Genomic DNA, 68,368 nt, shown 5'->3' with positions numbered 1-68,368 from the left:
GGAAATCCGCCGTTACCAGAAGTCTACGGAGCTGCTTATCCGAAAACTGCCTTTCCAGCGGCTGGTCCGTGAGATTGCTCAAGACTTCAAGACCGATCTACGTTTCCAGAGTTCTGCTGTCATGGCCCTCCAGGAAGCCAGCAAGGCTTACCTGGAGGGGCTTTTCGAAGACACCAACTTGTGCGCTATTCACGCTAAGCGGGTTACTATCATGCCAAAAGACATTCAACTGGCTCGCAGGATCAGAGGTGAACGTGCGTAAGTAAACGTGGTGTGGGGGGAACGCTGTTTCCCCCCTCACCCTCCCACAAAGGCTCTTTTAAGAGCCACCACATTGTCATTCAAACGAGCTTGTGTTTTGTGTTTCCCTTCGCATGCACGAAATGAACCCTGTTGCTCGCGGCCAAGCTTGAAACATCTCACACCATTATCCCACTACCGAGCGAGCCGTTGAGCGGCCGAGTAACGGCAAAGCACAATCTTTAAGCCCGCCCCTTATCTCTATTCTGTTACGGACAGGGCTCCGAGCGAGACCGCTTTCCGAATATGTCAATCCACGCTTAACACACAAGTATGGGGCTAGGCTTTCAGCGGGTGGCCCACATAGCCGCGGCCGGGTGATTAAACGCTTTTTTAAAATCTTTTTCGGAGGATATGATGGTTCTAAAAAGAAACTTTTGTGTGAAGAACTAAGTGGGAAAGCACACACCAGAGGCGCTCCAAAACCCACACCCCCCTTCTCACTTTTTGGGGGCTGCCTTTTTAGCCTTGGGCTTTGCGGGGCTTTTGACTGCCTTGGGCTTTGTGACCTTTTTAGCTGGGCTCTTGACAGCTTTCTTCGCCTTAACCTTAGGCTTCTTAGGACTCTTGGCGACGGTTTCTTGGGCGACTTCACAACCTTCTTAGGGGCTACTTTTTTAGGCTTTACGGGAGTTTCCTTCTTCTTTGATGTCTTCTCTTTGCTCTCCAGCTGCTTCTTGTTCAGCTTGAAAGAGCCAGAGGCACCGCTGCCTTTCAGCTGGATCAGGGTCTCTTTAGACACCAGACCCTTGAGAGCGAGCTTCAGGCGGCTGTTATTCTTTTCTACGTCGTAGCCGCCAGCAGCGAGTGCTTTTTTAAGAGCTGCGAGAGACACTCCGCTGCGCTCCTTGGACGCAGAGACTGTTTTCACAATAAGCTCGGAGACACTGGGACCGGACTTCACAGGACGGCTTTTTGCAGCTGCCGGCTTCTTCGGCTGTTTCTTCTTGGCAGAGGTTTCTGCCGGCGGAGGTGCAGGGGAAGGAGCTGTCTCGGCCATCTGAATGCTTGGATCGCGCCACGAAAGACTTGCAATCGCACGTAAACACGGGGTTAAACCGCCAGAAGTTTGGCTTTTATAGACGAGCTGCCGCACATTCATTGGTTCATGAGCAGTAGCCTGCGAGTCTATGATTGGACGCCGTTTCTGAAACCTCCCCATGCTGCCGATCGCTGGGGCATCACTGGATTTGCATTCAGGGGGAGGTTGAAAGGAAAATATACTTACCGTTTGCGCGTAAAGTCTCATCACACTTCTAATTCAAAGCAGTTAAATTTCCTACACCGTGCAGCCCCCACCCCCCCAAAAAAAACAAAGCGAAAAGAGAGAGAAAGGGGCGCTGAGTGGTTTTCGCTTACCAAGCTGTCAGTACCCGCTCGGCGCCCCTCTCTCTCTCTCCTCTGCGGCGAGTCTCCCTGTTCGGTCTCGGTGCCGCCTTGTAATGCTGAGTGCCGGAAGATTTCCGGCGCTCAGCATTACAAGCCGGCACCGAGACCGAACAGGGAGACTCACTGCAGGACTGCTGAAAGGTAAGTACAAGGGGGGGGAGGAAGGGTAGATAATGGGGGGAGGATAGATAATATGGGGGGGAGGGTAGATAATGGGGGGGGCAGCAGGGACGGAGGGAGAGGAAGGGTAGATAAGGGGGGGGCATTTTAAAATTCGCCCCAGGCGGCATTTTGCCTTGGGCCGGCCCTGATATCACCTATTAAAGATTAATTTACCCTTAAACTTAATGTTAAATTTATATAACCCAATCATTAATTATTACTAATTATTATATTAAGAATAGCCTAATATTTATACATTAAAGAATAACATAAAAAATTATGAATATTTTTAACTAATAATAATCAATTAAATAATTTAAAATAAATTGTATTTCTACTGCTAGTGCATGGCTGCCTGCCGGTCTTAGGACTTATAGGATTTATTTATTATTCAAAATAATAAAAGTAATTATTAAGATTAGGTTTTGTCTTATCAGGACGTTTTATGTGCGAGAGTGTGTTTGTGTGTATTAGCGCGTGAGCATACGTCAGTGAGGAAAGGGTTATGCGTGAGAATGTGTTTGTGTGCATGCACCACTGCGTATTAATGATGTATATACTATTTCTTTAACGTGAGTGCGTGTGTATAGCACTAGAAAGGGACAATAACAGGAAAGATCCTTGTTAGTTGTGTGTGTGTGTGTGTGAGATCTATGATCATTTAGACTGACCTCTGTATAGTAACACACAGACTGACTTATGACTATACGTTAATATTGGGGGCCCAGAGCAGCAGACTAGTGTGTCCCCCTCCCCCTGCCCTGTAATCAGCCCTTCGAAGCCTGTATTTTTGTGACGGGGGAGCCGGCACCAGACTTACTGAAGAGGGCGGTGCTTCCTCTTCAGCAGCCGGCACCAATACGGAGACAGGGGAGGGACTATCTAGCCGTCTACTGCCTCTCTCATTCTCCTAGCCCCTCCCCCGAGTGTCTGTTTGGATTAACCCCTTCCTTTCTTGTGTCTTCTGGAGATCCCAGATCTGCTCAAGGCAAGAAAAAGTTGGAGGACGGAGAGAGCGGATGGACGTGAAATTACATTTTTAATATATTTTTTAAATAACATTTTAAATGGATTCCTGCCTTGAATAGGGAGCCGAGTCCCGCTCCTTAGGTATTTAGTTTCTTGTTGTTCTTGTTGAGTACTTTGATGGTTTTGGCAGCAGTCCCGGTGTTCTTGTTGCGGTTTGGCAGCAGTCCCGGTGTTCTTGTTGCGGTTTTGGCAGCAGTCCCGGTGTTCTTGTTGCGGTTTGGCAGCAGTCCCGGTGTTCTTGTTGCGGTTTGGCAGCAGTCCCGGTGTTCTTGTTGCGGTTTGGCAGCAGTCCCGGTGTATTGATTGGTTGCGGTTTGGCAGCTGTCCAGGCGTTCATTGACTTGGTGTTGTGATAAATGAATGCCGGCGAGGAGAGGGTGCCGAATGTTAGGTTAATACGTACGTGTTTGTTTTATATTAAATATATAAAGATAAATACGTTATTTTTGCAGTTGTAAAACCTTTTTTTTTTCTCAAGCATAATTAAGACATTCAGAACGAACAAAATACGTTGCGAACATTCCTTTAATTGTCACGTAACAGGAGGGGACGCTTCTCCGTGCGGATTGAGAAAGCTCACACAGCTCCCTGACTGCGACTCGGATGATTGACTGCCACGCGGGGGCCACTCTCCCACAGCTTCCTGACGGCCACTCGGCCCCCCTCCAGAAAGCCACTCGGGAACCCCCACCCACAGCTTCCGGACTGCCACTCAGGGGCCCCCCTTCCACAGTTTCCTGACAGTCACTGAGGGGCCCCCCTCCCAAGGATTCCAGACTGCCACTCAGGGGCCCCTCCAGAAAGCCACTCGGGAACCCCCACCCACAGTTTCCTGACAGTCACTCAGGGGCCCCCCTCCCAAGGATTCCAGACTGCCACTCAGGGCCCCCCTCCCAAGGATTCCAGACTGCCACTCGGGGGGTCCCCTCCCAAAGCATCCGGACTTCCACTCAGGGGGCCCCTTCCCACCGCTTCCTGGCCTCATAATGTGTATTTATACCAGCAATGTATTATATAAATAAATAAACTTAGTTCCATTTATATGTGATGGCTCAGAGTAGTAGTATTGTTCGACAACTAAATAATGGATAATAAATTACACTGACATACTATATACAGTGCTGCAGAGTATGTTAACCCCTTCAATCCCCTATAGACGTACCGGGACGTCTAGCCTTTCGTGCAGCGTCAGGAACACATCCCTGCCGCTGCACGGGAGAACAGGCTGTCGTTTGACAGCCTGGACCCCCCCCTGGCAGCAGAAGCCAGCGTCGCTGGCTTTCTGCTGCCCGATCTCCTGTAACAACTTGGTGTGTCATTAGCCTTGGGGGACTGAACCACATCCGGGTCAGTGACATTACTGCCGGATGTGCGACACTGGGAGAGAGAGAGAGAGAGAGAGAGAGAGAGAGAGAGAGAGGAGAGAGAGAGAGTTCGTTTTGCAGAGCTGCAGTGCTTAGTGCAAAACCACATCATATATTGGGGATAGTGTAGTGTTTTAGAAATTGGCCAGGTAGGTACAATGGCGCAACATGTCTTCAGCGCTGAGGAGGCTCATGACTGCCTCACTCAGTCTGATGACGATGCCACTCTGACCGCGTCAGACGCCGAGGCCACTCTGACCGCGTCAGACGCCGAGGCCACTCTGACCGCGTCAGACGCCGAGGCCACTCTGACTGCATCAGATATTGATCCAATATCTGAGGAATCCTGCTGTGCGTCAGATAATGACGAGTCAGAGGAAGACGATGATGGCCAGGGTCCATCTGCTAAAGCCAGGCGTGGAGAGCCTGACTCTAAATATAATTGGGTGCCCCCAAATATGATAGACCCAGTAATCCCTGCTTTTACTGGGACTCCTGGCATCAGATGTGACATTGATGCTAGCGAGCCAAAGTCATTTTTCCATTTAATGTTTGCCCCCGAGTTTTTTGAGCTGCTAGCAGCTCAAACAAACCTCTATGCAGCCCAGTGTCAGGCAGCTGACCAAGGAGACAGAAGCCAGACCTGGTACCCCACTGACTCCCATGAAATTAGAAGATTTTGGGCCCTGACCCTTATGATGGGCATTGTGAAAAAGCCCACGATACGCTCCTATTGGAGCACAGATCCCATAATATCCACCCCTGCTTTTTCCCAAATAATGCCCCGGAACAGGTACTTTGGGCTCCTAAGATTTTTACATTTTACTGACAATTCCCAATGCCCCCCTAGAGAGCACCCCCAATTTGACCGTTTATATAAATTGAGGCCCATTATTAATTATTTTTCACGTAAATTCCCTGAAATTTATACCCCCGATAAAAATGTGGCTGTAGACGAGTCCCTGGTCCTATTCAAGGGTAGACTGAACTTCAAACAGTATATCCCGTCCAAGCGAGCGAGGTACGGTGTAAAGTTATATAAACTTTGCGAGAGTGGGACGGGATATACTGTTTCCTTCAGAATCTACGAAGGGAAGGACAGTCACCTTGATCCCCCTGGCTGCCCACAATCTGTGGGTACTAGTGGGAAGATAGTGTGGGACCTGCTGTCCCCCTATTTGAATAAGGGCTACCACCTCTGGGTGGATAACGTTTACACCAGCCCAGACTTGTTTCATTTTTTATTTTTACAGCAGACCCCGGCATGTGGCACTGTTAGGCCAACCCGCAAGGGTTATCCTAAAAAACTCACCTACCCAAGGCAGAGGCGCGGCACTACCAGTGTTCTGCGCAGTCAGGAGCTGTTGGCCCTCAGGTACACTGACAGGAAGGATGTGTATATCCTCTCCACTATACACAACGAGAAGGTGGTGCCTGTCAGTGTACGTGGGGAAGGTGATGCTCAGAGGCTCAAGCCTCAGTGCATCACCGATTACAACAAGAACATGGGGGGTGTAGATCTTTCTGACCAGTGTCTGCAGCCGTACCTGGTGCTGCGTAAGACCAAGACCTGGTACAAAAAGGTGGCCATTTACCTCACCCAGGTTGCCATGTACAACACATATGTGTTGTACAAGAAATGTGCCACTGAAAAGATCTACACCTTCCTAGTGTTCCAGCTCAAAATCCTGAGGGATATCCTCTTTGAGCAGCCAATCCCTCATGTGCAGGATGAGAATGTCCTGCGTCTTACCGGCAGGCATTTTCCTTCTGCAATCCCTACCACTGGTGCCAAACAGAAGCCTCAGAAAAGATGCAGAGTCTGTTACAAAAAGGGTTTTAGGAAGGACTCCAGGTACCACTGCCCTTTCTGTCCCTCTTTGCCAGGACTCTGCATCGATGAGTGCTTTATGATCTACCACACCAAGGTAGATTATTAAATTTCCATTGACTGCCGCCGGACATAAGCACCCTGACTGATGCCGGCCAGCCTTAAGCCGCCCGCCTGCCTGCCTGCCTGCCTGCCAGCCTGCCAGCCTTAAGCCCTCCGCCGGCCTTAAGTCCCCCCCGACCAGCCTTAAGCTCCCCCCGACCAGCCTAAACCCCCCCCGACCAGCCTTAAACCCCCCCGACCAGCCTTAAGCCCCCCCCCCCAACCAGCCTTAAGCCCCCTTGACTGACTGCCACCTGACTTGTGTTTTTGACCTCTGGCCGGCCGCTTGTGGCGGGCGGGGGGGCGGGGGGCCGGGAGAGAGGCGCGCGCCGCAGCTGGGGCGATCCACGGGAAGGGCCCGGCGCGCGTCCAGAGTCGCCGCCGCCGCCCGCGCTCCTTCCGCCGGCAGACCTTGTTTGAATATTTGCTACTACCACCAAGATCTGCACCTGCGGCGGCTCCACCCGGGCCCTTGCCCGGGGCTTCCGCGCCCACCGCGGCGGCCCTCCTACTCGTCGCGGCCTAGCCCCCGGGCCTCTCAGTGCCGGCGACGGCCGGGTATGGGCCCGACGCTCCAGCGCCATCCATTTTCAGGGCTAGTTGATTTGGCAGGTGAGTTGTTATACACTCCTGTGACGGAAGCCTCCATCACTGGGGCCACTGGAGAAGCCTGACTGCCAGCCTCCTCCCTATTGACTATGGGCCCTGGGTTTGTAAAGACTTCTGTGGCTACCCCCAGCAGTATCATCTCATCACTGGCTGAGGGGATTATCTCCAGCAGACAGCCAGGATCTGCCACCAGGGAGTGACCACCATTCTTTGATGTTTAATGTTGTATAAATCAGTCTCCCCCCTATTGTATTGTTAATCCCGTTACTGCCCCTGTTGTCTCTGGGAGGCAGATTAAGGGGGCGGTTTGTGTCCCAATATCTTGTTTTATGTTAATGTATGTTTTGCTGGATATATCCAGCTCTGTGTGTCTAAAATAAATCAGTCTTCGTTTGGTTTTACCCTACACTGAGTCTCGGCTAGTGACTGGGGAACCGGGGAAAGTGTGTTGTCCCAGGCTAAGGGAGCACAAGACAGCGGAGGCAGTCGGTCGGACTAGCCAGCTCCGTGACAACTCCTTAGCGGATTCCGACTTCCATGGCCACCGTCCTGCTGTCTATATCAACCAACACCTTTTCTGGGGTCTGATGAGCGTCGGCATCGGGCGCCTTAACCCGGCGTTCGGTTCATCCCGCAGCGCCAGTTCTGCTTACCAAAAGTGGCCCACTAGGCGCTCGCATTCCATGCCCGGCTCCTGGGCCAGCGAGCCGGGCTTCTTACCCATTTAAAGTTTGAGAATAGGTTGAGATCGTTTCGGCCCCAAGACCTCTAATCATTCGCTTTAACGGATAAAACTGCGGAGCGGAGAGAGCGCCAGCTATCCTGAGGGAAACTTCGGAGGGAACTGTGACGAGACCGACCTGTACCCCGACTGGGTACTCCCGCCAAACGTTGCTTCCTCTTGCCGGGACACCAACAATTAACCCCTTCAGCGCCAGGCAGAACCAGCGGTGTAGATAGAAGGGTGGGCTTCGCTGCACCGGAGCTACCTTGGCGCTGTGGCTAGCCGAAGCTTAGCTACACAGCGTGGTTATTGTCCTGAAAAGGACAATACAGGATCATATCAGCCCACCCCAAGCATCAGGCAACACTCATGTTGAGGTGAAAACAGGAACTCCCTTTATTTGGGAACACAGGGGTATTTAAACAGTACAAGGGATTGAGTTACGTCCAATAGACACACAAGGGAATTGCGTCCAATAGACACAAGGGAATTGCATCCAATAGACACAAGGGAATTACATCCTGCCCTCCTTTGCATATGACTGAGTATTAGCACTCAGCCCAGTAGGGGGTCTCTACTGTAGTCTGTGTAAGGAGGGAGGGGGCAGGACATGTGGTACCTGGACAGGGTAGCAAACAAGGGGAACAAAAGCACACACCATAATTACAACATATACCGGGAAATGCAGGTATCACAAACAAGAACTATCACAGACGGTACCGATTAACCCGGGGCCGTCACATTTCCCATCCTATTCTACTGCCTGCCAGTTCACCCAGCCTGCTTCCACTTATAACCAACTGCTGTTGGCTGCCGGTTACTTCCCACAATCTTTAGCCACCTTTCCCCCCTCCCCTGTCTGTTGCTGACTGCCTGTTACCCTTGTCTTTTGCTGCCTAAATGCACTCCTACACTCTGTGCTGCCATCTTTCTCTTTCCTTCCTCTTAACTCTGCTGCTTGCTTATTCTCTCATTTTCACTCTTCCTTCCAGTTGCCCCGGCCTGTTACTTTCACAGTCTTTAGCCACCTGCCTATTCAACCACTCGTGTTTGCTGCCTGCCTGTCACTAGACCAGTCTGCTGCTTCCTGTCTTTACTTCCACTACCCTTCCCAGTCTGATGCAACCTGTCTATTTCCTTTCACAATTTGCTACTGCTTGCCTGCTCCCCGCCTTAATGCACTCCTACACTTTGTGCTGCCGCCTACCTCTTATCCCTCCTCTTCACTCTACTGCTTGCTTATTCTCTCACCTTTCCTCTGCTGCCTGCTCCCCGTCTGCCTATTCCTTTCTCTCCCCAGACGGGGAGCAGGCAGCAGAGTAAAGGTCTCTGCTGCCCGTTGTTCCCTTCCTAGTCTGTTGTTGGACATTTGCCACAGCCTGGTGCCACTTACCCCTCCTCATTCTGATGCGTGCCTTTTACTTTCCAACAATCACCCCACCCCAATTTTGCTGCCTGCCTATTCCTCCCCAGCCTGCTTCTGCCTGCCTCGTCCCATTTGCTGTCTGCCTATTCATTTCTGCATGTTTCCCCTCATTCTGCTGCCTGTCTATTTCTTCTTACGAGTCCCCCTCAATCTGCTGGCTTCCTACCACTTCCCAGTCTTCTTCCTGCCTATTCCCCCAGATCTCTGCAGCAAGACTGTTCCCACCTAGTAAGCTATCACATGCCTTCTGCCCTCTAGTATGGTGCCCCCTGCCTATAAGCGTAGTGTCGTAAGTAACATGGAGCTGCATTTAAAACATGTAATTTGGACCATTATTAGGTGTTTCTGCGGCTTAGTAAGTGTAATCCTGCACAGGGTTAAAAATCGCGATCCCTTCCAGGTTTGTTGCCTACCTATTCGCCCCTTCCTGTTCCCCTGCTAATCTGCTGACACCTTTCTGTTCCTCCTTCCCACTCCACTAACTACCTGTTTCCCCCACTCTGCTTCTCGCCTACTTTCTGACAGTTTTCCTTACCAAAGTAAAATATCAGCTGCCTGGTTTCCATCTATCTGCTGCTACCCCTTTGCAGCCTCCCCCAGTCTGTTGCCTCCTGTATGTGCCCACTGTTCTGTTGCTAATGCTGCCTGTTCACTACCTTTCTGTTGCTTTTCCTGCTTGTCCCGCTGTCTGTTGTCACCTGACTCACCTACCTGCGTCCCCTTCTTCTGTCGCCTGTGAGTTCCTCTCCCAGTGTCCTGCCACTGCTTGTCTGTTTCACTCTGTCTGCATGGTTATTAATTTCTGCATATTTTTCCCAGTCTGCCACCTGCCTGCTCCCACCATATTCCCGCCTTTCTTTTTCCCTCCTATTCCCTCTTGTTGCTGACTGGCTGTACCTCCCTCGGTCTAATGCCACTTTCCCGTACCCAGTCTAATGCTGTCTGCTTGTACCTCTTCAGTTTGGTTTTGCCTGCCTATCTCCTCCTTGATTTATGGCTAACTACCTGCCCCTACTTTGCTGCCTTACTATTTATTCCTGCATGATCCCTCTCAGTCCACTGCCTGCCTATTCTTTACTGCATGCCCCCAGTCTGATGACTGCCTGTCCCTTGTCTGCTGTGTCCAGTCTTCTGCCGCATCCCTGTTCTGCCCTAGTAACCAACCAAATGCATGTTGCCCTCTAGCATGCTGCCCCCTGTCTATCAACCCCTTGGTCTATCACCATCTACTTAGCTCACCCTAGTATGTTACCACCCTCCTATCCGGCCAGTCTGTTGCCCACTGCCGCTTCAGGGTTAATTTAGGGGCAGTAATGGTTAATGGGGTGTTTAGGGTTAATTTAATGCTGAGGACTGAGGGTTAATTTAATAAAGTTAACTAAAGGTGCAGTTAGAGGTAAAACAATCTAAAGGTCGGCAATCTAAGGGGAATCTAAATCCTGGGGGCAGTTAAGATTATTAATGTATTTATTTATAAAAGTATGATGTCAGTGATATTCTCTGAATGGTTCGAATCTCTGAACGATTCTCTGCTTTCAGTGACATCGCTAGAGTAGGCAGACAGGCAGGAGGGTTCATTGACCCTAATGAAAGGGGCGGGGCCAATCGTCAGTTTGACTGCAGGGAGGGACTGGGGAAACACTAACTCCTATGAGTCACACTGAGTGACCCGAAGATTCGGATCATGAATCGGATCATTTCAATGAATGACTCGAAATGATCCGATTCACTTTACTGATCTGAACTTCGCATCACTACTTTGGGGTATATGAAGGGTTAATCCCTTCTTAGCAATTAAGCTTTCAGAGGCAAGGGAGATGTGTACAATGGAGCTACTCACGGGTCTCTCTCACAGTGATTATCAAATTCATTAATACGCTCCCCAGACCATTGCCAGCTACACGATCATCACACAGCTGAGGGATTCCCCGGCTTCTGCCACTTTAATCTGCGGTAAACCACAATTTCCTATGCAATGCTGCCACCGTGTGGTAGCACTTGCCCACCCACCTTTCTTGAGAACCATATTTATCTATTTAAGTGCTGGCAGCATTGCCTCGAATTTTAACCCAGAAACGGCCGGGGGGGGGGGGGGCGGTAGGGTGTATGATGTAGCTTGTATGAATGGTGTTTAGCCACCGTTAAGCTCACCAACTAAACATCGGGCTGGAAAACTGCAGTGGAAAGCAGTTGCCTTTAAAGAAGTTTGCAGTATGTTTATAGCAAGACAGATATAGCTTGTTCCAGAGATTATGGGTGGCTCTGAAAAGAGCCTTTGGTGATGTTTGCTAAGTGTCCTGCGGTTACCGATTACTGAACTCACTTGCTCTTGGCAGGTTTGTGGCTCTCTGTCTTCTTGGGCAAGAGCACGGCCTGGATGTTGGGTAGAACACCTCCCTGAGCAATGGTGACTCCTCCGAGCAGCTTATTGAGCTCCTCGTCGTTACGAACGGCGAGTTGCAGGTGGCGAGGAATGATACGGGTCTTTTTGTTGTCACGTGCAGCGTTACCAGCCAACTCCAGTATCTCAGCAGTCAGATACTCCAACACCGCTGCCAGATACACGGGTGCGCCGGCGCCTACTCTCTCGGCATAATTACCCTTGCGAAGAAGCCTATGCACACGGCCGACAGGGAACTGCAGACCAGCACGGGAAGAACGTGTCTTTGCCTTAGCGCGAACCTTTCCACCTTGTTTTCCTCTGCCAGACATGCTTTCGCTCAACAACCGCCTAATCAGTCAGTTAACTGTGAAGTTCCTTACGAAGACAAGCCGCTCACCTACCCTGTTATTTGTAGCTTCCCCCGTGACGCTCTTCGTCGCTGATTGGTTCCTTTACAAAACAGCCAATCGGGTGGAAATAGTCTGAGACACCAATCGGTGTAGGCACTGCGGTTCATGGGCGGCCGCATCTGCTCATGTGACAACCTCATCGAATCGGACGCGAGACAGCAGAACGGCCTTATTTGCATGCGGTGCCTATAAAGGGAAGGGCCCGGCGCAGTAATTTCAGTGTTAATCACGGTCTCTTGAATTGCGTGTTGAAAGGAAAGCAGACGCGATGCCTGATCCAGCCAAATCTGCGCCCGCTCCGAAAAAAGGCTCTAAGAAAGCTGTTACGAAGACCCAGAAAAAAGATGGGAAAAAGCGCAAGAAGAGCAGAAAGGAAAGCTACGCGATTTATGTCTACAAGGTACTGAAGCAGGTGCATCCCGACACTGGCATTTCCTCCAAGGCCATGGGCATCATGAACTCGTTTGTCAATGACATCTTTGAGCGCATTGCCGGGGAAGCTTCACGCCTAGCCCACTACAACAAGCGTTCCACCATCACTTCTCGGGAGATTCAGACTGCTGTACGCCTCCTCCTTCCTGGAGAGCTGGCCAAGCACGCTGTCTCAGAGGGCACCAAGGCTGTTACTAAGTACACCAGCGCCAAGTAAAGTTCTCCTCGTTCTTTCACTTTTTAAACAAAGGCTCTTTTGAGAGCCACCCACATCGTCCATCTCAGAGCTATGTAACTGATCTAGCGCTTTTGTCGGGGACATGCTAGCTCTGGGAAGAGCATTGAAATGTGCTTCTCACTCCTCCAGGTTAGCTGGGGTATCCAGACTGCTTGGGAAGAGAAGCCCAAGGTGAAGGGGCTCCTGTGACGGCACCGACCTGTACTCTGACTGGGTATTCCAGCTAATCGCTGATTTCTCCTGCTGGGACGCCGGAGATTAACCCCTTCACCGCCAGACAGAACCAGCGTTGCAGAGAGAAGGGGCTTCTTTACCACTGTGGCTAACCGAAGCTGAGCTACATCGTGGGTCTATTGTCCTGAAAAGGACAATGCGTGATCCTGGTAGAGGACACAGCTCTTCAGGAACCTCGGTGGCGCTGTAGTATACGGGCATTCCCAAATAATACATAACTCGGTTGTGTCGTGGGGAGGACATGTGGCACACGGACAGGATAACACATGAGGGGACGGCAAATGCATAATAAAATTCACCCACATACCGGGACATACAGAATACAGATAACTACCACAGACGGCACCTATTAAACCTGGGCCGTCCCGGCCCCCATTCAAGTGAGCCCCGCGCAAGCCTTTGGTGAACACCAGCTGCCGATCCCGGCACATGTTCTGCAAACGGGCCCAACTCCCAGCACTCCGATCCTGCCTGTAGCTCAATCTATAGCCAGACCCAGGCACTGTTCAGCTGGTTATTTCAAGGTGTGCATAGAAAAGCACGGGCAGACACAAGGACAACATGATCATAGCCTAAGAGAGGGTGTGGGTGGCTCTGAAAAGAGCCGTTGGGTGTTTCAGGGTCACGAGTCAACAAGCTTAACCTCCGAAACCGTACAGAGTACGGCCTTGGCGTTTCAAGGCATACACCACGTCCATAGCGGTAACGGTTTTCCTCTTGGCATGCTCAGTATAAGTGACTGCGTCACGAATCACGTTCTCCAAAAACACTTTGAGCACACCGCGGGTTTCCTCATAGATCAGCCCAGAGATACGCTTTACACCTCCTCTGCGAGCCAAACGGCGGATAGCAGGCTTGGTGATACCCTGATGTTATCCCGAAGCACCTTCCTGTGCCTCTTTGCGCCACCTTTTCCGAGTCCCTTACCTCCTTTGCCGCGGCCAGCCATAATCACGTTTACTCCACGAGTTCCACAGCACAAAACTCGCTGACGGCCAGCCCGCTTTCTTTTATACGTACTTGACGGACCTGATAGGGAACCGCACCATGATGCCTCAAGGGGGCGTTGCTATTTGAATATATGCTTCACGTTGGTTGGCTGGAGAAGCTTCCAAGCGTGCCTCAGACACCGATTGGCTATTTAGGAATATCAAAGGAAACCGGATATGAACAATTCAAACCAACCTCCTTTGCGCCACTCCCTACACCAAGCCCGCATCTGCTTTCAAAGATGCCTAGCCTTTATTAATCAAACCTCTCTACTGCATCAAGTACCTTAAGCTTCTGCCTCCCTCACCTCCACGTGATCGCTTTCGACGATCCCTCATTTACCACTAGGTGGCAGCATATCGCTGTAAATAAACGCCAAACGGCGGCCAAGATAAAGGCGGGCTTTTAGCTGTCGCCGTATCGCTGTTAACGGTCAGCCAGTACACAGTTTCACTAGGTAGGAGGCTGAACAAAAGAGAGGAGAAGAAATAAATAAAAAAAGAACCGCAGCTAACGAATACATGACCGATTCGAGCATTTAATTTAAATAAATAAAAAAAAGATAACGCTCCACACCGAAGTCTCTTGATCAAAGGCTGGCTTTTTCAATCCATCGTCCTAGCCTATGAAAAAGAGGGGCGTGATTAAGCGTATCCAATCACATTTACCGCTACTCTATAAAGTGATTGAGTTGGCCACAGAATCGTTACAGTTACGTTGTATCCGTCGGTGAATCGGCACGCAGCAGCATGGCTCGCACCAAGCAGACAGCCCGTAAGTCCACCGGAGGAAAGGCTCCTCGGAAGCAGCTGGCGACCAAAGCTGCGAGGAAAAGCGCTCCAGCTACCGGGGGCGTGAAGAAGCCACATCGCTACCGCCCGGGCACCGTAGCTCTAAGGGAAATCCGCCGTTACCAGAAGTCTACGGAGTTGCTTATTCGGAAGCTGCCTTTCCAGCGGCTGGTCCGTGAGATTGCTCAAGACTTCAAAACCGATCTACGTTTCCAGAGTTCTGCTGTTATGGCCCTCCAGGAAGCCAGCGAGGCTTACCTGGTGGGGCTTTTCGAAGACACCAACTTGTGCGCTATTCACGCTAAGCGGGTTACTATCATGCCAAAAGACATTCAACTGGCTCGCAGGATCAGAGGTGAACGTGCGTAAGTAAACGTGGTGTGGGGGGAACGCTGTTTCCCCCCTCACCCTCCCACAAAGGCTCTTTTAAGAGCCACCACATTGTCATTCAAACGAGCTTGTGTTTTGTGTTTCCCTTCGCATGCACGAAATGAACCCTGTTGCTCGCGCCCAAGCTTGAAATTTCCCACACCATTATCCCACTACCGAGCGAGCCGTTGAGCGGCCGAGTCCCCGGCTGGGCATAACGAGTAACGGCAAAGCACAATCTTTAAGCCCGCCCCTTATCTCTATTCTGTTACGGACAGAGCTCCGAGCGAGAGAGCGCTAGCCGAATGTCAACCCACGCTTCACGCACAAGTATGGGGCCAGGCCTTCAGCGGGTGGCCCACATAGCCGCGGCCGGGTGATTAAACGCTTTTTTTCTTTTTCGGAGGATATGATGGTTCTGAAAAGAACCTTTTGTGTGAAGAACTAAGTGGGAAAGCACACACCAGAGGCGCTCCAAAACCCCGCCCCCTCCTCACTTTCTGGGGGCTGCCTTCTTAGCCTTGAGCTTTGCGGGGCTTTTGGCTGCCTTGGGCTTTGTGGCCTTCTTAGCTGGGCTCTTGCCAGCTTTCTTCGCCTTAACAACCTTAGGCTTCTTGGGACTCTTGGCAGCGGCCAACGGTTTCTTGATCTTTTTCGGGCTTTTCTTCACTCCTGCAGGGGCTTTCTTGGGCGACTTCACAACCTTCTTAAGGGCTACTTTTTTAGGCTTTACGGGAGTTTCCTTCTTTGATGTCTTCTCTTTGCTCTCCAGCTGCTTCTTGTTCAGCTTGAAAGAGCCAGAGGCACCGCTGCCTTTCAGCTGGATCAGGGTCTCTTTAGACACCAGACCCTTGAGAGCGAGCTTCAGGCGGCTGTTATTCTTTTCTACGTCGTAGCCGCCAGCAGCGAGTGCTTTTTTAAGAGCTGCGAGAGACACTCCGCTGCGCTCCTTGGACGCAGAGACTGCTTTCACAATAAGCTCGGAGACACTGGGACCGGACTTCACAGGACGGCTTTTTGCAGCTGCCGGCTTCTTCGGCTGTTTCTTCTTGGAAGAGGTTTCTGCCGGGGAAGGAGCTGTCTCGGCCATCTCAATGCCTGGATACCGCCACAAAACAGTTGAAATCGCACGTCAACACGGGGTTAAACCGCCAGAAGTTTGGCTTTTATAGACGAGCTGCCGCACATTCATTGGTTCATGAGCAGTAACCTGCGAGTCTATGATTGGACGCCGTTTCTGAAACCTCCCCATGCTGCCGATCGCCGGGGCATCGCCGGATTTGCAGTCAGGGGGAGGGGGGTTTGAACGGAAAATATACTTACCGTTTGCTCGTAAACGTCTCATCACACTTCTAATTCAAAGCAGTTGAATTTCCTACACCGTGCAGCCCCCACCCCCCCCCAAAAAAAAACTGCCAGGGAACAGCACCCAAGAGGTGTGACATAATAAATAAATAAAATAATGAATACAGATAATTAATAAAATAATTTCTTTAATATCACCTATTAAAGATTAATTTACCCTTAAGCTTAATCGTAAATTTATATAACCCAATCATTAATTATTATTATATTAAGAATAGCCTAATATTTATACATTAAAGAATAACATTAAAAATTATGAATATTTTCAAGTAATAATTAAATAATTTAAAATAAATTGTATTTCTACTGCTAGTGCCTGGCTGCCTGCCGGTCTTAGGACTCGTAGTTGACAGGAGTTTACTTAGGGGTTATTTATTATTAACGTATTATATTATTTATTTATTATTCAAAATAATAAAAGTAATTATTAAGATTAGGTTTTGTCTTATCAGGACGTTTTATGTGCGAGAGTGTGTTTGTGTGTATTAGCGCGTGAGCATACGTCAGTGAGGAAAGGGTTATGCGTGAGAATGTGTTTGTGTGCATGCATCACTGTGTATTAATGATGTATATACTATTTCTTTAACGTGAGTGCGTGTGTATAGAACTAGAAAGGGAAAATAACAGGAAAGATCCTTGTGAATTGTTTGTGTGTGTGTGTGTGTGCTTGTGTGAACTCCGTAAAACACAGCTTTACATCTATGATCATATAGACTGACCTCTGTATAGTAACACACAGCCTGACTTATGACTATACGTTAATATTGGGGGCCCAGAGCAGCAGAGTTGACAAGGACTAGCGTGCCCGCCTCCCCCTGCCCTGTAATCAGCCCTTCGAAGGGTGAGCCGGCACCAGACTTACTTAAGAGGGCGGGGCTTCCTCTTCAGCAGCCGGCACCAATACAGAGACAGGGGAGGGACTATCTAGCCGTCTACTACCTGACGGCAGTCCCGGTGTATTGAGTGGTTGCGGTTTGGCAGCAGTCCCGGTGTCCTTGTTGCGGTTTGGCAGCAGTCCCGGTGTTCTTGTTGCGGTTTGGCAGCAGTCCCGGTGTATTGATTGGTTGGGGTTTGGCAGCTGTCCAGGCGTTCATTGACTTGGTGTTGTGATAAATGAATGCCGGCGAGGAGAGGGTGCCGAATGTTAGGTTAATACGTACGTGTTTGTTTTATATTAAATATATAAAGATAAATACGTTATTTTTGCAGTTGTAAAACCTTTTTTTTTTCTCAAGCATAATTAAGACATTCAGAACGAACAAAATACGTTGCAAACGTTCCTTTAATTGTCACGTAACAGGAGGGGACGCTTCTCCGTGCGGATTGAGAAAGCTCACACAGCTCCCTGACGGCGACTCGGATGATTGACTGCCACGCGGGGGCCACTCTCCCACAGCTTCCTGACGGCCACTCGGCCTCCCCTCCAGAAGGCCACTCGGGAGCCCCCACCCACAGCTTCCAGACTGCCATTTGGGGGCCCACATCCCAAGGATTCTAGGGGGCCACCCAATGGGGGGACCCCCTCAAACTGCTTCCGGACTGCCACTTGGGGTCCCCCTCCCAAGGATTCCAGACTGCCACTTGGGAGCCCCCCTCCCACAGCTTCTGAATGGTCACGTGGGAGGCCCCCTCCCACAGCTTCCGGACTGCCACTAGGGGTCTCCCCCTCTGAAACTTTCCAGACTGCCTCTCGGGGGGCCCCCCTCCCAAGGATTCCCGACTGCCACTTGGGGTCCCCCCTCCCAAACCTTCCAGACTGCCTCTAGAGGGCCCCCCTCCCAAGGATTCCAGACTGCCACTTGGGGTCCCCCCCCTCCCACAGCTTCTGGACTGCCACTCGGGCCCCCCAAAGCTTCCGGACTTCCACTCAGGGGGCCCCTTCCCACCGCTTCCTGGCCTCATAATGTGTATTTATACCAGCAATGTATTATATATATAAATAAAGTTAGTTCCATTTATATGTGATGGCTCAGAGTAGTAGTATTGTTCGATAAATAAATTACACTGACATACTATATACGGTGCTGCAGAGTATGTTAATGTATTCTGTTACAGTATTATATAATTGTGGCATATTTGTTACATTGTGCATTCTATTTGATAATGTCATATATATATGTTCATTGTCGCTTCCCAATGTTATTTCTTTGATTTACTGTAAAAGTTATGCCATAGTTAGTAAAGGCAGACAGATGCCCAGACTCTTCTTTAATTCTCTGATCAGGCCCCAGTTACCCCTGCATTCCTGTGAAAATATGTTGTCGTTCCATGTCAGTAATGTCACAGAGCTGGCTAGTACGACCGACTACCTCCGCTGACTTGTGCTCCCTTAGCCTTGGACAACACTCCCTTCCCAGATTCCCCAGTCACTAGCAGTGTAGGGTATATAAAAATGAAGAACACTTTATTTTTTACACACATGGCTAGATATAGACAGCAAAGTGAACATTAACATAAACAATCAGGTATTGGATTACAACGGCTACAGAACCGCCCCCTTAATCTGGTTAATTTGGACTCCCAAGGGCAATAGGGTCATTAAAGTGATTAACAATACAATGGGGTCCCCACCTCCACTATATATTACTGGCCAACATTTCCAGGGAAAAGAATGGTTTGGCCGGTGTCAGAGACAATTCTTGCGTGGAAAGAGTTAAAATGCTAGCGTGTTAAATGTCCATGGGTTGCCTAGTGTTTTTTTTAAAATGTATGATTTGATGGTGTGGTAACTTGTCTTCTCCCCATAAACAAAGGGAATAGGTTAAGGTGGGCGTTCTTAGAATCCTTCCCTCCCACAGTTCACTAAAGGAAGTGATGAAACAGGATGTGATGTCAAATGAAGGGTATATAATATAATACCACAGATGGACTCTTTCAGTTCTTTTTGCTTTTCCTCCACGGTGGATGTGGGGAGAGTCAGCTCCCAGCAGTGAGCTATTATCGGATTTGGAGGTTTGACATTGGGTGAGATCAAATTGTGTTGAAGGGAATTGTTATCTGTATAGAGAGAGAGATAAAAGGGGGTTGTTGTCCTGTGGGTTTTGGCTAGGCGTGTGTATATGAAATAAATGTGTTTGCTGTGTTGTTACCTTATAATAAATACCTTTTTAATGTAGACGAACCTTTGTGAGATATATTTTTATATTTGGTTTAAGCACCACAGATGGGTAAATTGAATTGGCCGGGTTCAACAATGTCCCAAATAACACGGGGGGGCAGTGACCACACGTCACATTTCCAATTTGAAAAATGCACACTTTTCAAATGTGGCCTTTTAACCCCCCAGACGAGGACAACAGTCCCACTCGCCAGGGCAGGGAGGCAGGGTCCATAATCTGTGGGTAGCAGGCCTGCGTTCGGTCCTCTCCAGGGGCCCCAGTGATGGACCCTTCCGTCACACACTCCATCACACTGTTGAGGTGTAAATATACTAAGTATGCACTGAGTTCAGCCTTTGGAAATTGAGAAACAATTTATTTTTAGTGCCTTTATTAACTAGCAAATCCGTCAACACTGAAATCTGGCACAGAAAAAGATGGAAAATCTTTTAGTTATCCCACTGCTGCCACCACATCTGTCACGGTCAGGACTACTTGCCAAGCTGTGACGGTGTGGAGGGTGTGGGCATGAAGTGGTTAATATCACCAGGCCTCTGTATTTACTATCTTCCCCACTTAACAAGGCATCAGTTATACCAAATGAACCCCCAAATCCTACCTTTATCCCCTCAGGTAGTCTGCCACCACCAGGGCCGGCCCGACAATGGAGCCGAGTGGGGCAACCGCTCCAGGCGGCACTTTTGAAGGGGCGGCACCAAGCCCTTTTTTTTTTTAAGGCGAAAGAGAGAGAAAGGGGCGCCGAGTGGTTTTCGCTTACCAAGCTGTCAGTACCCGCTCGGTGCCCCTCTCTCTCTCCTCTGTGGCAAATCTCCCTGTTCGGTCTCGGTGCCGGCTTGTAATGCTGAGTGCCGGAAGATTACCTAATTTCCGGCGCTCAGCATTACAAGCCGGCACCGAGACCGAACAGGGAGACTCGCTGCAGGACTGCTGAAAGGTTAGTATAAGGGGGGGGGGGCGGAGGGAGAGGAAGGGTAGATGGGGGGGGGGGCTGCATTTTAAAATTCGCCCCAGGCGAAGAGAAATCCGAATTAGAACATTTATCTCTCTATATATATATATATCAACCCACCACGTATTTGCCCGAATATAGGCCGCACTTTTTCCCCCCACTTTAAGTCTTTAAAGTGGGGGTGCGGCCTATATTCGGGGTCTAGCGCCCGACGCCTGGGACATGCAGTCCTGATAAGACAAAACCTAATCTTAATAATTACTTTTATTATTTTGAATAATAAATAAATAATATAATAGGTTAATAATAAATAACCCCTAAGTAAACTCTTGTCAACTACGAGTCGTAAGACAATCATCAGACCGGCAGGTAGAAATACAATTTATTTTAAATTATTTAATTGATTATTATTAATTAAAAATATTCATAATTTTTAATGTTATTCTTTAATGTATAAATATTAGGCTATTCTTAATATAATAATTAATGATTGGGTTATATAAATTTACGATTAAGCTTAAGGGTAAATTAATCTTTAGGTCATTTTAAAGAAATTATTTTATTATCTGTATTCATAATTTTATTTATTTATGTCACACCTCTTGGGTGCTGTTCCCTGGCAGTTTTTTTTTTTTTTGGGGGGGGGTGGGGGCTGCACGGTGTAGGAAATTCAACTGCTTTGAATTAGAAGTGTGATGAGACGTTTACGCGCCTGCATCCTACTCTCTGATACGCTCAGACAGCCTCCCCTGCCGGAGGTTGTTTATGCTCGCATCGCCGCAGCCGGTGAACATCTACGCAATGTACATTAACAATCTTCCTTGCCGGTACTTCCCACGGCGGAGGGGGTAGAGTGGCAGCAAATCTCGGGGAGGGGGGGATAGAGTGGCAGCATATCTCGGGGGTGGCAGAATTATTTATTTTTTTTAAAAAGCACCTAACTTTTAGGGTGCGGCCTATATTCGGGTGCGTCCTATATTCGAGCCAATACGGTATATATCCTCTAGAACTTAATAACAATACGGTAACGTGTTATCCTCTCTTAGGGTTTGTGGATATCTATACTAGAGCTAGAGCCGGCCTTAGGTGTTCTGGCGCCCTGTGCGGACTAGTTCTCTGGCGCCCCCCCCATCCCCCAAAAAGAAAGGGAAAAAAATCTTGTCACGGAACTCCCCTTTCTCACTATCTATCCCCTCTCCCCCTTTATCACTATCACCCACCTCTGCCCCTTCTCACGAACTCCCCCCCCGCCCCATCTCACTGCCTTCCCCTCCCCCCTCTCCCTACTTCTCATTATCCTTACCAGGCCCGGACTGGCCATCGGGCACACACGGTGAGCTGGGCCGCGGCAGGGCCGGATTGACTTAGGGGCTGATGGAGCCGCATCTCCAGGCCCCTACCTTAAAATATTCCCAGGCAGGACCCGACTGACTGGGCCTATGCGGCCTTTACGGCCACATTAACGCAGGGCATAAGGGGCACCTGCCCCATAAGCCTGCCGCAACTGCGACCGGGTCCGCCACTCTAAGGGGCCGCGAAGCCCCCACCAGGGCCGGCCTTACGGGTGTGCGGCCGCACAGGGTTTAAATTAAAACATTGGGGGGGGGTTGTTTTTGTTAACTTTATTTAACATGGAGGATGTTAAATAAAGTAAAAAAAGAACCCCGATGTTTTAATTTAAGCCCTGTGCGGCCGCAGACCCCTAAAGCCGGCCCTGGTGGGGGCTTCCCGACCCCTTAGAGTGACGGACCCGGTCGCAGTTGCGGCGGGCTTAAGGAGCAGGTGCCCCTTATGCCCTGCGTTAATGCGGCCGTAGAGGCCGCTTAGGCCCAGTCAGTTCGGTCCTGACTGGGCCTATTTTAAGGTAGGGTCCTGGAGCTGCAGCTTCATCAGCCCCTAAGTCAATCCGGTCCTGCCGCCGGCCCGGTCGCAGTTGCTGCTTGCTCCGGCAACAAGGTAAATAGGGTGAGGGAGGGGGGTGCAGTGAGAAGGGGCAGAGGGGGGGTTAGATAGTGAGAGGGGGTACAAATTGAGAAGGGGGTACAACATAGTGAGAAGGGGCAGATAAGATGGGGAGAGGGGGTAGTGTGAATGCGTATGAGAATGAATAAATGTGTGGATGAATTGTGTGAATGCGCATGACAATTAATGAATTCATGTGTGGATGAATTGCTTGAATGATTTGTGAGACTGCATTAATGAATGTGTTAATGATCTGTGTGAATGAGTGAGTAAATGCAAAGATGGTACATGAAGGGTGGGCTTTAACAATAAATAAATAAATAAATAAAAATGGGCTGCTCAGGCTTAAATGCCCGGGCCTATTTTCTGTCCTAGTCCGGGCCTGATCCTTACTTACCTTGTTGAGTCCTGCGGTGGGAGTGGGAGGCGTCCGTCTACCGCGGTGCATGCTTCACAGCTGAGCGCTGGAATATGACATCATATTTTGGTGCTCAGCATGAAACGCCGGCACCGCGACGGAGTCACGGAGAGTGAGGGGCACCGATCGGTTGCTGAAAACTTCACGAGCGACCGCTCGGCGCCCCTGCCCAGGACTTAAATTAAAACATTGGGGTTTTTTTTTGTTGTTTTAACTGTAACATCCTCCACCAGCTGATGTTGACCCTGGGCCGGAGGGCATCAACAGACACCACAGTCGCAACATAGTTCACACCACCTGATGTTGGCCCTGGGCTGGAGGGTGTAAACATACACCACCGTCGCCTCAGGGGCAACATACTCCACCCCCACCTGATGTTGACCCTGGGCCGGAGGGTGTCAAAAGACACCACCGTTACCTCGGGCGCAACATACTCCACCACCAACTGATGCTGACCCTGGGCCAGAGGGCGCCAACAGCTACCACTGTCACAACATACTCCACACCACCTGATGCCCTCCGGCCGAGGGCCAACATCAACAGACACCACCGACGCCTTGGGTGCATTATACTCGGCCACCACCTAAAGTTGAACCTGGGCCGGAGGGCGTCAACAGACACCACCGTCGCCTCACGGGCAAAATACTCCACACCCTCCGGCACAGGGTCAACATCCGGTGGCGGTCAGCAGACACCACCGTCGCCCCAGGGAAAACATACTCCACCACCACCTGATGTTGACCCTGGGCCGGAAGGTATCAACAGACACCACCGTCACCTCAGGGGGAAACATACTCCACCCCCACCTGATGTTGAACCTGGGCCGGACAGCGGCAAGAGACACCACCGTCGCCACAGAGGCAACATGCTCCACCACCACCTGATGTTGACCTTGGGCCAGACGGCGCCAACAGACACCACCATCACAACATACTTCACACTGTGACGGGACCGACCTGTACCCCGACTGTGTACTCCCGCCAAATGTTGCTTCCTCCTGACGGGACACCAACAAGTAACCCCTTCAGCGCGGGGCAGAACCAGCTTTGTAGATAGAACACAAGGGGAAGGACAGAATGACATGAGACATAAATAATTACATTAATTGGGGACGTAGACGTGGAATGACGATAGACATATAATTGGCTTGAGACAGACAATGGCCAGGACACAGGGATAACAGGAGCTCACAGGATTAACAGCTACCTGTTATGTAATTGATAATTAGGTATGCAGCAGTGACACCTAGTCCTACCTACAGGGGGTCTTAAGACAACGGGGAAACACACATTAACAGGGGAAACACTTCACACCTATACAATTAACAATGCTAAGACAATCAGCCTTTTTCCTACCACAGGATCCTGTATCCACACACAGAAGTCTCTACAAGGCCTGGGCCCATAGTCGATAGGCAGGAGGCTGGCTCTCAGGCCTCTCCAGGGGCCCTAGTGATGGAGGGTTCTGTCACATCCCTAATCTCCCTTAACATCCCTTCTCGGACAGACTCAGGAACTCGGTACGCCGCTTGGCGTAACGCTGTCTGCCCTGGAGTCTCCACGCGGTGGTGCATCCGGGGAGGGCAGAGAATAAGCCGCTTCTCTGGTCTAACAGCTGGCGAACTTGGGACTTCTGGGATTCCCCTGTATCGCGCCAAATTCCCTCGTCCCTGACGCTACCTGGGGCAACGGTAATCCCTCAGGGTCATCTATCGCCGGGGTGCAAATAACTGCTACTTCCTCGGGACGCTCCTGGTAGGCTTTCAACATGTTCACACGGAAGGGTCGCTGGATCCTTCCGTCTGCACGTTTAGCTACCATGTAGGTGGTGTTGCACAGTTGCTTCACCACCCGATACGGTCCCTGCCACACCACCTGCAGCTTATCCTGACGGGATGGTTTAAGCGCTAGGACCTTCTGCCCTACTTCGAAGGCGAGGCTCCGTGGCGGTCCGGTCGTACCACCGTTTCTGCCAACCTTGCGCCACTTGAAGGTTTTCCCGGACCATGTCCGTGTGGTCCTTCAATCTATCCCAGAAGGCCAACACGTACTCTACTATGGTCGGCCCTTCGGTCCCTGCCAGTGCTCTCTAAGCAAATCTAGGGGGGTAACAGGTGGCATAGTCCACGACAGTGAGGATAAATTTCCCTTGTTACTCCCGGTAGCATAGGAGATAGCTCCGCCTATCCGAATAGGGCAGGAAAGATTTAAACCCCCAGAACCTCCCCTTTACCCACAGTTCTTTCCTGCCCTAGCCGGGTAGGTACATCCCCCGTTTGTTGTTTTCAGAGCTCGTGGCAGAGCACTCCTGTCCAGCGCTGCAGTCCCGCTTTGGGTAGCGGGCAAGCGTTTCTCGGCTGTTTTAGCCCTCTCCGGCCCGGTCCTCGGTAGGAACCTGTTTACCGGAGCAGGGAAAGGCTCCTTTACTCAGGGTCCTCGGTAGGACTCTAGCCTACTTACCTTTAGCAGCCCTTGGGCGGGCTAACTGGAAGCAGAACGCCGGGACTCTGCTTCAGTCTGCCGACGATTTCAGCCAGGAAGCGTCTGATCTTTGCGGTGGCGTGCTTCCGGTTTCATCTCAGTCTGCCAGGAGGCATCTGAGGTCAGGAAGGGGGCAGATCTGTAAGCAGCTCTCAGGTCAGAGAAGGTTTTTGGCAGTTTTCTGGACCTTTTTCTCTCGGTTTGGTAAGGTTTTTTATTAGCTTGTACTGCTTTACAGTTTTCTTCTGATGAAGAGTCCTGGCTTCCTGAGATTTTCTGATAAGCCAGACCTCCCTGAAGAATCACGAGCCCCTAGGAAGGCTGCATCCAAGACGAAACATTTTGCCTGTAAAAACTACAATGTCTGACGCCTCTAGGAAATTTTGCTCATCCTGCCTCAAAGCCAGAGAGGAGTCCATTTCAGAATTCAAGGAATGGATGAAGGCTGAGCTTCAGTCCACTTTTCAGCAGATTAAAACCTCGGTTATGGATTCTTTACCTCAGCCTAGATCTGTGGGCCCCTCTGGTCAGGATCCTTACACTTCAGATTCTGAAAAGGAATGGCAGATGTAAGATCCTGAATCCCTAGAGGATGGGGAACTATCGGAAGAATCCTTCTTCTTTCCAGCAGAAGAAGTAAACAAGCTGGTTACTGCCGTAAGGGCTGCTCTGGATCTGGAAGAAGAGCAGCCAAAAGACAAACCAGGGCTCCTTTAAGAAACCTAAGGTTTTTCCTATTCATGAAACCTTAAAATCCATAATCACTGACCAGTGGAAGGCTCCGGAAAGAAGGCTAACTACCTCTAAAAGGGTGTCCAGACTCTTTCCTTTTCCAGACGATTTCTCTGAGCTCTGTTCAACTCCCAAAGTTGATGCTCCAGTGGCCAGAGCCACCGGAAGATCTGCTATACCTTTAGAAGATTCCTCTCATTTTTCGAATCCCATGGATAGGAAGGCAGAAGGGGCAGCTAAGACATCTTTTGAAGCCTCAGCAGCTATCTTTAAGCCAGGCATTGCAGCAGCCTCAGTAGCTAGGGCTATGCGCTTATGGCTTCAACAAATTGAAGATGATATCCTAAGCTGTGCAGGAGAAGAGGATAGGTGGCCGGTTAGGGGGATGTTGTGTCCCTTCTTATAAAAGGCAACTTGTCCCATAATACACAGTTTTTCTTTTGTTGTACCTAAAGACTAGCCTCGCCTGGTTATTTGGGTACTGGATAGCGATATCACTTTGCTTGGGGATATTGCCTACAGATTGCGGTAGGTTATCGTCCTGAAGGGAGAAGTAGTTCTTGCCGTAAAGGGACAACCTTAGGTCCCTGATCAGTCCATCAGAGTGGCCCTCCAGGAGGCTGTTTTACCCCGGGGTCAGTGTCTTCCAAGCTCCGAACAACGGATTACAGTCCAGTGGGAACTACGGATGTCATTCCTGGGACAGCAACCCCAAGAGCAATGGGTATCCGTCAGATCATCAGATGGGTTAAAATGTGTGGATATATTAATTATTGGTGATTTATGTATTTTCCCCATATATGTGGGGTTTATTTGTGTAAACTTTGTTCTCCCTCATGTCCTATCCTATCCATGTGCCACATGCCCTGCCACCGGACTTCTAAGCCTGTATAACCCGGACGCCGTCGGCCTGACCACAGCACTATCGTATGGAGATACCCCACTGGTGGTGGGTGTGACGGCCCTGGGTTAATCGGTGCCATCTCTAGTAGTTGTCATGACCATCCGGCGTTAAAATGTCCCAAGAGCAATGGGTATGCGAATTGGAAAAGATGGTCTGTGACGGCCCCGGGTTAATCGGTGCTGTCACATTTTAATCCGATGGGTTAAAATGTGTGGATATATTAATTATTGGTGATTTATGTATTTTTTCCCATACACGTGGTGTTTATTTGTGTGTACTTTGTTCTGCCTCATGTCCTACCCTATCCCTGCCCCTGGACTTTTAACCCCGTATAGCCCGGACATCATCGGCCCGACCACAGCAAGGATGCACGGAGATACCCAACGGGTGGTGGGGGCACGGACCAGGGGTGATTCGGGGAAGAACCCTCCTATAGATTCCCAGCAGCTGTTCTATGTTGTTTGCCCGGGGTGGGTTGATATATATATACAGAGAGATAAATGTTCTAATTTGGATTTCTCATGAATCCGGTATCAAAATCGTGAGTGGTGGCCAGGCCGGATTGACTTAGGGGCTGATGGAGCTGCAGCTCAAGGCCCCTACCTTTAAAATAGGCCCAGTCAGGACCGAACTGACTGGGCCTATGCGGCCTCTACGGCCGCATTAACGCAGGGCATAAGGGGCACCTGCTCCTTAAGCCCGCCGCAACTGCGACCGGGTCCGTCACTCTAAGGGGTCGGGAAGCCCCCACCAGGGCCGGCCTTACGAGTATGCGGCCGCACAGCGTTTAAATTAAAACATCGGGGTTTTTTTTTTTTTTTGTTTTTTTTTGTCAAATCTCCGTTTATTGAATATGCATAACATCCAAAAACAGCAGGTATAAAACATAGAAGCACAGTATGCATAACGTGATACAAATCAAAAGAAAATCAGATACATTGGATCCAGGAAGACACAATAACAATTGAAACAGTGACCGCAGAATAGCCGGATCACCAAAAGACGACATACCAGGGCCCGTAAAAGCCATACGAGAAGCAGTGTCAAGACACAACCTGAAGCCGAATACGGGCAGGCGATACATATAGCAACGGAGAGGCAACAAAAGTAATATGAACAAAGAAAACAAGGAAAACAGAGCGCACACTGTCTCGAGAGAACTCAAATAAAGGCACTCGCGGAAGCAGACACAAAACAGTCATCGTATACACATCCAGTTATAGGAAAACAACAAAGGAGGAGGGAGGCCAGAGGGCATGGGACGGCATGACGGAGGTACAGGCATGGTGGGATGCCCACAGGCCTCACGTAGACCAATGAAAGGGAGTTCAGACAAGGAAGATCAATAGCAAATATCGAGGAGGCGGGGGGAGGACAAAAAAGCCACCCAGGGGAGCCAGGTCACATCGTGGGTAAATTCCTTGCCCCGGGAAATAGCCACCAAACCCTCCATTTGATAGATAAAGTTAACCCTGGCCAGCCAAGCGTCGGTGGGAGGGGTAACCTGGATCTTCCAATAACGGGGAATAACCGACTTAGCAGCCTGTATTAGGTGAATGAGCAAAGACCCTCTATAAGTATTAACTGGGGAGGCCGTGTGATGCAGGAGGAGGGCGGCCGGAGAGGCCACAAAGTCAGGATCAGCTATTTCCTTTATCACCCGTACCACCGCGGACCAAAAGGGACGGATGTCTCTGCAGTCCCACCACAGATGAAGGTAAGAGCCATTAGAGACACCACACCTCCAACACAGGGGGGAAACAAGGGGGAGAAAGTGGTGCAACTCCGAGGGGACCTTATACCAACGCGTCAAAAACTTGTAGGAACATTCCTGCACTCTACTAGAGATACTACCCCTATGGGTGAACAGTATCATCTTATCCCAGTCCTCCTCGGAGAAAGGGATCCCTAGATCCCTTTCCCAAAGACACAAAAAGAACGGCTTAGCGTTACAATGCACTTCCAATAGCTGGGAATAGAGGTGGGAGAGCAAGTGAGCTGGTTCCTTATCTAGAATACAAAGCTTTTCTAAGTTGCTTAACTCCCTAGTAACCTGGGGATCAGGGAGTAAAGTAGAGACATAGTGCTTAATTTGGTGGTGGACAAAGAGCTGCCTAAAGGATGGGGGAGCTTGTCTCGTAAGGTCACGAATCGGACGAAAGGCACCGCTCTTCAGGAGCTGGTGGACCCTAATAGGTCCAGAAGACGACTGAGGGAACAGGGCACGTAAGCCACCTCGAGTAGTGGAGTCCAGCGCGGGATTGTGCGTAAGAGGCAACAGAGGACTCGGGACAGAAGTCAAGAGTCGACGAGAGGCTACGCGTTTCAGAACGCCCAAAGTGGCGGGGATCGTAGGGTGATTAGAAGGCACACGCATCGCACAGCGATCCGGCAGCCACGGGGCCACTGCAATAGGGTGAGGGAAGAAAGAGTCCTCTAGGGGGATCCAAAGTTTGGGTGCCGCAATGGACCACTCCACCAGGCGACGGAGATGAGAAGCCATCCAATACCATTCGATATTGGGTACTCCCATGCCACCCCTGTGTTTGGGCCTGGACAAATGAGAAAGGGCAAGCCTGGTATTCCGACCAGCCCATATGTAATTCCGGAAAATCTTATGACACTTCCGAAAATACGCCTTCGGGAGAAAAATAGGTAAGCACTGTATGACGTACAGGAATCTAGGGAGAACGTTCATCTTCAGGACCCCTATGCGTCCAAACCAAGAAATGTGTGGGACTGACCATTTGCGAAGATCCGCGAGTGCAGAAGAGAGTAAGGAGTCAAAATTTAGGGACTGAAGCAGGGAAAGATCTGAGGGGATCCACAGCCCCAGGTATTGAATTGCGGACTCCGCCCATTTAAAGGGGAAAGAGTGGATAATATTCGTTTTAGTCAGAGCAGGGACATTGAGTCCCAGAATTTCTGACTTTTGCAAATTGATTTTGTAATTGGAAAGGTCCGCGAAAACGCCTAATTCCCTAACTATGTGTGAGAGGGAAATGCCCGGTTGGGTGACCATGCATAACATGTCATCTGCAAATATGGCGAGTTTGTGAATATGATCAGCAACCACGAGTCCAGAAATGTTAGCATTCGTTCGTATGGCCTGCGCCAGGGGCTCCATAACTAGGATAAACAGTAGCGGAGAAAGGGGGCAACCCTGCCTCGTGCCGTTCCTAATGTCAAAAGCATCAGAGAGGATACCATTCACTTTAACTCGTGCCGAGGGGTTGGCATATAAGGCTCTGACCATATTGAGGAAATGGCTCGGCAGGCCGATCGATTCCAGGACTCGGAACATAAATGGCCAAGAGACCCTATCAAACGCCTTTTCGGTGTCCATAGATACTAGCGCATACGGTGTCCCGAGCTCACGAGCCATGGACATCAGGTTTAACACCCTAATAGTATTATCCCTGGCCTCCCTCCCGGGCACAAAGCCCACCTGGTCCCTGTGGATTAGCGAAGGAATAAAGGAACGAAGGCGTAAAGCCATAATTTTCGCCATGAGTTTGAGATCGGCGTTAATGAGGGAAATGGGGCGATAATTAGCACAGAGTTCAGCGTCCCGACCCGGTTTAGGGATCACGACAATATGCGCCAGGTTAGTATGGGGGTCTGGGATAGCACCGTCAGCCAAAGAATTGAAAAGGGTGGTTAGGTGAGTGCCCAGGACCGGAAAGAAACGATCGTAATAACGGCTAGTGAGGCCGTCCGGGCCAGGGCTTCTGCCCTTAGGGGTCAATTTGAGTGCAGCCTTCACCTCATCACACGTTATGGGTATATCTAAAGCCGTTTTAGCGCCTTCAGTCAAGCGTCGGGGCAGGAATTTCGCTAAATAAGTGGCGATGGAGGCATCATGATGCGAGTGTCGGTCAGACAAGGGGGGCAAATTATAGAGGGAGCGGTAGTACTCCCTAAAACACTGGGCAATAGCTGAGGATTCCGATAACAGTGTACCTGATTGTCTCCTAATCTTCGGTATGAACGCGGAGGCCCGTTTGGACCGCAAAGCTCTAGCGAGAAGCTTGCCTGGCCTATCTCCCAGTTCATAAAAAGCTCTACGCGCCAAAAGGAAGGAGCGCTTCACCCTAGCATCTAAAAGGGAGGATAACTGCTGCCTAAGAGACTGAAGGCGGGGTAGAATGGTCGGGTCTAAAGAGGCTTTATGAGATTGTTCCAGAAGGGAAATCTGGCTATGTAGTGATAACACAGCGGCCAGTTTAGCTTTCTTCTGCTGGGAGCCCAAATTAATAAGATGACCCCGAATCACGGCCTTATGGGCCTCCCACACTGTGGGGAAAGGGACCTCACCCGTGTTATTCTCTAAGAAATAGTTTTGAAGATGCAGAGAGAGATCAGAAAGAGAGGCGGGATTATCAAGGAGATTTTCGTTCAGTCTCCAACTCCAGGTCTTGCCCCTGGGCGATGATAAGCAAAACGAGAGGTGCACTGGAGCATGATCGCTGAACGAACGAATACCTATGTCCGAGGAATGTAACTGGAGCATGTGATGGTGCGATAAGAATAACATATCAATCCGGGAATACCGGTTGTGGGGGGGAGAAAAAAAGGTGTAATCATTCGTGTCAGGATGCTGGGATCTCCACACATCAACCAACTGGTTAAGGTGCAGGGCCCTGCGCACCCTCCTGATGTGGCGGAACGGAATATGGGAAAATTGGGAAGATGAATCCCTCAGAGGGTCTAAAGTCATATTCAGGTCCCCTCCAAAGACAGCCAAACCCTCCTGAAATTCCGCAAAACGGGATAAGATACGAGACAAAAATATTGATTGACCCCGATTGGGTGCGTACACATTCCCCAAGGAAACCATTTGATTGCCAATGTAACCTTTAAGAAAGAGAGCTCTACCCTCCGTGTCCCTCCAGGTATCCAGCAGACGAAACGGGAGCAGTTTGTGCAGGAGGATCGCCACGCCCTTTGTTTTAGAGTCCGAGGAACTAGAGAAGAAGCTATGTGAGTAATGATGATTAGTTAATTTGAATTCCTTCGAGGACTTATAGTGCGTCTCTTGGAGGAATGCTATATGTGTGTGAAATGTGTGGAGGATGTGCAACAGCTTGGACCGCTGCTGCGGTTTGTTCAAACCCCTTACATTAAAAGAGGTAAGTTTAATGCGATCAAGTGTCATCTGTGAGGAAACCGGAGGGACCCGACGGAGTAGGCAGTCAGACAGCGGCGCAAAAACAAAGAAAAACCAAAACAAACAGAACCCGAGAAAACAAAAACGACAAAAAAACTAAAACAAAAACCATGGGCCAGAATGTGCGTGCAAGACGCAGCAAGAGGCCCTGGATGCCGAGGCATCAAATAATGAGCCATGCAACCTATCGGTAGGTCATGAACCAAGGCCACGACTCTGAAAAGAGCCGAAGCAGGCCGGCTCTGGGGGAGTATAAGTGCGTAAAGGGAAAGGTATATGGAGCAAAGTGGGACATCTGGTCTGCTTAAGATCCCAAATAAAAAGGTAACAACATATAACAATGTAATGGGCCATGAGGTAAACCTACATAAGAAGCGAGAGCAGCCGCAAAGAAAGAAGGTTAACGGGAGAATCATTCCGGGTAGAGGCGCTACCCCGTGTAGTAAAGTAGGGGAGTGACAGAGGGATACGCACAGCCACCCATCCAAAATGCATGCGCGAGGGAGACATCTGTGAAAGAACATACCGCAGTGAAGGAAAATGAGTGAATATATATGTGTAATCATGACGAACATACCCGACACACGTACACAAACAGGAATGAAAAACAAAAACATATTTCGGGGGTACAAACATCCCCCAAACCGTAAGCAAAGCCCGTAGGCATAATACCGTGTCCCGTACGACTAGGTAGTCTACGCCGGAGAGGCACAATCTGATAGGAGCACGGTTAGAGTCCGCAGCGGTCCGAGGCAGTCCAGAAAGCCTGGGATGCTGCAGAAAGCAGAACCCAGGGAGCCACAGGGTGGTAATGGCATGCGGGTACAAGGAAAGCGCAGACGAGACTCGGCCTCTGCGGTGGTGGTCAGCTAGCGGTGGTGGGTAGTGTAGAGGAGGTGGAAGTAAATGAAGGTCGAAAGATCCTCACGTACGCTGGTCATCCTGTCGCCTCATACGTTTGGGTCGCTGCGGTCCAGGAGACCAGGCCTTGGCGGGATCAGAGAGATAGGCCGGCGCCTGAAAGGAGTATTCCCAATCAGTGACCTCACAATGAGGAAGGTTTAAGGCTTCGAGAAATCCGCGAACGTCGCCATGTTGACGGATGACATGAGTTCCGTTATTGCGCCGCACGATTAGGGCAAAGGGGAAGCCCCATTGATAGGGGATATTTGCCTCACGAAGCGCCCTCGTAATAGGCTGTAGCAGACGACGAGACTGTAGCGTAGCCGGCGATAAATCCTGGAACACCGTAATCGTGGAAGAATCCCAGGTAAACGTGGGGCGATTGCGAAAGGCACGAGCGATGAGTTCCTTGAGGGAAAAGTCTTGTAGACAGCAGATCACGTCTCTGGGGGGCATAGTGCCAGAGGGCTTTTGGCGGAGTGCCCTATGAGCCCTGTCAAAGCGAATCTCAGTGTCCTCAGGTCGCTGCAGGATCAAATTAAACATAGACTGGAGTGTAGACGGCAAATCCATGTGCTCTATAGACTCAGGTAGGCCCCGCACACGGAGATTGTTCCTTCGACCTCTGTTGTCGAGATCTTCCAGTTTCCTGGATAGCTGTTGGATTAAAGTCGATTGATGCCGCATGTGGGAAGTCAGGGAGTCAACCGTATGAAAAATACGCGGCTGATCGTCTTCCAGCGCCGCCACACGGCCCCCAATATGGCGGATGTCAGCCGGTATCTCTGAGAGACTGGATCGTATGCCTTGTGTAGCTCTTTCAATAATTCCCGCGATGTCTCCCTTCGTAGGTAACGAATCCAGCTTCTCTCTCCAGGTGCGAGGCGGCTGAGCAAGTGAGGACGAGTCCCCGTCCATGGCAGCGTCATCAGGTGCCTCACTAACCACGCTGGTAGCAGGAGATGGCGGCCTGGTGCAGGAATCACGAGAGTCCTGATCGGACGTTGCGTGGAAGAAGGAGGTAAGCAACCTTTTTTCCCTAGGTCCCGAAGGTTTCGGGGTGCCGCTGGGTTTATTATGTTTGCCCATCGCTGTGACAGGAGCGAAACCGAAGCGAAATTAGGACCAGATATCGAGGAGCTCCGGATTCAAGCAGCCATCATGGTCGCGAGCAGGCCACGCCCCCACATCGGGGTTTTTTTTTGTTTTTTTTATTTAACATCCTCCATGTTAAATAAAGTTTTAAAAAAAAAACCCCGATGTTTTAATGTAAGCCCTGTGCGGCCGCAGAACCCTAAGGCCGGCCCTGGTGGGGTCTTCCCGGCCCCTTAGAGTGGCGGACCCGGTTGCAGTTGCGGTGGGCTTAAGGGGCAGGTGCCCATTATGCCCTGCGTTAATGCGGCCGTAGAGGCCGCATAGGCCCAGTCAGTCCGGTCCTGCCGCGGGCCCGGCCGCAGTTGCTGCTTGCTCCGGCAACAAGGTAAGTAGGGTGAGGGAGGGGAGTGCAGTGAGAAGAGGCAGAGGGAGGTTAGATAGTGAGAAATGGGGAGAGGGGATAGATAGTGAGAGGGGGTACATAGTGAAAAGGGGGAACATAGTGAGAAGGGGCAGATAAGATGGGGAGAGGGGGTAGTGTGAATGCATATGAGAATGAATGAATAAATGTGTGGATGAATTGTGTGAATGCGTATGACAATTAATGAATTCATGTGTGGATGAATTGCTTGAATGATTTGGGAGACTGCATTTATGAATGTGTTAATGATTTGTGTGAATGAGTAAATGCAAAGATGGTACATGAAGGGTGGGCTTTAACAATAAATAAATAAATATGGGCTGCTCGGGCTTAAATGCCCGGGCCTATTTTTTGTCCCAGTCCGGGCCTGGTGGTGGCAGACTACCTGGGGGGATAAAGGCAGGATTTGGGAGTTAATTTGGTATAACTGATGCCTTTGAGGGGTGAAGATAGTAAATCCAGAGGCCTGGTGCTATTAACCCCTTCATACCCACACCCTCCACATTGTCACGGCTTGGCAAGTAGTCCTGATCGTGACAAACTTGGTGGCAGCCAGTGGCGGAACTACCGGGGTTGCAGGGGTCACGACTGCGACCAGGCCCTAGAGTTCTGCCAGTCAGGGGGGCCCAAGGGGTGCCGAGTGGTCGTTTTCAGCAACCGCTCGGCGCCCTTCTGTCTCCTCTGCCTCCGCAGGCGCCTGCCTCAGTGCTGCCCCGACTGCAGTGGTGGGAGCGTGAGGCGTCTGTCTCCGGTGCCATGACGTCATATGCCGGCGCTCAGCAGTGAAGCCGTGCACACCGCGGCAAGGCAGCGAGACAGAGGCCTCGCGCTCCCACCAGAGGACTGCACGGTAAGTGACCTACAAAGGGGGGTAGGGAGAGGGTAGATAGTGAGAAGGTGGGGGTAGGAAGAGGCTAGTTAGTGCGAATGGGGGGTAGGGAGAGGGTAGATAATGAGAAGGTGGGGGTAGGAAGAGGGTAGATAATGAGAAGGGGGTAGGGAGAGGGTAGACAGTGAGAAGGGGGTAGGGAAAGGGTAGATAGTGAGAAGGGGGGTAGGGAGAGGGGGTAGATAGCATGAGAAGGGGGTTGATGGTGTGAGAAGGGGGTAGATTGGGTTGGGGGAGGCCCTTAACAGATTCTCGCACCGGGGCCCTGAGGCTTCTAGTTACGCCCCTGGTGCAGCGATGGGATAACTAAAAGATTTTTCCAGATTTCAGTGTTGCCAAATTTGCTAGTTAATCCGGGCACTAAAAAGAAATTGTTTCTCAATTGTCAAATGCTGAACTCGGTGCATACTTAGTGTTATGAAAATGATTTTCCTAATTTGTGATTTACGTCATAGACAGCAGAATGACAGCAGAATTAATTTAATATAAAGGCTGAACTATTGACCTACTGGTCAATAGTTGTCCTAGGATCCCACCAACAACAACAACAAAGTTGCTATACAAGCTATCCTAGCCTGAGGCGATAACAGCCAGTTCTTGTGTGATTGGTGTTGCTTAGTTACATTTAGGCAGAGGCACATTTTGTTTTATTCACATGTGTGTAGGTATAGGATGTGTTAGTGATTCCGGTGTGCATGGTTACAACCGAAATACTGTGCACCTTTTAACCGAAAAAACTGTTACTAGTTTACAATTGATACAGTTGCTATTTACATAGCAACCGTATCAATACTATAGTAAAAAACACCTTAAAAAGAACCATACACCATGTGCTAGAGGAACTTCAATCCAGGGCTTGACGGTGCCTGGATCCAGAGGGCTTCACCTGTTTGTAAGCGCCCTGGGTTATAGACCGGAATCCTTCCCACGTTTCATCAAGTAGTCGTTATGACCAACCGCGTTACACTTGATATTGTTTTGCTGGGTTTCTTCATCATCTCTGTAAGCTGACCATCTACCGAAGCTAAGTATTATTGTTATGTTATTGCAATCTGTTAAGACTGGTGTGTGATTTTAATTCTGCTGATCATTAAAGTATAATTACCATTCACCACAGTATTTAAGTATTTCTCACCATATGATCGACTGGAATACCTCATATTATATACCATTTGTATATCAAGATACAGAGTGTATATAGATTTAATAAAATTTATTGTTGTTATTAAGGTTCCCTGATAACCTTAATTAAATAATTTAAAGTTAGAATCAGGCCACAACCACAACAATTGGCGTAGTCAGCAGGATCCACAACAATTGGCGTAGTCGGCAGGATCCACAACAATTGGCGTAGTCGGCAGCAATCTGTGCAACACTTAGTATATTTACACCTCAACAGCCCCACCTTTTCTCTGTTTTTCTTTTTTGCTATCACTTGTTTGGGCCAGTTTGAAATAGAGTACCAAGCGGAGTCCAAGGCAGCACTAGACCATCTTTGCCGTGAGAGATTGATTCCCTGCTGGGGAAAAACTAAAGAGGAGCAAGTACAAGCATTGGTGGACTATGACATACAACAAGCAGCACAAAGTGATACCTGCAGCTGATGTCAGTGACGCTACGAGATCTGGAGATCCCTTGGACTCTTATCTACAAACTGTTTTCAAATACGTGGACCTAAGACTTCAGCTCATCCTTAAATATCAGGAGGCTGCAGAGCGCCAGGCGGCAAGAGAGCATGAACTAAAACCGGCAGAGTTGGAGAGGTTAAGTGCCTCGCCTATCAGTGTTGGTTTGAAAGACTTTTCTGCACCCAAACCACTTGCAGAGAATTTCCCAACTTTGGACAAAGATGGGGATCTGTATGTTTTCCTGCGCAGTTTTGAAAAGGTTTGCAGGCAGTACCATTACCAAAGGACCAGTGGGCAAAGTACCTCACCCCTGGTCTCAGAGGGCCTGCACTGGAAGCATTTGCAGAGCTACCAGCAGAATTTGACCAGGACTGTGAGGCAATTAAGGCTGCACTGCAGAAACGGTACAACCTTACTCCTGAGGTGTACCGAAATAAATTCCGGACTTTGCAGAAGCGTTCCACCGAGAGCTACACTGCACTTGTTGGTATTACTAAGGGAGCATCCAGCTGGAAGACCACTGCACCACAGCTCCCCATAACCAAGCCTACTGTAGCATCTTCTGCCATTTCTACGCATTGGGGATAGTTGCAGGTGGTTTATTTGTAAAAAAGTGGGGCACATTAGTGCTACTTGCCCGGAGAAAAGAAAGCCTACACCATCCACAGGAGCGGATCACCCCTCAGGATCACTGTCACGGAGCTGGCTAGTCCGACCGACTACCTCCGCTGTCTTGTGCTCCCTTAGCCTGGGACACCACACTTTCCCCGGTTCCCCAGTCACTAGCCAAAACTCAGTGTAGGGTAAAACCAAAAACGAAGACTGATATATGTTGGACACACAGGGCTGGATATATCCAGCAAAACACACATTTACATAAAACAAGATATTGGGACACAAACCGCCCCCTTAATCTGCCTCCCAGAGACAGCAGGGGCAGTAACGAGATTAACAATACAATAGGGGGGAGACTGATTTATACAACATTAAACTGAAAGAATGGTGGTCACTCCCTGGTGGCAGATCCTGGCTGTCTGCCGGAGATAATCCCCTCAGCCAGTGATGAGATGATACTGCTGGGGGTAGCCACAGAAGCCTTTACAAACCCAGGGCCCATAGTCAATAGGGAGGAGCCTGGCAGTCAGGCTTCTCCAGTGGTCCCAGTGATGGAGGCTTCCGTCACAATTCTCCCCCCTTCGAATTGGACTGACACAGGATGAGACCCCAAACGGGTTGACTCCGTAGTCAGTCAGTTTATTTGGCCCATCAATGCCCTCCCAGAATTGGTGCTCCTGCTGCTGCTGGGGAGATGGGCCGGCTGCGCCATCTCCCGGGTACCGCTGGGGAGTGATGCCGCCTGCATCCCCTCCCTGGTGCTCCTGCTGCCGTTGAGGAGGGAGGTCAGGTTCCTCCGATCCCGGAATTAGGTTCTGCCGCTGGGGAGATGGACCGGCTGTTCCACCTCCCTGCTTCTGCTGGGGAGGCGGGTCGGCCGCTGTATCTCCCTGAATTCCTGCAGCTTTGGTAGGTGCTGGGCAGAGGCCAGCGATGCTCTGCCCTGTTGCCAGCGCTTCAGCTGGGGTTAGGGCATCTTCTGGGTTGGCCTGCCACTGGGGAGGGAGGGCCGGTTCCTCCGCTCCCGTACATGTGAGCTGCCGCTGGGGAGAAGGGCCGGCTGCCGCATCTCCCTGGATCCCTGTAGCCATTGCAGGTGTGGGGCAGAAGCCAGCAGGGCTCTGCCCTGTTGCCAGCTCTTCAGCTGGGGCTAAGGGATCTGGGCAGACTGCCCAGCATTCTGAGGACCCAGGTGTGGAGACCGCAGTGTTATCCACCCCTCTTGGATTAACATCCTCAGATGTAAAATCAATTAGATCCACAATCTCTGGATCCGGTTGTGGTGTAAAGTCACATAGCTCTGGTATTGGATCTGGATTAGCTGCCCAGTATCCCTCTGACTCAGGGGTGGAGACCGCAGTCCCATCCACCCCGCCTGAGTCAAAATCCTCAGATGACGACTCAATCACATCCACAAAATCCCTGGACACTGGGGCATTCTGTTGAACACGGTCAAACAGTTTTTTATACGCCTTCTCCAGTTCCCACTCCTGTGTAATTAAAAAGTCTAAATCACCTTTAACTCCTAGTGCATCTGGGAGGTCCCACTCCCTGAAATCCCGGATGTCCTCAATCCGCCACTCCGCTGTACTTCCGAAGTCCGGATCCTCCTGAAGACTATCCCATAATAATCCCAGGCCACCACAGTCATAGCCCTCTGGAGAACATTATTTCGCAGTTCCCCAATATGCTTGTTCTGTATACCACTGCAGAGCCCTATAGTGATCTTCCAGCTCTACCTCCTGTTGGACCAGCTTGTCCAATTCGGATACCCATTGCTCCTGGGGTTGCTGTCCCAGGAATAACATCCGTAGTTCCCGCTGGTCTCTAATCTTTTGTTCGGAGCTTGGAAGACACTGACCCCGGAATATAACAGCCCTCTGCCATAGTGACCGTCGAACCAGTTGCCTCAGATTCTGGTATTGTTCTGTAGGCAGAGTAGTGGTGTAGCAGGAGAGGATGACCCGCAGTAGCCCCTGGAATTCTGATACCACATCCATGTCCTCGTCAAGGCGACCGAAGTCTGCCGTCCTGTCGGTCAATCCCGGTAGAAAGTAAGTGTCCCTCAGACTAAGAAGAAATCCCACCGCTGCCACCAATGTCATGGAGCTGGCTAGTCCGACCGACTACCTCCGCTGTCTTGTGCTCCCTTAGCCTGGGACACCACACTTTCCCCGGTTCCCCAGTCACTAGCCGAAACTCAGTGTAGGGTAAAACCAAAAACGAAGACTGATATATGTTGGACACACAGGGCTGGATATATCGAGCAAAACAAACATTTACATAAAACAAGATATTGGGACACAAACCGCCCCCTTAATCTGCCTCCCAGAGACAACAGGGGCAGTAACGAGATTAACAATGCAATAGGGGGGGAGACTGATTTATACAACATTAAACTGAAAGAATGGTGGTCACTCCCTGGTGGCAGGTCCTGGCTGTCTGCTGGAGATAATCCCTGTGACGGCCCCGGGTTAATCCAGATGATGGGGATGTAGGCGGGGCAGGGCAGAGGTCAGCAACTTTCTGCCCAGTTGCCAGCGCTTCTGCTGGTGTGGGGAACAGTGCTGGGCAGCGGACAGCGTCACTCTGCCCTGTCGCCGGCTCTTCCGATGGTGGGTCCCTGCTAGCAGGTGGGGACCCTTCGCTGTGGGACAGGTAGACACCAGCAGCATTCTGCCCTATTGCCGGTGCTTCAGCCTGAGCGAGGATTGCTGATGCAGGACAGATGTCAGCGATGCTCTCTACAGGTGCCAGCGCTTCTGCTGGTTGGTCCTCGTTAGCCGGCCGGGACACCGTACTGGGGGATGAGCAGAGGCCAAAAGCACTCTGCCCTGTGGCCGGCTCTTCTGCCGGTCTGGCATTTTGCGGTGCTGGGCAGAGGATCGCGTTGCTCTGCCCTGGTGGGTCCCTGCTAGCAGGCGGGGACCCTTCACCGTGGGGCAGGCAGAGGCCAGCGGCACTCTGCCCCGCTGCCAGCATTTCAGCCGGAGTAGGAGGGGCGCATGGTGCTGGGCAGAGAACAGCGTCCCTCTGCCCTGTTGTCAGTGCTTCAGCTGGAACTGCAGGATCTGTCGACTCCCGTGTCATGGAAAGGCCGCCTTCCAGCAGCCCTAAGTATTCCATCTCCAGGCACCATTCCCTGTAGACTAGCCCTTCTAAGTCAGCTGCCAGGGTCAGTTCTTGGGAAAGCGGCAGCATTTCCTCGCGGTCCTTGTACAGGTCCCAGAACCTATAGCTCTCCGAACTACCAAAGTCGTCTTCTGCTTCAAAAGCTTCCCAATCTAAGCCAGGGACATAGAGGTCCTCACCTTCCGGAGAATAGTGATTTCCGGACCCCCACTCCTGCTGGGCTGCAGCCCAATATAATGCTCGGTATAGGTCCCCGAGCTCGAGCTCCTTCGCCACCAACTTCTCCAGTGTGGCTACTTCCTCCTCGGTGGGCTGTCATCTCATCCGGCGACGCCGCAGCTTAAACAGCTCCCCGAAGCGTTGTTCTGGGGTAGGCAGGTTCTCGCTTCTGCAGTTGTACCAGTTTTCCATGGCATCTTCCCACAGCTCTAGCCGAATCAGGGCTCTCCATTCCAGCCGTACTTCCTCTGGAATCGGCCCTCCCTGTATCGTCAGGGCGACCTTAACTCGAGTCTCAAAGTCCCATAACGGAGCTTCCCACTTATACTCATCAGCTCCTCGTGACGCATTCCTCTGTAGATCCAGGTCCACCTTGAACTGCCGATCCATTTCCATTACCGTCCTACAGACTGTTTCTGCAGATGGAGTGGCTCCGTAGAATGCCATCCTCCTCTGTAATCTATTGCGGAACTTCTTCGTTGCCTGTTCCCGACACCGGCTCAGTTCTTCTGCCATAGCTGCCGCCGATGTGGCTGTACAGATCTCTGCAGCAAGACTGTTCCCACCTAGTAAGCTATCACATGCCTTCTGCCCTCTAGTATGGTGCCCCCTGCCTATAAGCGTAGTGTCGTAAGTAACATGGAGCTGCATTTAAAACATGTAATTTGGACCATTATTAGGTGTTTCTATGGCTTAGTAAGTGTAATCCTGCACAGGGTTAAAAATCGCGATCCCTTCCAGGTTTGTTGCCTACCTATTCGCCCCTTCCTGTTCCCTTGCTAATCTGCTGACACCTTTCTGTTCCTCCTTCCTACTCCACTAACTACCTGTTTCCCCCACTCTGCTTCTCGCCTACTTTCTGACAGTTTTCCTTACCAAAGTCAAATATCAGCTGCCTGGTTTCCATCTATCTGCTGCTACCCATTTGCAGCCTCCCCCAGTCTGTTGCCTCCTGTATGTGCCCACTGTTCTGTTGCTAATGCTGCCTGTTCACTACCTTTCTGTTGCTTTTCCTGCTTGTCCCGCTGTCTGTTGTCACCTGACTCACCTACCTGCGTCCCCTTCTTCTGTCGCCTGTGAGTTCCTCTCCCAGTGTCCTGCCACTGCTTGTCTGTTTCACTCTGTCTGCATGGTTATTAATTTCTGCATATTTTTCCCAGTCTGCCACCTGCCTGCTCCCACCATATTCCCGCCTTTCTTTTTCCCTCCTATTCCCTCTTGTTGCTGACTGGCTGTACCTCCCTCGGTCTAATGCTACTTTCCCGTACCCAGTCTAATGCTGTCTGCTTGTACCTCTTCGGTTTGGTTTTGCCTGCCTATCTCCTCCTTGATTTATGGCTAACTACCTGCCCCTACTTTGCTGCCTTACTATTTATTCCTGCATGATCCCTCTCAGTCCACTGCCTGCCTATTCTTTACTGCATGCCCCCAGTCTGATGACTGCCTGTCCCTTGTCTGCTGTGTCCAGTCTTCTGCCGCATCCCTGTTCTGCCCTAGTAACCAACCAAATGCATGTTACCCTCTAGCATGCTGCCCCCTGTCTATCAACCCCTTGGTCTATCACCATCTACTTAGCTCACCCTAGTATGTTACCACCCTCCTATCCGGCCAGTCTGTTGCCCACTGCCGCTTCAGGGTTAATTTAGGGGCAGTAATGGTTAATGGGGTGTTTAGGGTTAATTTAATGCTGAGGACTGAGGGTTAATTTAATAAAGTTAACTAAAGGTGCAGTTAGAGGTAAAACAATCTAAAGGTGGGCAATCTAAGGGGAATCTAAATCCTGGGGGCAGTTAAGATTATTAATGTATTTATTTATAAAAGTATGGTGTCAGTGATATTCTCTGAATGGTTCGAATCTCTGAACGATTCTCTGCCTTCAGTGACATCGCTACAGTAGGCAGACAGGCAGGAGGGTTCATTGACCCTAATGAAAGGGGCGGGGCCAATCGTTAGTTTGACTGCAGGGAGGGACTGGGGAAACAGTAACTCCTATGAGTCACACTGAGTGACCCGAAGATTTGGATCATGAATCGGATCATTTCAATGAACGACTCGAAATGATCCGATTCACTTTACTGATCCGAACTTCGCATCACTACTTTGGGGTAAATGAAGGGTTAATCCCTTCTTAGCAATTAAGCTTTCAGAGGCAAGGGAGATGTCTACAATGGAGCTACTCACGGGTCTCTCTCACAGTGATTATCAAATTCATTAATACGCTCCCCAGACCATTGCCAGCTACACGATCATCACACAGCTGAGGGATTCCCCGGCTTCTGCCACTTTAATTTGCGGTAAACCACAATTTCCTATGCAATGCTGCCACCGTGTGGTAGCACTTGCCCACCCACCTTTCTTGAGAACCATATTTATCCATTTAAGTGCTGGCAGCTTTGCCTCGAATTTTAACCCTGAAACGGACGGGGGGGGGGGTAGGGTGTATGATGTAGCTTGTATGAATGGTGTTTAGCCACCGTTAAACTCAGCAACTAAACATCGGGCTGAACATCTTCAGTGGAAAACAGTTGCCTTTAAAGACGTTTGCAGCAAGTTTATAGCAAGGGAAGATATAGCTTGTTCCAGAGATTATGGGTGGCTCTGAAAAGAGCCGTTGGTGGTGCTGGCTAATTGCCCTGCGGTTACCGATTGCTGCACTCACTTGCTCTTGGCAGGTTTGTGGCTCTCTGTCTTCTTGGGCAAGAGCACCGCCTGGATGTTGGGTAGAACACCTCCCTGAGCAATGGTGACCCCGCCGAGCAGCTTATTGAGCTCCTCGTCGTTACGAACGGCGAGTTGCAGGTGGCGAGGAATGATACGGGTCTTTTTGTTGTCGCGTGCAGCGTTACCAGCCAACTCCAGTATCTCAGCAGTCAGATACTCCAACACCGCTGCCAAATACACGGGTGCGCCGGCGCCTACTCTCTCGGCATAATTACCCTTGCGAAGAAGCCTATGCACACGGCCGACAGGGAACTGCAGACCAGCACGAGAAGAACGTGTCTTTGCCTTAGCCCGAACCTTTCCACCTTGTTTTCCTCTGCCAGACATGCTTTTCGCTCGACAAAGGACCACGCGGATAATAGATTAAGAAGTACGTTACAAAAAACCACCGCACATTTACCCAGCTATTTGTAGCTTCCCCCCGTGACGCTCATCGTCACTGATTGGTTCCTTTCCAAAGCAGCCAATCGGGTGGAAATAGTCTGAGACACCAATCGGTGTAGGCACTGCGGTTCATGGGCGGCCGCATCTTCTCACGTGACATCCTCATCGAATCGGACGCGAGACAGCAAAACAGCCTTATTTGCATGCGGTGCCTATAAAGGGAAGGGCCCAGCGCAGTAACACTTCAGCGTTCATCCTGTTTGCCTGCGTTGCGTCTTGGAAGGACAGCAGACGCGATGCCTGATCCAGCGAAGTCTGCGCCTGCTCCGAAGAAAGGCTCTAAGAAAGCTGTTACGAAGACCCAGAAAAAAGATGGGAAGAAGCGCAGGAAAAGCAGAAAAGAAAGTTATGCGATTTATGTGTACAAAGTACTGAAGCAGGTGCATCCCGACACTGGCATTTCCTCCAAGGCCATGGGCATCATGAACTCGTTTGTCAATGACATCTTTGAGCGCATTGCCGGGGAAGCTTCACGCCTAGCCCACTACAACAAGCGCTCCACCATCACTTCTCGGGAGATTCAGACTGCTGTACGCCTCCTCCTTCCTGGAGAGCTGGCTAAGCACGCTGTGTCAGAGGGCACCAAGGCTGTTACCAAGTACACCAGCGCCAAGTAAAGTTCTCGTTCTCTCCCTTTTTAAACAAAGGCTCTTTTGAGAGCCACCCACATGGTCTGTCTCAGAGCTATGTAACTGATCTAGCCCATTTTGTCGGACTGCTAGGTTTGGGAAGAGCATTTGTGAGCATTGAAATGTGCTCCTCACTCCTCCAGGTTAGCTGGGGTATCGTGCCCATCGACCAAACTGCTTGGGACGAAAAGCCCAAGGTGAAGGGGCTTCTGTGATGGCAACGACCTTTTCTCCTGCTGGGACCCAAGAGACTAACCCCTTCACAGCCAGACAGAACCAGCGTTGCAGAGAGAAGGGGCTGCTTTACCACTGCGGCTAGCCGAAGCTGAGCTACATCGTGGGGCTATTGACTAAGCCATGACTCTGTAGTGTCGTGGGTAGGACATGTGGCACACGGACAGGATAAGACATGAGGGGACGACAAAGGCATAATCAAAATCACACACATACTGGGACGTACAGAATTAAGATAACCACACACCAGACGGAACCTACTAATCCCGGGCCGGCCCCCATTCAAGCCAGCTTTTGGAGGACACCAGCTGCTGATTCCAGCACATGTTCTGCAAACGGGCCCAACTCCCAGCACTCCGGTCCTGCCAGTAACTCAATCTATAGCCAGACCCAGCCACTATTAAGCTGGCTATTTCAAGGTGTGCATAGAAAAACGCGGGCCGACACGGGGACAACATGATCATAGCCTAAGAGAGGGTGTGGGTGGCTCTGAAAAGAGCCGTTGGGTGTTCCAGTGACGAGTCAACAAGCTTAACCTCCAAAACCGTACAGAGTACGGCCTTGGCGTTTCAAGGCATACACCACGTCCATAGCAGTAACGGTTTTCCTCTTGGCATGCTCAGTATAAGTGACTGCGTCACGAATCACGTTCTCCAAAAACACTTTGAGCACACCGCGAGTCTCCTCATAGATCAGCCCAGAGATACGCTTTACACCTCCTCGGCGAGCCAAACGGCGGATAGCAGGCTTGGTGATACCCTGGATGTTATCCCGAAGCACCTTCCTGTGCCTCTTTGCGCCACCTTTCCCGAGTCCCTTACCTCCTTTGCCACGGCCAGACATGATCACGTTTACTCTACGAGTTTTACAGCACAATACTCGCCTACGGCCGGTCCGCTTTCTTTTATGCGTACTGGACGGACCTGATGGGGAACTGCACCATTCTGCCTCAAGGGGGCGTTGCTTTTTTTCATATATGCTTCTCGTTGGTTGGCTGGAGAAGCTCCCAAGCGTGCCTCAGACACCGATTGGCTATTTAGGAATATCAAAAGCCTGCCCGCGGGAGATCGCTTTCGACGATCCCTCATTTACCACTAGGTGGCAGCATATCGCTGTAAATAAACGCCAAACGGCGGCCAAGATAAAGGCGGGCTTTTAGCTGTCGCCGTATCGCTGTTAACGGTCAGCCAGTACACAGGTTCACTAGGTAGGAGGCTGACCAAAAGAGAGGAGAAGAAATAAATAAAAAAAAGAACCGCAGCTAACGAATAAATGACCGATTCGAGCATTTAATTTAATTAACAACAACAACAAAAAAAAGATAACTCTCTAACCGAAGTCTCTTGATCAAAGGCTGGCTTTTTCAAACCATCGTCCTAGCCTATGAAAAAGAGGGGCGTGATTAAGCGTATCCAATCACGTTTACCGCTACTCTATAAAGGGGTTGAGTTGGCCACAGAATCGTTACAGTTACGTTGTATCCGTCGTGAATCAGATCCGTACGCATCAGTATGGCTCGCACGAAGCAGACAGCCCGTAAGTCCACCGGAGGAAAGGCTCCCCGGAAGCAGTTGGCGACCAAAGCTGCGAGGAAAAGCGCTCCGGCTACCGGTGGCGTGAAAAAGCCACATCGTTACCGCCCGGGCACCGTAGCGCTTAGGGAAATCCGCCGTTACCAGAAGTCTACGGAGCTGCTTATCAGAAAACTGCCTTTCCAGCGGCTGGTCCGTGAGATTGCTCAAGACTTCAAAACCGATCTACGTTTCCAGAGTTCTGCTGTTATGGCTCTCCAGGAAGCCAGCGAGGCTTACCTGGTGGGGCTTTTCGAAGACACCAACTTGTGCGCTATTCACGCTAAGCGGGTTACTATCATGCCAAAAGACATTCAGCTGGCTCGCAGGATCAGAGGTGAACGTGCCTAAGTAAACGCTGTGTGGGCGAACTCTGTTTCCCCCTCATCCTCCCACAAAGGCTCTTTTAAGAGCCACCACATTGTCACTCAAACGAGCTTGTGTTTTGTGTTTCCCTTCGCATGCACGAAATCAACCCTGTTGCTCGTGGCCAAGCTTGAAACTTCTCACACCATTATCCCACTACTGAGCGAGCCGTTAAGCGGCCGAGTCCCCGGCTGGGCATAACGAGTAACGGCAAAGCACAATCTTTAAGCCCGCCCCTTATCTCTATTCTGTTACGGACAGAGCTCCGAGCGAGAGCGCTGGCCGAATGTCAATCCACGCTTAACACACAAGTATGGGGCTAGACTTTCAGCGGGTGGCCCACATAGTCGCGGCCGGGTGATTAAACGCTTTTTTTTCATTTTCGGAGGATATGATGGTTCTGAAAAGAACCTTTTGTGTGAAGAATTAAGTGGGAAAGCACACACCAGAGGCGCTCCAAAACCCACACCCCCCCCCTTCTCACTTTTTGGGGGCTGCCTTTTTAAGCTTGGGCTTAGCGGGGCTTTTGGCAGCCTTGGTATTTGAGGGGCTTTTGGATGTCTTGGGCTTTGAGGAGCTTTTGGCTGCCTTGGGCTTTGTGGCCTTCTTAGCTGGGCTCTTGCCAGCTTTCTTCGCCTTAATCTTAGGCTTCTTGGGACTCTTGGGAGCGGCCGACGGTTTCTTGATCTTTTTCGGGCTTTTCTTCACTCCTGCAGGGGCTTTGTTGGGCGACTTCACAACCTTCTTAGGGGCTGCTTTTTTAGGCTTTACGGGAGTTTCCTTCTTCTTTGATGTCTTCTCTCTGCTCTCCAGCTGCTTCTTATTCAGCTTGAAAGAACCAGAGGCACCGCTGCCTTTCAGCTGGATCAGGGTCTCTTTAGTCACCAGACCCTTAAGAGCGAGCTTCAGGCGGCTGTTATTCTTTTCTACGTCGTAGCCGCCAGCAGCGAGTGCTTTTTTAAGAGCTGCGAGAGACACTCCGCTGCGCTCCTTGGACGCAGAGACTGTTTTCACAATCAATTCGGAGACACTGGGACCGGACTTCACAGGCCGGCTTTTTGCAGCTGCCGGCTTCTTCGGCTGTTTCTTCTTGGCAGAGGTTTCAGCCGGCGGAGGTGCCGGGGAAGGAGCTGTCTCGGCCATCTCAATGCCGCCACGAAAAAGCTGCAATTGCACGTAAACACGGGGTTAAACCGCCAGAAGTTTGGCTTTTATAGACGAGCTGCCGCACATTCATTGGTTCATGAGCTGTAGCCTGCGAGTCTATGATTGGACGCCGATTCTGAAACCTCCCCATGCTGCCGGGGCATCGCTGGATTTGCATTCAGGGGGAGGGGGGTTTGGAAAATATATTTACCGTTTGCGTGTAAACGTCTCATCACACTTCTAATTTTAGATCCTAACTCCAAAGCAGTTGCATTTCCTACACCGTGCAGCCGCCCCCCCCCAAAAAAAAACTGCCAGGGAACAGCACCCAAGAGGTGTGAAATAATAAATAAATAAAATAATGAATACAGATAATTAATAAAATAAATTATTTAATATCACCTATTAAAGATTAATTTACCCTTAAACTTAATCTATAAATTTATATAACCCAATCACTAATTATTATTTAAGAATAGCCTAACATTTATACATTAAAGAATAACATTAAAAATGATGGATATTTTTAACTAATAATAATCAATTAAATAATTTAAAATAAATTGTATTTCTACTGCTCGTGCCTGGCTGCCTGCCGGTCTGATGATTGTCTTAGGACTCGTAGCTGACAAGAGTTTACTTAGGGGTTATTTATTACTAACGTATTATATTATTTATTTTTCAAAATAATAAAAGTAATTATTAAGATTAGGTTTTGTCTTATCAGGACGTTTTATGTGCGAGAGTGTGTTTGTGTGTATTAGCGCGTGAGCATACGTCAGTGAGGAAAGGGTTATGCGTGAGAATGTGTTTGTGTGCATGCACCACTGTGTATTAATGATGTATATACTATTTCTTTAACGTGAGTGCGTGTGTATAGAACTAGAAAGGGACAATAACAGGAAAGATCCTTGTGAATTGTGTGTGTGTGTGTGTGTGTGTGCTTGTGTGAACTCCGTAAAACACAGCTTTACATCTATGATCATATAGACTGACCTCTGTATAATAACACACAGCCTGACTTCTGTACAAAACCTCCTGACCTCTGTATAAAACCACACACCATGACCTCTGTATAGTAACACACAGACTGACTTATGACTATACGTTAATATTGGGGGCCCAGAGCAGCAGAGTTGACAAGGACTAGCGTGCCCCCCTGCCCTGTAATCAGCCCTTCGAAGCCTGTATTTTTGTGACAGGGGGAGCCGGCACCAGACTTACTTAAGAGGGCGGGGCTTCCTCTTCAGCAGCCGGCACCAATACGGAGACAGGGGAGGGACTATCTAGCCGTCTACTGCCTCTCTCATTCTCCTAGCCCCTCCCCCGAGTGTCTGTTTGGATCAACCCCTTCCTTTCTTGTGTCTTCTGGAGATCCCAGATCTGCTCAAGGCAAGAAAAAGTTGGAGGAGGGAGAGAGCGGATGGACGTGAAATTACATTTTTAATATATTTTTTAAATAACATTTTAAATGGATTCCTGCCTTGAATAGGGAGCCGAGTCCCGCTCCTTAGGTATTTAGTTTCTTGTTGTTCTTGTTGAGTACTTTGATGGTTTTGGCAGCAGTCCTGGTGTTCTTGTTGCGGTTTGGCAGCAGTCCCGGTGTTCTTGTTGCGGTTTGGCAGCAGTCCCGGTGTTCTTGTTGCGGTTTGGCAGCAGTCCCGGTGTTCTTGTTGCGGTTTGGCAGCAGTCCCGGGGTATTGATTGGTTGCGGTTTGGCAGCTGTCCAGGCGTTCATTGACTTGGTGTTGTGATAAATGAATGCCGGCGAGGAGAGGGTGCCGAATGTTAGGTTAATACGTACGTGTTTGTTTTATATTAAATATATAAAGAAAAATAGGGCAGCCAGGGCAACCGATCTTACACGAGCCGCACCTCAAGCCCTGCTACTTACTTGTGGGAGGGTCTTCTGGCCAGCACAGAGGAAGCGGAGTTCACGTGACATCCTACTTCCTCTGTGCTTTAGCAGAGAAGGCAGAGGGAGGCCGCGCCCCCTGCTGAAGTCTGTGAGCGGCATCGAGGGAGCTGCAGTGCAGGTAAGGGGGTGAGGAGGGTGTTTGAATGAGTGTGTGTGATTGAGGGAATGAATCTGTGAATTAATGATTATATGAATAAATGAGTGTGTGTGTGTGATAGCATGGATGTGTAAGTGCTGGAACCTAGGCATGATGGGACTGTGATTGCTGTTAGCAATCACACTCCTATCATGCCAAGTCAGCCAGTACATGCTGAAACCTGGCCAGCTGCCCCCCTTGTGTAGTGATGCTGCCAGCAGTATGGGGTCTGCACTTACAGCCACCCTGTACCAGCATGTACTGGCTGACTTGGCATGATAGGAGTGTGATTGCTAACAGCAATCACAGTCCATCATGCCTAGGTTCCAGCATTTACTGGATGGATGTGTAAGTGCTGGAACCTAGGCATGATGGGACTTTGACTACTGTTAGCAATAACACTCCTATCATGCCAAGTCAGCCAGTACATGCTGAAACCTAGCTAGCTGCCCCCCTTGTGTAGTGATGCTGCCAGCAGTATGGGGTCTGCACATCACTTACAGCCACCCTGTACCAGCATGTACTGGCTGACTTGGCATGATAGGAGTGTGATTGCTAACAGCAATCACAGCGAGCACAGTCCCATCATGCCTAGGTACCAGCATTTACTGGTTGCCTAGGCTAACAGCAATCACACTCCTATCATGCCAAGTCATATTGCTAATTTTGTCCAATTGTGTGTTACCTACTTTTATTAAACATGTGAGTTTTTATTATTATTTTTAAAGGTGGGGGTCATTTTTGGTTTTGGTTAAGTGAACCCTGAATGTTTTGGTCCAGAATTTTCATTTTACTTCATCCCTAGAATAAATCTAGGGAATCCTGAATTTGTAGTCGCAAAACTTTCAAGGCCCAGAAATCAGTGAGAGGAAGAGTAAAGGTTTTGTGTCATTTTACTTTATTTTAATCTGCATATTTTATTAAAGGCCATATTTTTTGTCACAGTGAAAAATGAGTGCGGCCCGCGCACGTATACAATTCTGATGAAGTGGCCCACTGCAGAAAAAACTTGGACACCCCTGGATTATGCCCTTTGTACATGCGCCCCTTTTTCTTTGATTTTTTTACAGATATGATTCAATATGTAAATTGAATTTGTTGAATTAGTTGAAAAAAAATTGTTGGGTAAAAATCATGTTTTTTTTGGGGGGGTGAGGGGGTGGGTGGGGGGGGCCCTTAACAGATTCTCGCACCCGGGCCCTGAGGCGTCTAGTTACGCCCCTGCCACTCGGCACCCCCTCCAGAAGGCCACTCCCCCCCCTTCAGAAGGCCACTCGGGGGGCCCCCACCCACAGCTTCTGGACTGCAACTTCGGGGCCCCCTCCCACAGTTTCCTGACAGTCACTCAGAGGCCCCCCTCCCAAGGATTCCAGACTGCCACTCAGGGGCCCCTCTCCCAAAGCTTCTGGACTTCCACTCAGGGGGCCCCTTCCCAAAGCATCCGGACTTCCACTCAGGGGGCCCCTTCCCACCGCTTCCTGGCCTCATAATGTGTATTTATACCAGCAATGTATTATATATATAAATAAAGTTAGTTCCATTTATATGTGATGGCTCAGAGTAGTAGTAGTGTTCGACAACTAAATAATGGATAATAAATTACACTGACATACTATATACGGTGCTGCAGAGTATGTTAATGTATTCTGTTACAGTATTATATAATTGTGGCATATTTGTTACATTGTGCATTCTATTTGATAATGTCATATATATATATGTTCATTGTCGCTTCCCAATGTTATTTCTTTGATTTACTGTAAAAGTTATGCCATAGTTAGTAAAGGCAGACAGATGCCCAGACTCTTCTTTAATTCTCTGATCAGGCCCCAGTTACCCCTGCATTCCTGTGAAAATATGTTGTCGTTCCATGTCAGTAATGTCACAGAGCTGGCTAGTACGACCGACTACCTCCGCTGACTTGTGCTCCCTTAGCCTTGGACAACACTCCCTTCCCAGATTCCCCAGTCACTAGCAGTGTAGGGTATATAAAAATGAAGAACACTTTATTTTTTACACACATGGCTAGATATAGACAGCAAAGTGAACATTAACATAAACAATCAGGTATTGGATTACAACGGCTACAGAACCGCCCCCTTAATCTGGTTAATTTGGACTCCCAGGGGCAATAGGGTCATTAAAGTGATTAACAATACAATGGGGTCCCCACCTCCACTATATATTACTGGCCAACATTTCCAGGGAAAAGAATGGTTTGGCCGGTGTCAGAGACAATTCTTGCGTGGAAAGAGTTAAAATACTAGCGTGTTAAATGTCCATGGGTTGCCTAGTGTTTTTTTTAAAATGTATGATTTGATGGTGTGGTAACTTGTCTTCTCCCCATAAACAAAGGGAATAGGTTAAGGTGGGCGTTCTTAGAATCCTTCCCTCCCACAGTTCACTAAAGGAAGTGATGAAACAGGATGTGATGTCAAATGAAGGGTATATAATATAATACCACAGATGGACTCTTTCAGTTCTTTTTGCTTTTCCTCCACGGTGGATGTGGGGAGAGTCAGCTCCCAGCAGTGAGCTATTATCGGATCTGGAGGTTTGACATTGGGTGAGATCAAATTGTGTTGAAGGGAATTGTTATCTGTATAGAGAGAGAGATAAAAGGGGGTTGTTGTCCTGTGGGTTTTGGCTAGGCGTGTGTATATGAAATAAATGTGTTTGCTGTGTTGTTACCTTATAATAAATACCTTTTTAATGTAGACGAACCTTTGTGAGATATATTTTTATATTTGGTTTAAGCACCACAGATGGGTAAATTGAATTGGCCGGGTTCAACAATGTCCCAAATAACACGGGGGGGCAGTGACCACACGTCACATTTCCAATTTGAAAAATGCACACTTTTCAAATGTGGCCTTTTAACCCCCCCAGACGAGGACAACAGTCCCACTCGCCAGGGCAGGGAGGCAGGGTCCATAATCTGTGGGTAGCAGGCCTGCGTTCGGTCCTCTCCAGGGGCCCCAGTGATGGACCCTTCCGTCACACACTCCATCACACTGTTGAGGTGTAAATATACTAAGTATGCACTGAGTTCAGCCTTTGGAAATTGAGAAACAATTTATTTTTAGTGCCTTTATTAACTAGCAAATCCGTCAACACTGAAATCTGGCACAGAAAAAGATGGAAAATCTTTTAGTTATCCCACTGCTGCCACCACATCTGTCACGGTCAGGACTACTTGCCAAGCTGTGACTGTGTGGAGGGTGTGGGCATGAAGTGGTTAATATCACCAGGCCTCTGTATTTACTATCTTCCCCACTTAACAAGGCATCAGTTATACCAAATGAACCCCCAAATCCTACCTTTATCCCCTCAGGTAGTCTGCCACCACCAGGGCCGGCCCGACAATGGAGCCGAGTGGGGCAACCGCTCCAGGCGGCACTTTTGAAGGGGCGGCACCAAGCCCTTTTTTTTTTTAAGGCGAAAGAGAGAGAAAGGGGCGCCGAGTGGTTTTCGCTTACCAAGCTGTCAGTACCCGCTCGGTGCCCCTCTCTCTCTCCTCTGTGGCAAATCTCCCTGTTCGGTCTCGGTGCCGGCTTGTAATGCTGAGTGCCGGAAGATTACCTAATTTCCGGCGCTCAGCATTACAAGCCGGCACCGAGACCGAACAGGGAGACTCGCTGCAGGACTGCTGAAAGGTTAGTATAAGGGGGGGGGCGGAGGGAGAGGAAGGGTAGATAGGGGGGGGGCTGCATTTTAAAATTCGCCCCAGGCGAAGAGAAATCCGAATTAGAACATTTATCTCTCTATATATATATATCAACCCACCACGTATTTGCCCGAATATAGGCCGCACTTTTTCCCCCCACTTTAAGTCTTTAAAGTGGGGGTGCGGCCTATATTCGGGGTCTAGCGCCCGACGCCTGGGACATGCAGTCCTGATAAGACAAAACCTAATCTTAATAATTACTTTTATTATTTTGAATAATAAATAAATAATATAATAGGTTAATAATAAATAACCCCTAAGTAAACTCTTGTCAACTACGAGTCGTAAGACAATCATCAGACCGGCAGGTAGAAATACAATTTATTTTAAATTATTTAATTGATTATTATTAATTAAAAATATTCATAATTTTTAATGTTATTCTTTAATGTATAAATATTAGGCTATTCTTAATATAATAATAATAATTAATGATTGGGTTATATAAATTTACGATTAAGCTTAAGGGTAAATTAATCTTTAGGTCATTTTAAAGAAATTATTTTATTATCTGTATTCATAATTTTATTTATTTATGTCACACCTCTTGGGTGCTGTTCCCTGGCAGTTTTTTTTTTTTTGGGGGGGGGGGTGGGGGCTGCACGGTGTAGGAAATTCAACTGCTTTGAATTAGAAGTGTGATGAGACGTTTACGCGCCTGCATCCTACTCTCTGATACGCTCAGACAGCCTCCCCTGCCGGAGGTTGTTTATGCTCGCATCGCCGCAGCCGGTGAACATCTACGCAATGTACATTAACAATCTTCCTTGCCGGTACTTCCCACGGCGGAGGGGGTAGAGTGGCAGCAAATCTCGGGGAGGGGGGGATAGAGTGGCAGCATATCTCGGGGGTGGCAGAATTATTTATTTTTTTTAAAAAGCACCTAACTTTTAGGGTGCGGCCTATATTCGGGTGCGTCCTATATTCGAGCCAATACGGTATATATCCTCTAGAACTTAATAACAATACGGTAACGTGTTATCCTCTCTTAGGGTTTGTGGATATCTATACTAGAGCTAGAGCCGGCCTTAGGTGTTCTGGCGCCCTGTGCGGACTAGTTCTCTGGCGCCCCCCCCATCCCCCAAAAAGAAAGGGAAAAAAATCTTGTCACGGAACTCCCCTTTCTCACTATCTATCCCCTCTCCCCCTTTATCACTATCACCCACCTCTGCCCCTTCTCACGAACTCCCCCCCCGCCCCATCTCACTGCCTTCCCCTCCCCCCTCTCCCTACTTCTCATTATCCTTACCAGGCCCGGACTGGCCATCGGGCACACACGGTGAGCTGGGCCGCGGCAGGGCCGGATTGACTTAGGGGCTGATGGAGCCGCATCTCCAGGCCCCTACCTTAAAATATTCCCAGGCAGGACCGGACTGACTGGGCCTATGCGGCCTTTACGGCCACATTAACGCAGGGCATAAGGGGCACCTGCCCCATAAGCCTGCCGCAACTGCGACCGGGTCCGCCACTCTAAGGGGCCGCGAAGCCCCCACCAGGGCCGGCCTTACGGGTGTGCGGCCGCACAGGGTTTAAATTAAAACATTGGGGGGGGGTTGTTTTTGTTAACTTTATTTAACATGGAGGATGTTAAATAAAGTAAAAAAAGAACCCCGATGTTTTAATTTAAGCCCTGTGCGGCCGCAGACCCCTAAAGCCGGCCCTGGTGGGGGCTTCCCGACCCCTTAGAGTGACGGACCCGGTCGCAGTTGCGGCGGGCTTAAGGAGCAGGTGCCCCTTATGCCCTGCGTTAATGCGGCCGTAGAGGCCGCTTAGGCCCAGTCAGTTCGGTCCTGACTGGGCCTATTTTAAGGTAGGGTCCTGGAGCTGCAGCTTCATCAGCCCCTAAGTCAATCCGGTCCTGCCGCCGGCCCGGTCGCAGTTGCTGCTTGCTCCGGCAACAAGGTAAATAGGGTGAGGGAGGGGGGTGCAGTGAGAAGGGGCAGAGGGGGGGTTAGATAGTGAGAGGGGGTACAAATTGAGAAGGGGGTACAACATAGTGAGAAGGGGCAGATAAGATGGGGAGAGGGGGTAGTGTGAATGCGTATGAGAATGAATAAATGTGTGGATGAATTGTGTGAATGCGCATGACAATTAATGAATTCATGTGTGGATGAATTGCTTGAATGATTTGTGAGACTGCATTAATGAATGTGTTAATGATCTGTGTGAATGAGTGAGTAAATGCAAAGATGGTACATGAAGGGTGGGCTTTAACAATAAATAAATAAATAAATAAAAATGGGCTGCTCAGGCTTAAATGCCCGGGCCTATTTTCTGTCCTAGTCCGGGCCTGATCCTTACTTACCTTGTTGAGTCTGTTGCCCACTGCCGCTTCAGGGTTAATTTAGGGGCAGTAATGGTTAATGGGGTGTTTAGGGTTAATTTAATGCTGAGGACTGAGGGTTAATTTAATAAAGTTAACTAAAGGTGCAGTTAGAGGTAAAACAATCTAAAGGTGGGCAATCTAAGGGGAATCTAAATCCTGGGGGCAGTTAAGATTATTAATGTATTTATTTATAAAAGTATGGTGTCAGTGATATTCTCTGAATGGTTCGAATCTCTGAACGATTCTCTGCCTTCAGTGACATCGCTACAGTAGGCAGACAGGCAGGAGGGTTCATTGACCCTAATGAAAGGGGCGGGGCCAATCGTTAGTTTGACTGCAGGGAGGGACTGGGGAAACAGTAACTCCTATGAGTCACACTGAGTGACCCGAAGATTTGGATCATGAATCGGATCATTTCAATGAACGACTCGAAATGATCCGATTCACTTTACTGATCCGAACTTCGCATCACTACTTTGGGGTAAATGAAGGGTTAATCCCTTCTTAGCAATTAAGCTTTCAGAGGCAAGGGAGATGTCTACAATGGAGCTACTCACGGGTCTCTCTCACAGTGATTATCAAATTCATTAATACGCTCCCCAGACCATTGCCAGCTACACGATCATCACACAGCTGAGGGATTCCCCGGCTTCTGCCACTTTAATTTGCGGTAAACCACAATTTCCTATGCAATGCTGCCACCGTGTGGTAGCACTTGCCCACCCACCTTTCTTGAGAACCATATTTATCCATTTAAGTGCTGGCAGCTTTGCCTCGAATTTTAACCCTGAAACGGACGGGGGGGGGGGGGGTAGGGTGTATGATGTAGCTTGTATGAATGGTGTTTAGCCACCGTTAAACTCAGCAACTAAACATCGGGCTGAACATCTTCAGTGGAAAACAGTTGCCTTTAAAGACGTTTGCAGCAAGTTTATAGCAAGGGAAGATATAGCTTGTTCCAGAGATTATGGGTGGCTCTGAAAAGAGCCGTTGGTGGTGCTGGCTAATTGCCCTGCGGTTACCGATTGCTGCACTCACTTGCTCTTGGCAGGTTTGTGGCTCTCTGTCTTCTTGGGCAAGAGCACCGCCTGGATGTTGGGTAGAACACCTCCCTGAGCAATGGTGACCCCGCCGAGCAGCTTATTGAGCTCCTCGTCGTTACGAACGGCGAGTTGCAGGTGGCGAGGAATGATACGGGTCTTTTTGTTGTCGCGTGCAGCGTTACCAGCCAACTCCAGTATCTCAGCAGTCAGATACTCCAACACCGCTGCCAAATACACGGGTGCGCCGGCGCCTACTCTCTCGGCATAATTACCCTTGCGAAGAAGCCTATGCACACGGCCGACAGGGAACTGCAGACCAGCACGAGAAGAACGTGTCTTTGCCTTAGCGCGAACCTTTCCACCTTGTTTTCCTCTGCCAGACATGCTTTTCGCTCGACAAAGGACCACGCGGATAATAGATTAAGAAGTACGTTACAAAAAACCACCGCACATTTACCCAGCTATTTGTAGCTTCCCCCCGTGACGCTCATCGTCACTGATTGGTTCCTTTCCAAAGCAGCCAATCGGGTGGAAATAGTCTGAGACACCAATCGGTGTAGGCACTGCGGTTCATGGGCGGCCGCATCTTCTCACGTGACATCCTCATCGAATCGGACGCGAGACAGCAAAACAGCCTTATTTGCATGCGGTGCCTATAAAGGGAAGGGCCCAGCGCAGTAACACTTCAGCGTTCATCCTGTTTGCCTGCGTTGCGTCTTGGAAGGACAGCAGACGCGATGCCTGATCCAGCGAAGTCTGCGCCTGCTCCGAAGAAAGGCTCTAAGAAAGCTGTTACGAAGACCCAGAAAAAAGATGGGAAGAAGCGCAGGAAAAGCAGAAAAGAAAGTTATGCGATTTATGTGTACAAAGTACTGAAGCAGGTGCATCCCGACACTGGCATTTCCTCCAAGGCCATGGGCATCATGAACTCGTTTGTCAATGACATCTTTGAGCGCATTGCCGGGGAAGCTTCACGCCTAGCCCACTACAACAAGCGCTCCACCATCACTTCTCGGGAGATTCAGACTGCTGTACGCCTCCTCCTTCCTGGAGAGCTGGCTAAGCACGCTGTGTCAGAGGGCACCAAGGCTGTTACCAAGTACACCAGCGCCAAGTAAAGTTCTCGTTCTCTCCCTTTTTAAACAAAGGCTCTTTTGAGAGCCACCCACATGGTCTGTCTCAGAGCTATGTAACTGATCTAGCCCATTTTGTCGGACTGCTAGGTTTGGGAAGAGCATTTGTGAGCATTGAAATGTGCTCCTCACTCCTCCAGGTTAGCTGGGGTATCGTGCCCATCGACCAAACTGCTTGGGACGAAAAGCCCAAGGTGAAGGGGCTTCTGTGATGGCAACGACCTTTTCTCCTGCTGGGACCCAAGAGACTAACCCCTTCACAGCCAGACAGAACCAGCGTTGCAGAGAGAAGGGGCTGCTTTACCACTGCGGCTAGCCGAAGCTGAGCTACATCGTGGGGCTATTGACTAAGCCATGACTCTGTAGTGTCGTGGGTAGGACATGTGGCACACGGACAGGATAAGACATGAGGGGACGACAAAGGCATAATCAAAATCACACACATACTGGGACGTACAGAATTAAGATAACCACACACCAGACGGAACCTACTAATCCCGGGCCGGCCCCCATTCAAGCCAGCTTTTGGAGGACACCAGCTGCTGATTCCAGCACATGTTCTGCAAACGGGCCCAACTCCCAGCACTCCGGTCCTGCCAGTAACTCAATCTATAGCCAGACCCAGCCACTATTAAGCTGGCTATTTCAAGGTGTGCATAGAAAAACGCGGGCCGACACGGGGACAACATGATCATAGCCTAAGAGAGGGTGTGGGTGGCTCTGAAAAGAGCCGTTGGGTGTTCCAGTGACGAGTCAACAAGCTTAACCTCCAAAACCGTACAGAGTACGGCCTTGGCGTTTCAAGGCATACACCACGTCCATAGCAGTAACGGTTTTCCTCTTGGCATGCTCAGTATAAGTGACTGCGTCACGAATCACGTTCTCCAAAAACACTTTGAGCACACCGCGAGTCTCCTCATAGATCAGCCCAGAGATACGCTTTACACCTCCTCGGCGAGCCAAACGGCGGATAGCAGGCTTGGTGATACCCTGGATGTTATCCCGAAGCACCTTCCTGTGCCTCTTTGCGCCACCTTTCCCGAGTCCCTTACCTCCTTTGCCACGGCCAGACATGATCACGTTTACTCTACGAGTTTTACAGCACAATACTCGCCTACGGCCGGTCCGCTTTCTTTTATGCGTACTGGACGGACCTGATGGGGAACTGCACCATTCTGCCTCAAGGGGGCGTTGCTTTTTTTCATATATGCTTCTCGTTGGTTGGCTGGAGAAGCTCCCAAGCGTGCCTCAGACACCGATTGGCTATTTAGGAATATCAAAAGCCTGCCCGCGGGAGATCGCTTTCGACGATCCCTCATTTACCACTAGGTGGCAGCATATCGCTGTAAATAAACGCCAAACGGCGGCCAAGATAAAGGCGGGCTTTTAGCTGTCGCCGTATCGCTGTTAACGGTCAGCCAGTACACAGGTTCACTAGGTAGGAGGCTGACCAAAAGAGAGGAGAAGAAATAAATAAAAAAAAGAACCGCAGCTAACGAATAAATGACCGATTCGAGCATTTAATTTAATTAACAACAACAACAAAAAAAAGATAACTCTCTAACCGAAGTCTCTTGATCAAAGGCTGGCTTTTTCAAACCATCGTCCTAGCCTATGAAAAAGAGGGGCGTGATTAAGCGTATCCAATCACGTTTACCGCTACTCTATAAAGGGGTTGAGTTGGCCACAGAATCGTTACAGTTACGTTGTATCCGTCGTGAATCAGATCCGTACGCATCAGTATGGCTCGCACGAAGCAGACAGCCCGTAAGTCCACCGGAGGAAAGGCTCCCCGGAAGCAGTTGGCGACCAAAGCTGCGAGGAAAAGCGCTCCGGCTACCGGTGGCGTGAAAAAGCCACATCGTTACCGCCCGGGCACCGTAGCGCTTAGGGAAATCCGCCGTTACCAGAAGTCTACGGAGCTGCTTATCAGAAAACTGCCTTTCCAGCGGCTGGTCCGTGAGATTGCTCAAGACTTCAAAACCGATCTACGTTTCCAGAGTTCTGCTGTTATGGCTCTCCAGGAAGCCAGCGAGGCTTACCTGGTGGGGCTTTTCGAAGACACCAACTTGTGCGCTATTCACGCTAAGCGGGTTACTATCATGCCAAAAGACATTCAGCTGGCTCGCAGGATCAGAGGTGAACGTGCCTAAGTAAACGCTGTGTGGGCGAACTCTGTTTCCCCCTCATCCTCCCACAAAGGCTCTTTTAAGAGCCACCACATTGTCACTCAAACGAGCTTGTGTTTTGTGTTTCCCTTCGCATGCACGAAATCAACCCTGTTGCTCGTGGCCAAGCTTGAAACTTCTCACACCATTATCCCACTACTGAGCGAGCCGTTAAGCGGCCGAGTCCCCGGCTGGGCATAACGAGTAACGGCAAAGCACAATCTTTAAGCCCGCCCCTTATCTCTATTCTGTTACGGACAGAGCTCCGAGCGAGAGCGCTGGCCGAATGTCAATCCACGCTTAACACACAAGTATGGGGCTAGACTTTCAGCGGGTGGCCCACATAGTCGCGGCCGGGTGATTAAACGCTTTTTTTTCATTTTCGGAGGATATGATGGTTCTGAAAAGAACCTTTTGTGTGAAGAATTAAGTGGGAAAGCACACACCAGAGGCGCTCCAAAACCCACACCCCCCCCCTTCTCACTTTTTGGGGGCTGCCTTTTTAAGCTTGGGCTTAGCGGGGCTTTTGGCAGCCTTGGTATTTGAGGGGCTTTTGGATGTCTTGGGCTTTGAGGAGCTTTTGGCTGCCTTGGGCTTTGTGGCCTTCTTAGCTGGGCTCTTGCCAGCTTTCTTCGCCTTAATCTTAGGCTTCTTGGGACTCTTGGGAGCGGCCGACGGTTTCTTGATCTTTTTCGGGCTTTTCTTCACTCCTGCAGGGGCTTTGTTGGGCGACTTCACAACCTTCTTAGGGGCTGCTTTTTTAGGCTTTACGGGAGTTTCCTTCTTCTTTGATGTCTTCTCTCTGCTCTCCAGCTGCTTCTTATTCAGCTTGAAAGAACCAGAGGCACCGCTGCCTTTCAGCTGGATCAGGGTCTCTTTAGTCACCAGACCCTTAAGAGCGAGCTTCAGGCGGCTGTTATTCTTTTCTACGTCGTAGCCGCCAGCAGCGAGTGCTTTTTTAAGAGCTGCGAGAGACACTCCGCTGCGCTCCTTGGACGCAGAGACTGTTTTCACAATCAATTCGGAGACACTGGGACCGGACTTCACAGGCCGGCTTTTTGCAGCTGCCGGCTTCTTCGGCTGTTTCTTCTTGGCAGAGGTTTCAGCCGGCGGAGGTGCCGGGGAAGGAGCTGTCTCGGCCATCTCAATGCCGCCACGAAAAAGCTGCAATTGCACGTAAACACGGGGTTAAACCGCCAGAAGTTTGGCTTTTATAGACGAGCTGCCGCACATTCATTGGTTCATGAGCTGTAGCCTGCGAGTCTATGATTGGACGCCGATTCTGAAACCTCCCCATGCTGCCGGGGCATCGCTGGATTTGCATTCAGGGGGAGGGGGGTTTGGAAAATATATTTACCGTTTGCGTGTAAACGTCTCATCACACTTCTAATTTTAGATCCTAACTCCAAAGCAGTTGCATTTCCTACACCGTGCAGCCGCCCCCCCCCAAAAAAAAACTGCCAGGGAACAGCACCCAAGAGGTGTGAAATAATAAATAAATAAAATAATGAATACAGATAATTAATAAAATAAATTATTTAATATCACCTATTAAAGATTAATTTACCCTTAAACTTAATCTATAAATTTATATAACCCAATCACTAATTATTATTTAAGAATAGCCTAACATTTATACATTAAAGAATAACATTAAAAATGATGGATATTTTTAACTAATAATAATCAATTAAATAATTTAAAATAAATTGTATTTCTACTGCTCGTGCCTGGCTGCCTGCCGGTCTGATGATTGTCTTAGGACTCGTAGCTGACAAGAGTTTACTTAGGGGTTATTTATTACTAACGTATTATATTATTTATTTTTCAAAATAATAAAAGTAATTATTAAGATTAGGTTTTGTCTTATCAGGACGTTTTATGTGCGAGAGTGTGTTTGTGTGTATTAGCGCGTGAGCATACGTCAGTGAGGAAAGGGTTATGCGTGAGAATGTGTTTGTGTGCATGCACCACTGTGTATTAATGATGTATATACTATTTCTTTAACGTGAGTGCGTGTGTATAGAACTAGAAAGGGACAATAACAGGAAAGATCCTTGTGAATTGTGTGTGTGTGTGTGTGTGTGTGCTTGTGTGAACTCCGTAAAACACAGCTTTACATCTATGATCATATAGACTGACCTCTGTATAATAACACACAGCCTGACTTCTGTACAAAACCTCCTGACCTCTGTATAAAACCACACACCATGACCTCTGTATAGTAACACACAGACTGACTTATGACTATACGTTAATATTGGGGGCCCAGAGCAGCAGAGTTGACAAGGACTAGCGTGCCCCCCTGCCCTGTAATCAGCCCTTCGAAGCCTGTATTTTTGTGACAGGGGGAGCCGGCACCAGACTTACTTAAGAGGGCGGGGCTTCCTCTTCAGCAGCCGGCACCAATACGGAGACAGGGGAGGGACTATCTAGCCGTCTACTGCCTCTCTCATTCTCCTAGCCCCTCCCCCGAGTGTCTGTTTGGATCAACCCCTTCCTTTCTTGTGTCTTCTGGAGATCCCAGATCTGCTCAAGGCAAGAAAAAGTTGGAGGAGGGAGAGAGCGGATGGACGTGAAATTACATTTTTAATATATTTTTTAAATAACATTTTAAATGGATTCCTGCCTTGAATAGGGAGCCGAGTCCCGCTCCTTAGGTATTTAGTTTCTTGTTGTTCTTGTTGAGTACTTTGATGGTTTTGGCAGCAGTCCCGGTGTTCTTGTTGCGGTTTGGCAGCAGTCCCGGTGTTCTTGTTGCGGTTTTGGCAGCAGTCCCGGTGTTCTTGTTGCGGTTTGGCAGCAGTCCCGGTGTTCTTGTTGCGGTTTGGCAGCAGTCCCGGGGTATTGATTGGTTGCGGTTTGGCAGCTGTCCAGGCGTTCATTGACTTGGTGTTGTGATAAATGAATGCCGGCGAGGAGAGGGTGCCGAATGTTAGGTTAATACGTACGTGTTTGTTTTATATTAAATATATAAAGAAAAATAGGGCAGCCAGGGCAACCGATCTTACACGAGCCGCACCTCAAGCCCTGCTACTTACTTGTGGGAGGGTCTTCTGGCCAGCACAGAGGAAGCGGAGTTCACGTGACATCCTACTTCCTCTGTGCTTTAGCAGAGAAGGCAGAGGGAGGCCGCGCCCCCTGCTGAAGTCTGTGAGCGGCATCGAGGGAGCTGCAGTGCAGGTAAGGGGGTGAGGAGGGTGTTTGAATGAGTGTGTGTGATTGAGGGAATGAATCTGTGAATTAATGATTATATGAATAAATGAGTGTGTGTGTGTGATAGCATGGATGTGTAAGTGCTGGAACCTAGGCATGATGGGACTGTGATTGCTGTTAGCAATCACACTCCTATCATGCCAAGTCAGCCAGTACATGCTGAAACCTGGCCAGCTGCCCCCCTTGTGTAGTGATGCTGCCAGCAGTATGGGGTCTGCACTTACAGCCACCCTGTACCAGCATGTACTGGCTGACTTGGCATGATAGGAGTGTGATTGCTAACAGCAATCACAGTCCATCATGCCTAGGTTCCAGCATTTACTGGATGGATGTGTAAGTGCTGGAACCTAGGCATGATGGGACTTTGACTACTGTTAGCAATAACACTCCTATCATGCCAAGTCAGCCAGTACATGCTGAAACCTAGCTAGCTGCCCCCCTTGTGTAGTGATGCTGCCAGCAGTATGGGGTCTGCACATCACTTACAGCCACCCTGTACCAGCATGTACTGGCTGACTTGGCATGATAGGAGTGTGATTGCTAACAGCAATCACAGCGAGCACAGTCCCATCATGCCTAGGTACCAGCATTTACTGGTTGCCTAGGCTAACAGCAATCACACTCCTATCATGCCAAGTCATATTGCTAATTTTGTCCAATTGTGTGTTACCTACTTTTATTAAACATGTGAGTTTTTATTATTATTTTTAAAGGTGGGGGTCATTTTTGGTTTTGGTTAAGTGAACCCTGAATGTTTTGGTCCAGAATTTTCATTTTACTTCATCCCTAGAATAAATCTAGGGAATCCTGAATTTGTAGTCGCAAAACTTTCAAGGCCCAGAAATCAGTGAGAGGAAGAGTAAAGGTTTTGTGTCATTTTACTTTATTTTAATCTGCATATTTTATTAAAGGCCATATTTTTTGTCACAGTGAAAAATGAGTGCGGCCCGCGCACGTATACAATTCTGATGAAGTGGCCCACTGCAGAAAAAACTTGGACACCCCTGGATTATGCCCTTTGTACATGCGCCCCTTTTTCTTTGATTTTTTTACAGATATGATTCAATATGTAAATTGAATTTGTTGAATTAGTTGAAAAAAAATTGTTGGGTAAAAATCATGTTTTTTTTGGGGGGGTGAGGGGGTGGGTGGGGGGGGCCCTTAACAGATTCTGGCACCCGGGCCCTGAGGCGTCTAGTTACGCCCCTGCCACTCGGCACCCCCTCCAGAAGGCCACTCCCCCCCCTTCAGAAGGCCACTCGGGGGGCCCCCACCCACAGCTTCTGGACTGCAACTTCGGGGCCCCCTCCCACAGTTTCCTGACAGTCACTCAGAGGCCCCCCTCCCAAGGATTCCAGACTGCCACTCAGGGGCCCCTCTCCCAAAGCTTCTGGACTTCCACTCAGGGGGCCCCTTCCCAAAGCATCCGGACTTCCACTCAGGGGGCCCCTTCCCACCGCTTCCTGGCCTCATAATGTGTATTTATACCAGCAATGTATTATATATATAAATAAAGTTAGTTCCATTTATATGTGATGGCTCAGAGTAGTAGTAGTGTTCGACAACTAAATAATGGATAATAAATTACACTGACATACTATATACGGTGCTGCAGAGTATGTTAATGTATTCTGTTACAGTATTATATAATTGTGGCATATTTGTTACATTGTGCATTCTATTTGATAATGTCATATATATATGTTCATTGTCGCTTCCCAATGTTATTTCTTTGATTTACTGTAAAAGTTATGCCATAGTTAGTAAAGGCAGACAGATGCCCAGACTCTTCTTTAATTCTCTGATCAGGCCCCAGTTACCCCTGCATTCCTGTGAAAATATGTTGTCGTTCCATGTCAGTAATGTCACAGAGCTGGCTAGTACGACCGACTACCTCCGCTGACTTGTGCTCCCTTAGCCTTGGACAACACTCCCTTCCCAGATTCCCCAGTCACTAGCAGTGTAGGGTATATAAAAATGAAGAACACTTTATTTTTTACACACATGGCTAGATATAGACAGCAAAGTGAACATTAACATAAACAATCAGGTATTGGATTACAACGGCTACAGAACCGCCCCCTTAATCTGGTTAATTTGGACTCCCAGGGGCAATAGGGTCATTAAAGTGATTAACAATACAATGGGGTCCCCACCTCCACTATATATTACTGGCCAACATTTCCAGGGAAAAGAATGGTTTGGCCGGTGTCAGAGACAATTCTTGCGTGGAAAGAGTTAAAATACTAGCGTGTTAAATGTCCATGGGTTGCCTAGTGTTTTTTTTAAAATGTATGATTTGATGGTGTGGTAACTTGTCTTCTCCCCATAAACAAAGGGAATAGGTTAAGGTGGGCGTTCTTAGAATCCTTCCCTCCCACAGTTCACTAAAGGAAGTGATGAAACAGGATGTGATGTCAAATGAAGGGTATATAATATAATACCACAGATGGACTCTTTCAGTTCTTTTTGCTTTTCCTCCACGGTGGATGTGGGGAGAGTCAGCTCCCAGCAGTGAGCTATTATCGGATCTGGAGGTTTGACATTGGGTGAGATCAAATTGTGTTGAAGGGAATTGTTATCTGTATAGAGAGAGAGATAAAAGGGGGTTGTTGTCCTGTGGGTTTTGGCTAGGCGTGTGTATATGAAATAAATGTGTTTGCTGTGTTGTTACCTTATAATAAATACCTTTTTAATGTAGACGAACCTTTGTGAGATATATTTTTATATTTGGTTTAAGCACCACAGATGGGTAAATTGAATTGGCCGGGTTCAACAATGTCCCAAATAACACGGGGGGGCAGTGACCACACGTCACATTTCCAATTTGAAAAATGCACACTTTTCAAATGTGGCCTTTTAACCCCCCCAGACGAGGACAACAGTCCCACTCGCCAGGGCAGGGAGGCAGGGTCCATAATCTGTGGGTAGCAGGCCTGCGTTCGGTCCTCTCCAGGGGCCCCAGTGATGGACCCTTCCGTCACACACTCCATCACACTGTTGAGGTGTAAATATACTAAGTATGCACTGAGTTCAGCCTTTGGAAATTGAGAAACAATTTATTTTTAGTGCCTTTATTAACTAGCAAATCCGTCAACACTGAAATCTGGCACAGAAAAAGATGGAAAATCTTTTAGTTATCCCACTGCTGCCACCACATCTGTCACGGTCAGGACTACTTGCCAAGCTGTGACTGTGTGGAGGGTGTGGGCATGAAGTGGTTAATATCACCAGGCCTCTGTATTTACTATCTTCCCCACTTAACAAGGCATCAGTTATACCAAATGAACCCCCAAATCCTACCTTTATCCCCTCAGGTAGTCTGCCACCACCAGGGCCGGCCCGACAATGGAGCCGAGTGGGGCAACCGCTCCAGGCGGCACTTTTGAAGGGGCGGCACCAAGCCCTTTTTTTTTTTAAGGCGAAAGAGAGAGAAAGGGGCGCCGAGTGGTTTTCGCTTACCAAGCTGTCAGTACCCGCTCGGTGCCCCTCTCTCTCTCCTCTGTGGCAAATCTCCCTGTTCGGTCTCGGTGCCGGCTTGTAATGCTGAGTGCCGGAAGATTACCTAATTTCCGGCGCTCAGCATTACAAGCCGGCACCGAGACCGAACAGGGAGACTCGCTGCAGGACTGCTGAAAGGTTAGTATAAGGGGGGGGGCGGAGGGAGAGGAAGGGTAGATAGGGGGGGGGCTGCATTTTAAAATTCGCCCCAGGCGAAGAGAAATCCGAATTAGAACATTTATCTCTCTATATATATATATCAACCCACCACGTATTTGCCCGAATATAGGCCGCACTTTTTCCCCCCACTTTAAGTCTTTAAAGTGGGGGCGCGGCCTATATTCGGGGTCTAGCGCCCGACGCCTGGGACATGCAGTCCTGATAAGACAAAACCTAATCTTAATAATTACTTTTATTATTTTGAATAATAAATAAATAATATAATAGGTTAATAATAAATAACCCCTAAGTAAACTCTTGTCAACTACGAGTCGTAAGACAATCATCAGACCGGCAGGTAGAAATACAATTTATTTTAAATTATTTAATTGATTATTATTAATTAAAAATATTCATAATTTTTAATGTTATTCTTTAATGTATAAATATTAGGCTATTCTTAATATAATAATAATAATTAATGATTGGGTTATATAAATTTACGATTAAGCTTAAGGGTAAATTAATCTTTAGGTCATTTTAAAGAAATTATTTTATTATCTGTATTCATAATTTTATTTATTTATGTCACACCTCTTGGGTGCTGTTCCCTGGCAGTTTTTTTTTTTTTGGGGGGGGGGGTGGGGGCTGCACGGTGTAGGAAATTCAACTGCTTTGAATTAGAAGTGTGATGAGACGTTTACGCGCCTGCATCCTACTCTCTGATACGCTCAGACAGCCTCCCCTGCCGGAGGTTGTTTATGCTCGCATCGCCGCAGCCGGTGAACATCTACGCAATGTACATTAACAATCTTCCTTGCCGGTACTTCCCACGGCGGAGGGGGTAGAGTGGCAGCAAATCTCGGGGAGGGGGGGATAGAGTGGCAGCATATCTCGGGGGTGGCAGAATTATTTATTTTTTTTAAAAAGCACCTAACTTTTAGGGTGCGGCCTATATTCGGGTGCGTCCTATATTCGAGCCAATACGGTATATATCCTCTAGAACTTAATAACAATACGGTAACGTGTTATCCTCTCTTAGGGTTTGTGGATATCTATACTAGAGCTAGAGCCGGCCTTAGGTGTTCTGGCGCCCTGTGCGGACTAGTTCTCTGGCGCCCCCCCCATCCCCCAAAAAGAAAGGGA

The 68,368-nt window shown here is 49.2% G+C and overlaps 14 protein-coding genes across 14 annotated transcripts in view; 7 read left to right on the top strand and 7 right to left on the bottom strand.

Annotated features, from left to right (window-relative positions):
- Nucleotides 1–262, top strand: part of LOC149279638 (histone H3-like) — a 411-nt gene extending 149 nt beyond the window's left edge. The window contains exon 1 of the mRNA XM_089500918.1: nt 1–262. This exon is cut by the window's left edge and continues 149 nt beyond it. Within this exon, the coding sequence (XP_089357044.1) occupies nt 1–262 (262 nt within the window).
- A 10,993-nt stretch (nt 263–11,255) lies between these two features.
- Nucleotides 11,256–11,648, bottom strand: LOC149279637 (histone H2A type 2-B). The gene has a single exon (XM_089501024.1). It carries the CDS (start codon nt 11,646–11,648, stop codon nt 11,256–11,258), a length of 393 nt encoding a protein of 130 aa, XP_089357150.1.
- Nucleotides 11,649–11,997: 349 nt separating this feature from the next.
- Nucleotides 11,998–12,378, top strand: LOC149279636 (histone H2B 1.1-like). The gene has a single exon (XM_089501025.1). It carries the CDS (start codon nt 11,998–12,000, stop codon nt 12,376–12,378), a length of 381 nt encoding a protein of 126 aa, XP_089357151.1.
- A 1,994-nt stretch (nt 12,379–14,372) lies between these two features.
- LOC149279635 (histone H3) lies at nt 14,373–14,783 on the top strand. The gene has a single exon (XM_089501023.1). It carries the CDS (start codon nt 14,373–14,375, stop codon nt 14,781–14,783), a length of 411 nt encoding a protein of 136 aa, XP_089357149.1.
- A 493-nt stretch (nt 14,784–15,276) lies between these two features.
- On the bottom strand, nt 15,277–15,873 carry LOC149279634 (histone H1.4-like). Its single transcript, XM_089501022.1, has one exon. The coding sequence runs from the start codon at nt 15,871–15,873 to the stop codon at nt 15,277–15,279; it is 597 nt and encodes a 198-aa protein (XP_089357148.1).
- A 27,566-nt stretch (nt 15,874–43,439) lies between these two features.
- On the bottom strand, nt 43,440–43,832 carry LOC149279633 (histone H2A type 2-B). Its single transcript, XM_089500951.1, has one exon. It carries the CDS (start codon nt 43,830–43,832, stop codon nt 43,440–43,442), a length of 393 nt encoding a protein of 130 aa, XP_089357077.1.
- A 353-nt stretch (nt 43,833–44,185) lies between these two features.
- On the top strand, nt 44,186–44,566 carry LOC149279632 (histone H2B 1.1-like). Its single transcript, XM_089500997.1, has one exon. The coding sequence runs from the start codon at nt 44,186–44,188 to the stop codon at nt 44,564–44,566; it is 381 nt and encodes a 126-aa protein (XP_089357123.1).
- A 1,757-nt stretch (nt 44,567–46,323) lies between these two features.
- On the top strand, nt 46,324–46,734 carry LOC149279631 (histone H3). Its single transcript, XM_089500908.1, has one exon. It carries the CDS (start codon nt 46,324–46,326, stop codon nt 46,732–46,734), a length of 411 nt encoding a protein of 136 aa, XP_089357034.1.
- A 495-nt stretch (nt 46,735–47,229) lies between these two features.
- Nucleotides 47,230–47,892, bottom strand: LOC149279630 (histone H1.5-like). Its single transcript, XM_089500878.1, has one exon. It carries the CDS (start codon nt 47,890–47,892, stop codon nt 47,230–47,232), a length of 663 nt encoding a protein of 220 aa, XP_089357004.1.
- Nucleotides 47,893–57,036: 9,144 nt separating this feature from the next.
- On the bottom strand, nt 57,037–57,429 carry LOC149279629 (histone H2A type 2-B). The gene has a single exon (XM_089500889.1). It carries the CDS (start codon nt 57,427–57,429, stop codon nt 57,037–57,039), a length of 393 nt encoding a protein of 130 aa, XP_089357015.1.
- Nucleotides 57,430–57,782: 353 nt separating this feature from the next.
- LOC149279628 (histone H2B 1.1-like) lies at nt 57,783–58,163 on the top strand. Its single transcript, XM_089500996.1, has one exon. It carries the CDS (start codon nt 57,783–57,785, stop codon nt 58,161–58,163), a length of 381 nt encoding a protein of 126 aa, XP_089357122.1.
- Nucleotides 58,164–58,940: 777 nt separating this feature from the next.
- LOC149279627 (histone H4) lies at nt 58,941–59,252 on the bottom strand. Its single transcript, XM_089500973.1, has one exon. It carries the CDS (start codon nt 59,250–59,252, stop codon nt 58,941–58,943), a length of 312 nt encoding a protein of 103 aa, XP_089357099.1.
- A 668-nt stretch (nt 59,253–59,920) lies between these two features.
- LOC149279626 (histone H3) lies at nt 59,921–60,331 on the top strand. Its single transcript, XM_089500907.1, has one exon. The coding sequence runs from the start codon at nt 59,921–59,923 to the stop codon at nt 60,329–60,331; it is 411 nt and encodes a 136-aa protein (XP_089357033.1).
- Nucleotides 60,332–60,826: 495 nt separating this feature from the next.
- Nucleotides 60,827–61,489, bottom strand: LOC149279625 (histone H1.5-like). The gene has a single exon (XM_089501009.1). It carries the CDS (start codon nt 61,487–61,489, stop codon nt 60,827–60,829), a length of 663 nt encoding a protein of 220 aa, XP_089357135.1.
- Nucleotides 61,490–68,368: the final 6,879 nt, after the last annotated feature.

Source organism: Sceloporus occidentalis, unplaced genomic scaffold (assembly GCF_023333645.1).
Source record: "Sceloporus occidentalis isolate IW3139 unplaced genomic scaffold, rSceOcc1.0.p SCAF_161, whole genome shotgun sequence".
In the NCBI taxonomy this organism is placed as follows: domain Eukaryota; kingdom Metazoa; phylum Chordata; class Lepidosauria; order Squamata; family Phrynosomatidae; genus Sceloporus; species Sceloporus occidentalis.
This window is presented reverse-complemented; position numbering and strand designations above follow the sequence as displayed.

What these genes read in the sequence shown, in the direction of transcription:
- LOC149279626 (XM_089500907.1), top strand. Translation starts at nt 59,921, where the DNA reads ATGGCTCGCACGAAGCAGACAGCCCGTAAGTCCACCGGAGGAAAGGCT.
- LOC149279625 (XM_089501009.1), bottom strand. Translation starts at nt 61,489, where the DNA reads ATGGCCGAGACAGCTCCTTCCCCGGCACCTCCGCCGGCTGAAACCTCT.
- LOC149279629 (XM_089500889.1), bottom strand. Translation starts at nt 57,429, where the DNA reads ATGTCTGGCAGAGGAAAACAAGGTGGAAAGGTTCGCGCTAAGGCAAAG.
- LOC149279631 (XM_089500908.1), top strand. Translation starts at nt 46,324, where the DNA reads ATGGCTCGCACGAAGCAGACAGCCCGTAAGTCCACCGGAGGAAAGGCT.
- LOC149279634 (XM_089501022.1), bottom strand. Translation starts at nt 15,873, where the DNA reads ATGGCCGAGACAGCTCCTTCCCCGGCAGAAACCTCTTCCAAGAAGAAA.
- LOC149279636 (XM_089501025.1), top strand. Translation starts at nt 11,998, where the DNA reads ATGCCTGATCCAGCCAAATCTGCGCCCGCTCCGAAAAAAGGCTCTAAG.
- LOC149279628 (XM_089500996.1), top strand. Translation starts at nt 57,783, where the DNA reads ATGCCTGATCCAGCGAAGTCTGCGCCTGCTCCGAAGAAAGGCTCTAAG.
- LOC149279633 (XM_089500951.1), bottom strand. Translation starts at nt 43,832, where the DNA reads ATGTCTGGCAGAGGAAAACAAGGTGGAAAGGTTCGGGCTAAGGCAAAG.
- LOC149279632 (XM_089500997.1), top strand. Translation starts at nt 44,186, where the DNA reads ATGCCTGATCCAGCGAAGTCTGCGCCTGCTCCGAAGAAAGGCTCTAAG.
- LOC149279627 (XM_089500973.1), bottom strand. Translation starts at nt 59,252, where the DNA reads ATGTCTGGCCGTGGCAAAGGAGGTAAGGGACTCGGGAAAGGTGGCGCA.
- LOC149279635 (XM_089501023.1), top strand. Translation starts at nt 14,373, where the DNA reads ATGGCTCGCACCAAGCAGACAGCCCGTAAGTCCACCGGAGGAAAGGCT.
- LOC149279637 (XM_089501024.1), bottom strand. Translation starts at nt 11,648, where the DNA reads ATGTCTGGCAGAGGAAAACAAGGTGGAAAGGTTCGCGCTAAGGCAAAG.
- LOC149279630 (XM_089500878.1), bottom strand. Translation starts at nt 47,892, where the DNA reads ATGGCCGAGACAGCTCCTTCCCCGGCACCTCCGCCGGCTGAAACCTCT.